This window comes from Phalacrocorax carbo, chromosome 2 (assembly GCF_963921805.1).
Source record: "Phalacrocorax carbo chromosome 2, bPhaCar2.1, whole genome shotgun sequence".
Taxonomy (NCBI): Eukaryota; Metazoa; Chordata; class Aves; order Suliformes; family Phalacrocoracidae; genus Phalacrocorax; species Phalacrocorax carbo.
In genome coordinates this window covers 26877709-26949025 of record NC_087514.1, presented here as the reverse complement: position 1 = coordinate 26949025, position 71317 = coordinate 26877709, and the positions used below count along the sequence as shown (strand labels likewise).

The 71317-nt window shown below is 40.8% G+C and overlaps 3 protein-coding genes across 8 annotated transcripts in view; 2 read left to right on the top strand and 1 right to left on the bottom strand.

Moving 5' to 3' along the window:
• CIBAR1 (CBY1 interacting BAR domain containing 1) overlaps positions 1-6994 on the top strand; it is a 22266-nt gene extending 15272 nt beyond the window's left edge. The window contains exons 7-8 of one of the 2 annotated variants that reach the window (XM_064442418.1): positions 750-869; positions 6183-6994. In XM_064442418.1, coding sequence (XP_064298488.1) covers positions 750-869; positions 6183-6290 — 228 coding nt within the window. In that variant the 3' untranslated portion in view covers positions 6291-6994. Of the gene's footprint in view, positions 1-749; positions 870-6179 lie in introns of both variants that reach the window. The other variant, XM_064442417.1, reaches the window with a different exon arrangement.
• A 3904-nt stretch (positions 6995-10898) lies between these two features.
• On the bottom strand, positions 10899-17348 carry RBM12B (RNA binding motif protein 12B). Of its 2 annotated transcripts, XM_064442416.1 has the most exons (3): positions 17240-17348; positions 14365-14410; positions 11039-13639 (listed from the first exon to the last, which is right to left on the bottom strand). In XM_064442416.1, the coding sequence occupies exon 3, from the start codon at positions 13609-13611 to the stop codon at positions 11512-11514; it is 2100 nt and encodes a 699-aa protein (XP_064298486.1). In that variant the 5' UTR covers positions 13612-13639; positions 14365-14410; positions 17240-17348; the 3' UTR covers positions 11039-11511. The 2 variants fall into 2 exon arrangements, with proteins under 2 accessions (XP_009505471.1, XP_064298486.1); XM_009507176.2 differs by lacking the exon at positions 17240-17348 and having other exon boundaries at positions 10899-13639; positions 14365-17228.
• Positions 17349-18541: 1193 nt separating this feature from the next.
• Positions 18542-54592, top strand: TMEM67 (transmembrane protein 67). 4 transcript variants are annotated; one of them, XM_064442411.1, is made up of 28 exons: positions 18543-18747; positions 22938-23026; positions 24895-24988; positions 26449-26548; positions 26994-27063; positions 27171-27245; positions 28493-28555; positions 30917-31071; positions 31191-31299; positions 32908-32994; positions 35044-35109; positions 37306-37462; positions 37840-37963; positions 39090-39195; positions 41172-41228; positions 41325-41423; positions 41900-41998; positions 42362-42448; positions 43172-43271; positions 43373-43512; positions 45962-46102; positions 46578-46658; positions 47815-47931; positions 48946-49062; positions 49145-49249; positions 49619-49721; positions 52799-52938; positions 53382-54592. In XM_064442411.1, the coding sequence occupies exons 1-28, from the start codon at positions 18549-18551 to the stop codon at positions 53460-53462; spliced, it is 2961 nt and encodes a 986-aa protein (XP_064298481.1). In that variant the 5' UTR covers positions 18543-18548; the 3' UTR covers positions 53463-54592. The 4 variants fall into 4 exon arrangements, with proteins under 4 accessions (XP_064298483.1, XP_064298485.1, XP_064298481.1 ...); XM_064442413.1 differs by lacking the exon at positions 46578-46658 and having other exon boundaries at positions 18542-18747; XM_064442414.1 differs by lacking the exons at positions 18543-18747; positions 22938-23026; positions 24895-24988 and adding an exon at positions 26032-26086.
• The last annotated feature ends 16725 nt before the right edge of the window (positions 54593-71317 follow it).

Genomic DNA, 71317 nt, shown 5'->3' with positions numbered 1-71317 from the left:
ACACCATGGCAATTTTGTACTATTCTGGTTTCACAATTAAAATGTCATGTGGCACCAATTCAAATCTTTCATATTTCTAATCTCATTTTTAATTTCCTGTTAATTGGACAATATTTGCTTTCTATAAAAATATTGATTGACCATAATTCTACCATCTCCTTGACTTAACAGTGTCTTGCACTAATAGCTTTTATTATTTTTAGTATCAGGCTGATAGTCTTAAAATTTACTCTTGGGCTATTGAAAAGAACTTGTAAATATAATGGATATTACACTCTCTCTTATATTCTAAGGGTTTTCCCAAATTTTTCTTGAGCTGCGCATCTGAACGTTTCAGATAAAACTTCTCTGATGCAGCTGTGACTGGCAGCAAGGATTTGCTTGTGAAGGGGCTAAGAGTTTATCTCTCCAAGAAATGGGCAGCCTGAAGGGAGTTGCTGGAGTTCATACCTCTAGGTTAGCCTGAAACTCAGCTACACATGTTGGTGGGAACCCATTGCGGTTTCCTTGTAAATCCCCTCAGGCCTCTGAAGAATGTTTACTTTGACCACGTAAGTGTGTTGATGTGTCTCAGGTTGAGCAAGGATGTTGTTTCAGCTAAAAGTGATCAACCCAAACTACAGTTGATGCATATTTCTAGAGCAGGTTTAATTGTCCAAACGTGCATTTTTGTTAGCTTCAGTGTTAGTGATTGTTAGCTTGCAAGCTGTATCATGGCAACCAAATCACAGCTCTCTTCATTTGAACAGGTTTTTCGGAGCTCGCTTTATCCACCAGACTATCAATCTCGCTTAGACATAGTTCGTGCAAATTCAAAGTCCCCCCTGCAAAGAACTGGCTCCTTAAAATCTTCACTGAGGACAGTACAGGTAAGAAAAAAATTAAATGCTAGATCACAAAGAATGTCTTAAGTAGAGCCTTAGCTAATGTACATATACATAGATATACTATCTTCACTCAGTTCAGGACAGTTACAAAGGTAAGGAAACTTCCAAGGGCATAAAGATGATGCTAAGCTTTAATAATGCAGCTTCTAAATATCATTTTTATTTGAGGAAAAAATCAGCTTTCAGAGCTGCAGTGTTTGCTTTTGGAAAATGACATTTCGAGCAATACTATTTATTTTGTCAAACTGTGGCATCTTGCAGAGAAAAGATGTAGAACACTTTAAATAACACTTTCATATTCTTCATCTGAGTATCCAGATCCTAGAGTGAGGGTTTTGTACCAGATCCTAACTCAGACTCATGATACCTCCCAGCAGCAGAGCAAACCCCTGTGACTTTTATACTCTGAAAATTCAGAGCAGGTGAGAAAAAGGAGAATGATAAAAATAAGTGAAACAGACGGAGAAAGTGCCACTGCTTTTGACCCAGCTACCTGGCAAAAATCTTTGGCACTTGCTTGCAGCAGTAAACTTGCAGACATTGCAAAATGGCTAAGTTACTTCTTTATTGCAGCCTTAATCCTGTAACTAAGATGATTCCTACTAGTATTTCAGTTAAAAACAAAGATGGCCAAATATAAAATGCACAGATCCCACTTTTCTTCTTTGGATAGAATCATGTATTGATTCTGTCATGATTGATACCATGATTGATATGTATTGGAATTGTAATATTTAATTGAAGTTTTCTTGACTTCATACACACCATTACCCTTTCTCTGCTCTCAGAACAGAAAGGATCAATTATTACAGTTGAGTTATTCTGTTGTTGAAAGTGTGAGTCGTGCCATCTGAAAAAGAAACCAGTGATACAGTGCATAAAGACCAGCCTTGACTTTCAAAGTTGCCTGTCCTTTCTATCAAACAAGCAAATTTCACATTCAGGCTACTTCAGAAAATGTTTACCCATTCATTTTTTTGAAGACCAGAGGAAGCTGTCAAAAATCTGTTGCCATCTTCCTTGAAAGCTTTCTGCAGTGCTGTAAAACTATCACGGGTATAGAAGCATCTGTCGTTACTTTCAGGTGCAACAGATAGCTATGTTTTGGACTCTCTTTAAACAAAAAAAAAAAAGGAAACAAAGAAAAAAAAAACCCAAAACAACAGAAAACTGAATGTATGTACACTGATTTCTCTCAGAGATGGAGTGGAACTCCATTTTGACTAACTTGCAAGTTTACCTTACTCTTCTCCTAGACCTCTCTTTCAGCTTTACCTTCAGATGTTAAAGTTCTCATAACCTCTCACTGGAATATCTGAAAAGAACGGGAAGGCATCTAGACCTAGAGGGAAACTGCAGTACATTTCAAAATAATGTCGTCTTACTGGGCTGCGCAGTGTATCTGCAGAGGGCAGAAAAGAGGGGTGGAACACGCTACTAATGCAGTCACTACAGGGCAGTAAATAAGAGGCAGGCATCCTGTTCTGCACACACCCCATGCTGCCCTTTCTGATTCTGCAAATCGTATGTTGCATCAGGATCAGTACCTTGAGTTACATGAAGGGCTTTCACCTCTGGAACCCACCAAATATGTCACTAGCAAAAACTGCTGCATTCAGAAAAACCTTCAGGTGACTAGTTTTACCTTTCTGTGGATCTTTCACTCCAAAGTTTTCACAAGTCTCGTTTCATGCTACATAATAATCATTTACTGACCATAATGCAGTACTTTGGAATTTTCAACTTAAAGCAGTATAAATAATATGGTAAGCTGTTCACAGAGTGACACAGACAAAGATGGGGACACCCATGGGACAAACACTAACCTGTATGTGAGGGGCAGGAAGTCACTGCATACCAGGTGGGATAAGCTGTGCCAGTAACACAATACGTGTCTTTCAGAGGATTTAGCACATACTATCCTTGATTTTATTTCTGGTTCCGTGGACTACCTTTCTGTATTACTTCTGTATTAAAAATCTGAAGTACTCCTTGAGCTTGATTCATTTTTTCACAAAGAGCTACCTCCTTTTAAAGCTCTGATGCCTTAACGTGATGTCATGTTGCTTTGTCAAGCAATGTGATAATCTAAGTGTGTCCTGTCACTCCTGGAGCGAGTGTTCTGAAAGGAGTACTGTACACTAAATTATCAAAAGCAGGAATTTGCAGAGACCACTGGTATTTTTGTGTCCATCTTAGTGCTTTCATCCCTCAACTCTTTACCCCCTTGATTTTCATAGTTGTTTTAACTCATGCTCGGACTAGCTGAAGCAATTGAGATGCTCGTTTCTCCATCTTACGTGCCACATTTCAAGTTAACAGACAGTACTATAAAAACACAAGGAAAGGAGCAATGGGTAATCCTCTTAGAAAGAATTAATGTCCCAAGCTGCACTGACAGTACAACAGTAAGACACGCACTTTTTCATTTCTATGCAATTAACATGATCAGGAGTGAAAACTTCTGTGCACCAGGACAGCTGTTTTGCATAGGATAGCACCCCATTATACGAAAACCCCTTCAGGGGTTCAGGGCTTTTTTTAAACATGACTATTGCAGATACATAGCTTTACACAAGTTCTGAAAAGGCTGTTTTAAGTTTTCACGACAATCTTTGTAAATCCCTTCATTTTGCACTTCACTTGGCAATTTATCTTAAGCATTTTGTTTTACTGATTGAGATTGGTATGCTGTATTTTAGACAGAACTATAGCAGGAGAATAACCTTTTCCAGATACTTCAAATCAATCTCAACTACATGAGTTTTATCCACATGCATTTAATATAGCAAACTGTTTTGTACCTGCCCTCTATCATCTTAACTAAGGCTGAAGGTGTCTGCATCCATGCGTTCCAACGCTGCCTGCTCTGTAAGACATGAGGAGAGAATTGCCATGCTTCTGTAGTGGCATGTGCAGCGAAACATGCAGTTTAACAGCTTAAGCAAGGACAGTCGTCACCTACGTGTAAACCTAGAGAATTCATTTTCACATGAAATCATTTATGATGAGCAACAAATTATGAGACTCCATTAATCTTTTTTAAATTATTTTTTTCAGCATTAAGTAATCAAAAATCAAATTTTTAAATGCAGGTATGTTCTAGTTTTATGGCAAAATAACATGGCTGTAAACTACCTAATTTCCTTTCTCATCTGCCTTACTCTGATCCAGTTCGGTTCTTAGGTTGGCCACCTTACTGCCACCTCACCACCACCAGTGATAATTTAGTTAATTACAGCATGGTCAGAGTAGTGAGCAGAAAAAGCCTTAAAGCCAAAATAGCACCTCTTATTTCAGGAAAGGGGAAGGGGGAGCTCTTACTCAGAAACATGACTGAAGTTCTGCTTAAGAATTTCAGATGCACTTAGAAAAAATAACTTGGACAACTAGTCTATCCATTGAAAAGAAGCTACCTTAACAAGCTCAGTCTGCAGTACTCCCTAATCTCCAGCTACAAATCAGTGTCATTGTCGTTGTCTTTCACAGAATGAAAGACTGCTGTTTTAGGCATTTAGATTCAAGTTAACCCAGCTTCATCCAATGATTAAGTCAATTTTCTCCTATGTTTAGAGATTTGTAAGCAAGCATTTGCTTCAAGTTAAATTATGTACTTTGTGAGCATCAAGAAGACCAAGGATTTTTCTGCTTTTTCATGGTTTAACTCCAGCTAGCAACTGAGCCCCACACCACCACTCGCGCACTTGCCCCCAGTGGGATGGTGGAGAGAATTGAAAGGGTAAAAGTGACAAAATTCATGGGTTGAGATAAAGACAGATTAATAGGCGAAGCAAAAGCCACGCACACAACCAAAGCAAAACAAGGAATTCAATCACCCCTTCCCACGGGCACGCAGGAGTTCAGCCATCTCCAGGAAAGCAGGGCTCCATCACACGTAATGGTTACTTGGGAAGATAACACCGTAACTCCGAACATCCCCCCTTCCTTCTTCCCCCAGCTTAATATACTGAGCATGATGTCATACGGTGTGGGGTATCCCTTTGGTCAGTTAGGGTCAGCTGTCCTGACTGTGCCCCTTCCCAGCTTCTTGTGCACCCTCAGCCTGCTTGCTGGTGTGGTAGGGTGAGAAGCAGAAAAGCCCTTGACTCTCTGTCAAGGGCTTGGCAGTTACTAAAACATCCCTGTGTTATCAACAATGTTTGCAGCACAAACCTAAAACATAGCCCCGTATCAGCTACTATGAAGAAAATTAACTCTGTCCCAGCCAAAACCAGCACAACCATTAGTACAATGATTGCAGTTTGCTTTATGCACACACAGAAAACTTTTGTTACATACGTAGCTGTCTGAATAATGAAATCTCAGAAGTCAATTTAATAACTAGCACTTAAGGACTTTTAAAATGGGGTGGTTTTAAAAGGAAAGGCAAGTTTTGTCTTCAATACTGAAGTTTTATTATATCATTCTGTGTGAGAAAACTCAAAAAATACAATGAAAATTAGAGCTGCAGATGCCCTCAGAGAACTGCTGAACCTAAAATAATTTTTTAAAAGCATTCCAGATGACTTGGATAACTACCTTTGAGTTTAATGTTCCTTTTCTCATGGGGAAAGAAAAAAAATACTTACATTCTACTTTAAATTGTAAATGTTGCATCTTCTGTGAAGAATCTGTCTTCAATAGGAGCTAGATTGAGCCCTTAGAAAAAAGTATAGATGGCAGCATCTGTCAGATGAGATGAAAGCTTGGCAGCTGGCACTTGTTTTTAACATTCAATGAACCAAAAAAGGACTGCAGTAGCATTCTGAAGGGCAAGCGCTGATGGGCAGGGAACGATCTTATATGAATCCAGACTCTTCTAGTAAAGTTTGTCTTACTCTCAAACACAGCTCAGAGCGCAGCATAGTGTTGAGTTTTTCATTTAACTGAAGAGGTTTGATGTTTTCCAAGATAAGATTATGCCTTCATACTCACCTTAAGCCTGCTGCCTCAACAGCCAACCCAGCAAAAAACTGACTTGCAGCCTGTTGATTTTTAGCATTAATTCGATCAATACAGTTTTCCCTATCCTAAAATATTTCTCAGGACTATAGGGGTGTTTTTAGCTTTAAAAAATAATTTTTAAAAAATCATGTTTATATTCTGTGCCATGTATCTTTCTGTTGGCATTGTGCATATTACTAGAGGTTGAGGAGTTAAGGGATAAGCACCTTCCCCCCTCCCCCCTAAACAAATAGCCTAAAAGTACTTAGACTGGGAATGCCAACAGAGAACTGTTTTTCTTTCAGGAGAACAAACGCTTGATTTACTTTTGTTGTGTGGTTGTTTTAGCAGATTTCCAGCAGTATGCTAAGAAAAGATGAAGAAGAAGAGGAGGAAGAAGATGAAGATGAGGAAGAGGAGGAGGAGGAGGAATTAGATGCTACTAAGGAAGTGAGATAACAAAACTGTTTTAAGAGTCTTTTTTTTTTTGATTGGGGCAAAAAATATTCCCTTTACATAAAGGCTTTTGTGTGTTAATCAAAAACTTCACTGAGGCTGTATTTTCAAAATTCCAACAGGAGCAAGAATGGCACCAATAGTAGAGTGCCAGAAACAAATGATCAGTTTCAAAGAATGGAACAGCATCTGCTGAAAATGGACAATTTCAGTAGCTAAAAAATTAAATACTGAAATAGAATTCTGTATAATTTGGATAATGTCATATTGCAGTCACATTTGCTTGAAGAGTGTCCAAAAACCGCACTAAGCTGACAAGCCGTTATGAACACAAGGGTTTGCTTGTTACTTTGCCAATATATCACCTTATTCCCCAGCTACATACCTCTTGGATTTAGGAAGTCCTCTAGCTATACCTGTCATAATTGGTTTTATACATCCTAAAGCAACTGCAGTACTCAAGCAACTGATTACAACCACGACCCTGTTAGATTTTGTTTTATCACCCACCCCGGGATGGCAGAAGTCAGGGTGAGGTGCGTTGTTTCCTCATTCTCATTTTCCTCAGGCTTGACTAAGATGACTTTTGATTCCTGTACACATACAGAATGAACATTAATAAATAAGGACCCAGCCCAGTATCTACTTTTAATGCTGCTTTGCTTTTAAATAAAAGTGCCTTCATAATAAAACTAGTTGATATTTTATATAGTTGACATTTATTATGTTAGTTGACATGCTGTATACAGTTCAAGTTTCTTGTGTTTAACTGGTTGATTCAGTTGCCAATTCCACCAAAGAAATGACACAGTTTGAGTGTAATTATCCTGTTTGGAGATGGTGGTCACCCGTGTTCATTTTTGAATAGCATACTATTGTCTGCCAGAAAGCTGCTAATGTACTGTTTATCTCCAGCTTTAGTATCTGCTAAATGTAGCAGGAACACATGTATAAATCTAGAATTCAAACTTGTGACTGGGAATCTTAAGTTTAACCAAACTGTCTTTCAGTTAAGGAAATAAACCAGGAAGTGCATTTTTATTATCGATGCTGCCTTTGCCTGCTGATGCAAAGCACGTGATGCATACTTGTTTTGACAGGTGAAAAAAAAGGTTTTGCCAAAAATTAATGTGATGAAAATGGAAGTGAAAAACCCACTATTTAGAGTTCTGTTTTAAACCCAGAAAATAGTTTTCCACCAGAATTACATACGATTGACATTGAACTACGGTTGACAAGAATACTAATGGCCAAAACTTAAAAAGTATCTAGGTAACTCACTCCTGTCTATTTCATCAAGTTGGGCACTTCAATAAATACTCCTATCACACCACCAGAATTATGATGGTCACTACTTTATCATTTCATATTCAATGAAGCCATGCCATCCAAAACAGATAGTTAACTTCATAACTACACCAGGTTTTCATATAATACATATATATGCAAATAGCAATTATTTCTGTACTATGCCTTTAAAGAGGGATTCTGAATAAAGAAGGAAGCAGTGCTTAGAAAATTACCACTAAAAGATCAATAGCTAGGGTGAAGGAAGAGAATTTTTTTATCCTCAGCAGCTTCAAATTCCCTCTCCTCCCCTACCTCACAAAAAAGTCAACTTCAGGAATTACAGAAAAACTTACAGAAAGGGAAAAATACAGTGCTGGGCAACTTTGTCCTGCATATATGATGTCTTTAAGTTTGCATACTGGACAGTGTTGTATGAGGTCAAAACTGTAGATGAAGTCGTCACTAATGTATTTTAAAGCTAGAAAAAGAATTTAAAATGTAATTACAGAATTAAATACAACCTAAAGACACTTTTGCAAAGATTCTTCTCATGGCATTAAGTGCTGACTGCAAGATTGACAGTACTCCATTTGTTCACATATATTTTTGACCACTGACACGTAGGTGATGCAGGCTTGTATCCATTCTTGCTAAGAGTATTTTGCCACTCCATTGAACATGCTGGCCCATGCCTTTGGGACTAAGGATTATCTTCTTGTATCTTATCTTGACTGTCATACTTTATGGCCTTCCTGAATGCCTCAAGCTGCTTATATACGTGATCACCATTACTAGCTTTTGATGACAGAGACTGTTCTCCTTTAAATCATAATTTTTGGACAATGGTAGCAAAAGCAACCTCAGAGCAAGCATAACTAAGGAATCTGGCTGCATTCTATATCAACACCACAAACTGCAGCATGTCCTGTGTTGTTCTTTTATTGTAAGGATGGTAGTTAAAAAGGAAGAGCAGTAATTCAAGCCATGTAATTACAGACTGTCTCTGATGTGTCATTTATACTGAAAATACAGTGCCTCCAAACCATTAAATACCTAAAGTTATAAAGTGCTTATTAGGAAATGTTCTCACAACACCATGCTTCAGGCAGAATGAGAATATAATACCTCTATATACACCTACACATCCCATTTGGGGGGGGGGAACACAACACACGGACAGGCCCCAAACGCCAACCAAAACATACTAGCAAGACAACAGCTGTAACTGTCCTGTTAATTTTCTTATTAAACTGATGCACTGGCATCCTTTCCTCATTTCCCTCTGCTTCAGATGATCTATGTGTACTTTGAAGTATGGCTTTTGTCTTTATAGACCTTTAAAAACACCACCTTTTTGGCCTGTCAATTGGACATCTCATAGAGTAACCTAGAGTAGTCTAATCTGGCTTTAAATTAAAGACAGATTATCTATACAGTGAACAAAAAACATTTTGACATGCCTTAATTACGACCTCTGCTGTTATAAGCTTTGTGACTCTCTTCATGCACTCACTAGGGGACAAAAAAAGTTCACCAGCCCAAAAATTAATGTTACCTTATCACCAAGTACTCAAACTCTTGAGAACAGACGATGCTTTTTGTAAAAGCTAATCTCACACTTAACCAGCAAAACACCTACTAAATTCCCCTATCCTTCCAGCCTCCAGATCCTTTTAATTACAAGAATTCACGTGTGTACCAACACTACTCTAGAAGCGTAGCAAAAAGTTTACCAATTTTTTTTCAGTGTTTGAAATGTCGTGTTGCGTAGTAGCTAGAACTTTAAAACGAACAAATCATCTAAAGGTGATTAACTGGAAAAGTTACTTGCATTCACATTTACAAAACAGCTGATGATACAGAGGCAAGAATCGGTAGTAAAGATAATGTCATCTTACAAAAATTATCACAATGAAGTTTTCAACATGACTTGGTTGGACAAGTTTATTTTGAGGATTCTTGTAACACATCTTTATTTTCCCTGCAAGTCTTCCATCTCCTTGATCTCTTTTATAGCGACTATGAAATAAAAGCACCAATTTGTTGTGGATTTTTTAAATTCTAATTCAATTTAAATTCACAGGAGGTTTCAGAACAGTACACTTCTGAAACTAATTCCTAGGAGACAGCAAAAAAAAGTATGTAAGTGGAATTTGAAAATTTGGCCACATTTAAGTTTCTTTGCTCAGAGGAATCTACATATACAGACTTGGCATTGTCATTTTCATTCAAAATGCTCTTTTTCTAGCACTTAAAACAGATGACATAATATGCAGAAGAAATGAGGCACTGGCCTTTTAGAAATTATGGAACAAAAACATATTATTGATTTTGTTTGCTTCTACTTAATAGGGTTTACGTGAAAGTTTACTAATGATAACTTAAAGTAATTAAGGTTTGACTACCAGTGAGGGTGAGAAGTCACTGGAACAGGCTGCCCAGAGGGCCTGTGGAGTCTCTCTCCTTAGAAACATTCAAAATCCAACAGACAAGGCCTCGAATAACCTCTTCTGGTTGATGATGCTTTGAGAAGGGGGTTGGACTAGAGACCTCCAGGTCCCTTCTAACCTCGACTGCTCTATGAATATATGTTTTTTTGGTGTTGCCCCAGCAAAGGTTAAAACAAGTTTTCATCACCAAGTTGCAACTTTATTGTCTTAGTTTGAGGGGGGGACTAATTTCACAAAATTCTTTAGTACTCCAGGTACTATCTTGTACAGTCGCAATGTCAACAATGCTGGAGTCCTTAGTCACACAACCAAAGTTCCCTCCTAAGCCTGAATATTGAAGATGGAGTTTTTCCTCAAGCAGACTAACTTTAATTTCTTCCTAAAATTTAAATATGCTGGTACCAAACCAATCAAAGCATTCTAAATACTAACATAAACATTTATTTTCTTACATAAGAAAATAACATGGTTGGTTGTCAACTTGGTTGCCAGTGACAGATGTTAGGTAAAACTAATCAGAGATTGACCCAAAATGCATCCAGACATCATTAGCAAGTCAATATCAACATTATAGGCACATGGAGATAAAACAAAGACCACTCCAAAAGCTGAAGTCAGAATTCTTGATTAAATTCCAAGGTTCATTGTCTGCCTCAAGGTACTACAGTGAGGGAGGAGAACGAGAAGGCCTATCGAACTGATTCATACAGCTTCTGCAGTCTTTCTTGACTATGTATTCATCGCTGCATTGACAAACTCTAAGTTCACTCTTTCAGAGGAAGCAGCCAGCATCATTCTCACCAAGACCCATTTATGCTGAGCATAATAGATGAGATTATTAACTACATAAGTTTTAAATGTAAGACACACATTTAATGGCAATTTCTTTTTTATTTTAAAAAAAGTTGCAAAGCCAGCTAATGGGAACAGGAAGCTCTTTTTTCAACAGGAATGCCTCCAACCACATGAAACCGAACAAAACCTGAACAGTTTACGCACACAAAAAAAAAGTAATTTTAAAATTTTATTATGCTAACGACAGTAAGAAGCGTTATCTACTAATGCAGTAGTACTGAAGTTCTTCTATTTGAACCGTTTGTGTGGTCAATCAACCAGCACTTACATTTTTATTACTTGAAGCAAAGTCATGAGACATGGAACTAAAGCAAACTTTAAAAAAAAAAAAAAAAAACACAAAAGAAAACCCCAAAGCATTATAACTCCATGCCTTTATACCTTGATGTAAGACATTCAATGTCCTCCAGAATTTCTGGGCTCTTCTCTGCCACAAGAAGTAGGCACAATGCAGTTCTCATATCTTAACCATACAGATATTTCAGCCAAGAGCTAAACAACTGAACTAGGAATTATTTACAACCGTTGACGGAAACAGTTTCTTCTGCATCTTCCAGTAACTAAAAAAGTGGAAATAACTGTCAAATCTGAAATCTAGAATGTTTTATTCTAGAGCATCTTTTCCTCCTTTACAGCAAGCTCAACTTAACTTTTCGTGGACCAATTGGCCTATCATTCAGTTCATTAATAGCAGCCATAGCTTCCTCATAGTTTGTCATAGCAACGATGGCATCACCCGAAGGTAATCCTTGTTCATTATACTGTACAGAAACTGACTCTGGTATGACTCTGTAACCATAGAAAAAATCCAGAATCTCATTAGGAGTAGCTTTAAAAGGTAAATTTTTCAATCGAATAGGAACAACACGTTCAGAACCACCACTGAAATTTGGATCCGGCATAAATCTTCCTTCAGGAAAATTTCCCATTTTATTATTCCCAAACTCCATTCTGCCAAAAGGTTCACCGTCACCACCAAAATCCATGAGGGGTGGTGGACCTCTAAAATCTTTAGGAGGGCACATGAAGTCCTCAGGGGGATGCCTAAATTCAGAAGGATGCCTAAAGTTCCCAGGGGGACCAAAGGAATGCATGGGTGGCCCTTGGGGTGGCCCAGATGGTGAACCAACCGGACGGGAAAGCTCACCTCTGTCATACGGATGTGAATGACTCTGCATCTCATTTGGTGCAGACAATGGTACAGTTACACCAAACTTTTGCATCTGCTCTTCAGATATAAGTCTTATTAATACCTCCGTCCCCAAGAATCTTCGGCGATTTAAGTTTTCTGCTTTCATGGCTTGTTCTTCAGATTTAAACTTCACTAACGCTTCTCCCAGCCCAACTCCTTTGTCATCATAGAGCAAGTAAATATCATCTTCATCAACATCAAATCTCGCAAAAAACTTTTGCACTTCAATTTTTGACACATCAAATGGAAAATTCCTTACATAAACACACATCTTGGGGCCGGAATGACCTTCCCGATAACTTTTCTCTGGTATGGCCTGTCCAGGATGATCTCTGTCCTGCGATCTTTTCCTCTCACACGAATCAATTATTTTCAACATTGACTTTCTTGAAATTGGAAAAATGTAAACAGGACGATTGAGAAGAACCTTTCTATGACATTCCAATGCAGCCTGATAATCTCTCTCACTCCTTAACATCACAAAGGCATCTCTAGTCCTCCTCTGATGCTTATCCGTTAGAAGCTTGATTTGTTTGCTGCATATATCCAGATCAGCGAAAAAAGCTCTCAAATCTCTCTTCTCCAGATTAGTAGATAGATTTCTTAAGTGTATGTAATATTCCTGGCTGGGAGGTGAACGAGAGCGTGTTCTTTGTCTCCTTGGTGATCTTGAATGAGAATGCTTCCTTGAATGCATGTAGCCTGAACCTCTTGGAGAACGGTCTTCGCACAAAAAGTGATCAATTTCATTTGGCATGTCTACCCTCCCGCCATACTCAATCCACCGTTCCTCTGTAGATGGGCTTATTTCTATAAACCTCTGACCCATATATTGTCTATGACGCTTCAGTCCTTCTAAGGCATCACCAGGCGTAGCAAATCTTACCAAGCAATCACCATTGTTTAAACCATTGCGATGCTTTATCAGAATCACCCCATCCACACGTATCCCAGAAAGGAAAGCACGTACTTCCTCTTCTGTTGCAGAGTAAGGTATGCCACGTAGAAATAAGTAAAGATCGTCTGGGTTAAAGGGATGAGAATCCTTTCTAGACTGGTAGTTTGATTTAGGCATACCTATATCACCGCGTCTTGTGCCATTGGTATGGAAACCAGCCTCCGGATGATTTGGCGGACCATAACCAGGTTTATTTATTCCTTTTGGAAATGGCGTGACTAGATGTGGAATGTCTCCAACACCTGATGCACCAGAACCGTTAGCACCTGTTCTTCTAGAGCCAGACATAGTTTCTCGTCCCCCACGGTCAAATCGTTTCCGGCTCATTTCTATGGTATTCTGCATTTCTGCCTTGCTGCTGAGAAAGAGCTCTATGCGCGAGTCCTTGATAAACCCTCCTGAACAGCTCATGGCACGCCGTGCATCTTCATCTGTTGCAAATATAATAAAAGCCTCCCCAATCTCTCCTCCAATAATATGCACACCTCCATCAGGAATATTCAATCCCAAGAAGAAACGACGAATATCTGCAGGACCCGCAACAACAGGAAGCCCCTGTAAACGGATGACTACAGCCATGCTGAGCTCAACCCACAGCAAAAATCACCTGCAGACAAAAAGGTACACATGATAGCACGTCTTTAGTACTGAGCTGTTACAGTATCTTAACACTTAAGCTAGAGCCTTTTTAATGAACGTCCTAGTCTCAATCAAGAGAGAAGGTATCAAAAAACCCGCAAGTTCACAAGAACAAGAGTAAAACAAGACTCACTGAAAGTTGATTAGTCAGAACAGTTAGCTACTCCACCAGCACGTGTGCACAAGTCTATCAATATTCCCTATCCTAAGGGCAACAAAATCCACCTAAGTCACTCCTCACCATCCACAATACCTAAAGAACACCTAGTGTCTTTCACGGCATAGTTACTGTATGCCAGAGATTTCTGCCCAGTCCTAAGGAAAAAAAAAAAAAAAATCCTGTTTAATTTCAAACAGGACACTTGTGATGGTAACACAGAAAATACTAGATGATAAAAGGAGAAAGGAAAAAGGATAACTACGTCACTGGAAAATGACGTAATTCACCAACAGTGATGTCTTTACTGCTTTGACAAGTTGCTCTACCCACTGATCAGTTCTGTTCAATAACATTATGTTTTCTCAGTGTTCAAAAATGTTGTCTTTTTCATGTAGTCAGAGTATTAACTGCAGCAGCCACACACACTCAGGAGAGCATATCCTAGTTCGCAGCCACAAGTCTGTGGGAAAAAAAGGCCGTGTACGATCTTGTGACAATACTCAGTGAGAAGTGTTACGCTTTTGGCAGCTTACCTGTTTCTGCTTTGAAGACCTGATAAATTCTGTAAAATCAACTTAACTGTGGAAAGAAAATGAAACATAATTAATGGCTGATATCTGTACTTCGCTTTACATACTCTGCTACACTGCTGCAGCTCATCCTTAGCAGTGGCTAATATTAAAGCCAAGCACGTAATGAACCCACAATTTGGGATGCTACGAAGAACTCCTTCCACGTTCCAAGATGCTATGCACTGCATCTTTGTGTTTCCATTTTAGAAGCAAAAGAAATTGAAAATTTAAGTTGACTTCTGCAAATGATGAAAACGTGATGAGGTTACTTGGTCATCAGTTGTGCCACACTGAACTGTTGAAATGAAACAGATTTACTGTCAATTGAGGGGAAAACTCTCAATTCAATTCTTTCGAGTCCTTGAAAGAGGCGTAGGTCCATCTCAAGATTACCGTATGTGTCCATTCTTCTGAAATCCACCTGCTTTCAAAGGTCACAAGACTATGCTACTCACCAGTCCAGCACTGCACTCAGTGTAAACAGTGAAAACAATCAAATGAGAGAGCAAAAATATCCAGCAAGGAGAAACTTCAATTTACAAAGCAAACTTCAGTACTGATTTTCCGTATCTGCCCTTCAAATATAAGAATCACTGTCATACACTGACTTGACCATGCCCTGATTTTCAACATTATCTAACAACAACACATTACACAGTACTCTCAGAACAAACACAAGCTTCTGTAGCAAATTACTACATCCCTTTAAAAAAAAACAAGGCCCCAACGCTCCAATGGCAAGTGTTTGAGAACACCCCTTGTACAAACCCCTGGCTCAACAACAAAGGTAAAGCACTAGATCCTGGTGCCACGTTATCCACTGATCACAGTAACTGTTGCTCCACCTGAGCTTAGCTAAACAAGAGCAAAGCCCAAATTCTCTAACGGATTCTACGACTCTTCTACATCAGCACTTTGTAAACAAAACAAACAAAAACCAACTGCCTATTTCATAACCGCACTGAAGATCATCTGCTCTCTATTTTTGTGGTGCGCTGATCCCAGCCTGCATCCAAAACCTACACAGCTGATCATTCTTTCACTCCTCATCCCCACCAGCAGGCTGGGGAACAAAATAGGAAGAACAAAGCCAAGAAGACTTGTGGGTCAAAATAAAGACAGTTTAATCGGTGAAGGAAAGAGAAAAAAGTTAATCAAATTAAATCACTCACCACCTCCCACAGGCTGACTGATGCCTATCCTGCCTCCGGACAACCACCACCTTGGAAGCCAGTAAAAAAAATATGCCTCAAAAAAAACCAAAACAACAACAACAAAAAAACCACAACAAAAAAAAACACCCTGAAAGTATCAAACAAAAACCTTCTTCCTCTGCCTCAGGTTTTGTTGCTGCGCATGATGTTACATGGCATGGAATATCCCTCTGGTCAGTTGGGGTCAGCTGTCCCAGCTGTGCCCCCTCCCAGCTTCTCACCTACTCCCAGCATACTTACTGGGGTGGCAGAGTAGGGGACAAAGAGCAAGCCTTGACACTCTGCAAGCGCTGTTCAGCCATAGCCAGAACACTGATGTGTTGTAAACGCTCTTTTAGCCACAAATCCAGAACACAGAACCATACGGGCTGCTGTGAAGAACGTTAACTCCATCCCAGCCAGACCCAGTACACTTTTTAATGCATCTTCTCAACAGAGGTGATGGCAATGCCAAAAAGCAAGGAGAATTCAAGGGCAGAATTTCCTTATAGGACCTTCGTGTCTTGAAAAATCAAATCCGCTGCCCTGCTACTTCGTGATGTATTTAATCTGTAGTATTTCTGAATTTCACAACTCTGCATCCTTATCTCAATTTTAAACAGCATTCAGAACAGATCTCCTCAGTATTTCTTCGGTGATAAACGGCAAGTTCTCCATGAAGTACCATAGATACAACATACAACTTTCAGTGGTGAAAACTAGACACAGCGATTCCAGATCATAATGTGATATTTAAGAAGTCCACAAACAGAAATGCAAGTTCGAAACATGCTTTTACTGACAATCGAGCATTGGCAGAAAGGGTAGACAAGCCATCCAACAATTTAAAGTGAATGACCAAAAAGAGTTCCTTTGGGATGAAAGTGCCACACAAAACTAAGGGAAATTCATTAACTGAGCAAGGACTTCAGAGAACGAGGATTAGGGTAATAAAGATATTGACAACTTCATGCCACCAACTTAAAAGCACAGAAGTGTGCACACCACTTTAAGAAATTTTATATTTGAACTGAGTTTTCACTAGAAAACAGTACTATATTTCCACAGCCTCAGCAAATTCCAAGTACCATTAAAATGTCACTAACAAAAAACCCAACTCGCAAACATTGTAGGAAACTAAGCCTGCACTAGACTAGTATTTTTACCGCAACGTTGAGAGATTACATAGTCTGCATGCAGCCAGCACACAAGCCAGAAAGAACAGCCACAGAAATGCCCCAAATATAAAACCGGACCAATATGAGAATAACTGGTGGATCAGAAAACTATTTCTTATTCTAAACCCCAGATCCCAGCGGTGGGACGGGGAAAGAGGCGTGAAAAGAGCGGGGCGAGGGGGAGAGGCCGCCCCGCGCCAAAGGTGCTCCGGCCCCCGCGGAGCAGGCCGGCCTCCCCACGGCCCCGGGAGAGAGGTAGCGGGAGAAGGGGGGAGAGGGCCGGCAGGAGGCGACGGACAGGGGCGGGCGGCCGGGCATGAGGCGGCCGCGGCCCAGGGGACCGCCGCGCCACCGTCCCGCGAGGGCCAAGCTGCCGAGAGCCGGCTGCCGCCGCCAACCCCGCACCCTGGGTTCCAGATGGCGCCCCAGGAAGCTGGGGGCTCCCCCCTCACGCCATCCACCCACCGGACACGCCGCCAGGAGGGGCTCGCCGCCGAGCCCCGCGCCCGCTGATCCCGGCGCAGCACCACCAAGATGGCGTCCTCCGTCCTTCCCCCCCCCAACGCTTCGGGGAGAGGCTCGACTGCGCCTGCGCGACCCCCTCCCCTTCGCCCCTGCGTCTGAACCCGCACGAGTCCTTCCGGCCCGGTCGTGCCGCCGCAGCCGGCTGCCCAGCGCACGCATGCTCCGAATGCGCGGGGCCCCGGAAGGCGGGGCGAAAAAGGTGGCGGTCGAAACCCTCCTGTTCTGCGCATGCGTATGCACCTCCTTGAGCCGCTTTACTATAAATAAGCATATGCGCCACTTCGGCGCGTAGACAGGGTGGTTGGGGCGAGTGTGTGCTTGACTACTAGGTGCCCGCCGCCCCACGGCGGGGTTTGGTGCCGTCTGTTGTGTCCGTTAGGTTCAGTGCTTGTGCTGAACTGAGGTGGAGGCGCAAAGCGGAAAGCGAGTTGGTAGGGCCCGGTGCTGGCCTGAGCCTGTGTGTCCCTCAAGCGCTGGGGCAGGGAGTTGTAACCCCTGTCTCTCTTCTGGCGGCTGCAGAGACAGTTTCTAACTTGACTCAGAGCTGGCTCAAGCCTGGGTTTTGGGAGGAAGAGCAGGGTGGGGTGGAGGAGGAAAGGTGTAATGCCGTGCGTGGGGAAGGGGGAGGCAGTTACTTTATCCAAGCATGTACCCCACCTGCCCTTCCCTGGTTTTTATATATATTCCCCTGTATTTCTAAGCTTATTCTGTACTTATCTGCTCCATTTTTGCTGGACAAAAGTCTGTATCATTTAGGGTAGATTCACTTAGTAACTCAGCCTTTAAAAACTTGTTGAACCCACTAGAAGAATTCCAATGAGGAATAAAGCTTTTGGTGCAATAAGCATCTAGGCTTCCAAGCAATGTTAGTAAAGAGAACCATAGTAGTTAATTAGCACACCGGAAAGGGGCCATGAAGAACAATTAAAACTCAGGACGTGAAGCGCCCTGCAAAGTTTTTGGTAACGTTTGAGGGAACGTGAACAAGAGCGCCCTGGCAGGTGAAAAAGCAGAACAGGGTAACTGGCTACGCATCTATCTGTTCCTCTAGGTGTTTTTTGTATTTGCCCTGTTACCGGTTTCCTCTCCAGGTGCAATAACACACTAAAAATGTCCTTTCAATCTTTATATCTTTCAAATGTTTCATATGAACACCAATTCGGCGGATTTTCCCCGCCACCCCACACCACGAACGCTTCGCCTCCTGGGGCGGGCCCTTCTCGCTCGCCGTACCAGGGCCGATTGGCCAATGGGGGCGGGCCGCGGGAGGCCGCGGGTAGCCATGGCGACGCTGCTGCCGCTGCTGGCCATGGCGGCGGCGATGCCGTCCGCCCGCGGCTTCTCACTCCCGCTGCAGCGACCCGACGGCTGTGGCGGCGCCCGGTACTTCGACATCTCCCGCCTGGCCTGCGGGCCCTGCGGCGCCCACCAGCGACAGAGCGCCGGCGGTGAGCGCGGGGTGAGGCAGGGCGGCCTGGGGCTGGCGGGGCTGAGGCGGCACCCCCGCCTCGCCGAAATCCGCCCCCCGCCATTGGGGGTGCAAAAAAATCCGGGCTCAGGTTTTGGCGGTAAAAGAACTGTCCTCAGGGGTGATATCCCGGAGAAAATGGAGTTTTCCACTAAGCGATAATAATAAGCCTGGCAAAACAGGATTTGGCGGCCAGAGAAGGGAGCCGAGAAATAGGGAAGCGTTTTTTTTACAACTGTAAAGCAGGTCTCCTGGAGGAGAGCTGAGAGACTGATCAAAGCAAACATCCCGCCTCACAAGACGCTCAGAACTGGGTGATAAAGTGTATAGTCAAAGAGAACTATAATTAGATGTTGATAAGAACTAAAAATAAGTCTCTTTTAGGTGAACTATTATAATAGTTCATTATGAGCTATTATATTAATCTCATAATACTAAAAATCGTGCCCACAGGCCAGAAAACCCCCTACTCAAATAAGCCCCTTACTCTCTGAGTATATGTGGTAAATTTAAAGGGAGCTGTACCTTTAAGTTGAAATGAGAAAGAAATTAACCAATTATTAGCTGGGGTGTGTGGATATCAGCTGTGACTGACACATGTAACTATATAAATACCTTGTAGTTTCTTGGTGAGGGGTTCTAGCTTTGTGGAGATACCACCTAGCACCCATCTTTGCACAAAAATGAATTTAATGAAATACCTTCACTCTGTGTGTCGTTTGTCGTTTTGCACACTGGGTGAACAAATGCACTTTTTGGGATAATGGGCACGTCTGAAACAGCTGCAAAAGGTGCCAGGATCTTTCAAGGACATAAGTGGCCACAGCATAACTTCGATACTTGTGTTCAGAGAGAGATCCCAGAGAAATGCCTGTACATCTTTTTTTTTATAATCGTTCTTCTCTCAGGTATTTGTATGGTTACAGGTATTCACATTTTCATCAGTAAATTCTGTAGGGCCCTGAATTTCTCGAACACTTCCATAACTTGCTGAAACTCCTGGTCAGAACTTGAATGTCTGAGATGTTAAGTATCTGAGATCATCAAGCTGTGCACATACTAATCTAAGTCTCACATGGGAACCTGGAGCATACACAACGTGCCTTGACAGTACTAAATCAAAAATACAGATGGTAATTCACTTTCTGTATGAGATAAGATTGTATGATAGTGTCCATCCTTTATAAAAACACAGCCCAAGAGAAGAGGGAGTTCAGTGTTGTGTGTACAGAAACAAATGTGAGACTAGAACGCAACAGCATCTCTTCAGAACTGGTGCCTCAGTCAGATGCAGTGATATGGATGGCTCTGTTCATAACTGCTGCATAAAAGCTGGTCACCTCCTCCTCCTCCACCATCACAGTATCTTAAAAGAGTAACCCCATAGTTTATTTGCAGAAAAATGCACTGTAATAGTTTTCAGACCACCTGATAATGTGGGCATCCAGATCTGTAACTCTGTTTTAGGCTTGAATCTTCCTCTAAATCAAGGGCTTCAGGGAGAGATAAATTCCAGGGAGAGGTCGAGGACTTAATTTTTTCCACAGCATCTGACTGGGGCAGTGTAGGTATCTGCCACTCAAGTCTGCTGTTTGCATCTTGTCTGAATTCCGCTTGGGATTGCACAGGTCTGCCCATGCACTCCATGGCTAGTTCATCACTGTGGATTCTGCTCTCAAGCAACACATGTAAAAATTTAGGTATCTTCACAGGGAATGTAACAACTCAAGCCTCTTCATTGGTTTAATCCTATGGGGCTTTTTCTTCTTTACAGTTAAGTATGAATGGTTGATTGTTTCAACTAATGTTGTTTCTGTAAATCTGGCCTCATGAGGATTTACTTTAAGGTTATAAAAGTTTTTACAGAAGTTTACATGATTTTTACATGCACAGTTCAATAAGCTTAAATAATAAATGCAGTTTATTAGTACATAGGATCAATTTTTGTTTGTCATATGTGTTTAAAAATACAGAGAGAGGTCTATGGTAGTGAGACTGAAAATGTTTCTGAAAAACACGTTGTTGAGCACTAGCAGATGTGCACTATGATGTGCCATGAAAGTAGTGTTTACTTTAATTTTATACTAAACATACTGAATATGTTCTGTTATTCACAGAAAACACTAAGTATGTTCTGTTATTCACTGAAAACAATTCAATATAAAGCTTGATCCCCATGCACAATTTTAAAAGCTTTGAGTTTAAAGTAGCTTTACAAACTGCAGTTACATTTTGAAAAACCTTTGCATATAAACAAGTTTTGTTTCTAGGACTGGCTTCCTATTCAAAGGATGAAAACTGTATACAAACATACAACACTGGTGTTGTAGAGAGGATGGGATAAGAATGGCAGTGTGGCAAGATTTAGAGGGAGAGATTATCTCTGTTCGTAGACCAACTGATATAGTCTAAAAAAACCCACCAAAACAGAAGCTCTGGGTTACTGTTCCCTCCGGGTATATCAGTCAGCCTAGTAACACGTTCCTAAAACATCTTTGTACAAACTGTAACATGAACATGTTTAAAAAGCAAGGTGATCTTCATGCACATCTCACTCAGATGTTTTATTCGTCTGTGTAGTAATCTATATTCATAGAATCATAGAATCATAGAATCGTTAAGGTTGGAAAAGACCCTTAAAATCATCGAGTCCAACCGCTAACCTGTCACTGCCAAGTCCACCACTAAACCATATCCTCAAGCACCATGTGTACCCTTCTTTTGAATACCTCCAGGGATGGAGACTCAACCACCTCCCTGGGCAGCCTGTTCCAATGCCTGACAACCCTTTCAGTGAAGAAGTTTTTCCTAATATCCAACTTAACTTCCCCTGGCACAGCTTGAAGCCACTTCCTCTCATCCTGTTGCTTGTTACTTGGGAGAAGAGACCAAGCCCCGCCTCGCTACAACCTCCTTTCAGGTAGTTGTAGAGAGCGATAAGGTCTCCCCTCAGCCTCCTCTTCTCCAGGCTAAACAGCCCCAGCTCCCCCAGCCGCTCCTCATAAGACTTGTTCTCTAGGCCCTTCACCAACTTCGTTGCCCTTCTTTGGACACACTCCAGCACCTCGATGTCCTTCTTGTAGTGAGGGGCCCAAAACTGAACACAGTAGTCGAGGTGGGGCCTCACCAGTGCCAAGTACAGGGGCACGATCACCTCCCTGCTCCTGCTGGCCACACTATTCCTGATACAAGCCAGGATGCTGTTGGCCTTCTTGGCCACCTGGGCACACTGCTGGCTCATGTTCAGCCGGCTGTCAGCCAACACCCCCAGGTCCTTTTCTTCCAGGCAGTTCTCCAGCCACTCCTCCCCAAGCCTGTAGCGTTGCATGGGGTTGTTTTGACCAAAGTGTAGGACCCAGCACTTGGCCTTGTTGAATCTCATACCGTTGGCTCTGGCCCAACAATCCAGCCTGACCAGGTCCCCCTGTAAGGCCTTCCTGCCCTCCAGCAGATTGACACTTCCACCCAGCTTGGTGTCATCTGCAAACTTACTGAGGGTGCACTCAATCCCTTCATCCAGATCATCAATGAAGATATTGAACAGGACTGGCCCCAAAACTGAGCCCTGGGGAACACCACTCGTGACTTGCTGCCAAACAGGTTTGATTCCATTCACCAGCGCTCTCTGGGCTCGGCCATCCAGCCAGTTTTTAACGCAGCGCATGGTGCACTTGTCCAAGCCACGAGCAGCCAGCTTCTCCAGGAGAATGCTGTGGGAGACAGTGTCAAAGGCCTTACTAAAGTCCAAGTAGACAATGTCCACATCCTTCCCCTCATCCACTCAGCGGGTCACCTTATCGTAGAAGGAGACGAGGTTAGTGAGGCAGGACCTCCCTTTCATAAACCCATGCTGGCTGAGCCCAATCCCCTGGGTGTCCCGCACGTGCTGTGTAATGGCATTCAAGATGATCTGCTCCATGACCTTCCCAGCACTGAGGTCAGGCTGACAGGCCTGTAGTTCCCTGGATCCTCCTTCTGACCCTTCTTGTAGAGGGGCATCACATTCGCTAGTTTCCAGTCGTCTGGGACCTCCCCGGTTGACCAGGACTGCCGATAAATGATGGTATATTGATCTCTTGAGTACAATAGTAGTTGTTCTTAGTATTCTGTGGAAAAAAAAAATCAGTTTTATGTAGACTAAAAGCACATTTGTTTGGTTGGTTTTTTCAGGTAGCTCATGTGAATGTCAGCCCGGATACAGGATGGTTTCCAGTAATGGTGGGTCCTCTGTTATTTGTGAAAAATGCCCAGAGAATATGGTAAGTATTGAACTTTGCCATAATAATAGCGCTTTTGTAAATTTTCAATTTCCTCCTGACTGCAAGTTATTAGTCTTTGCTTGGGAATTTTTAAGACCATGCTTACAGGCAGTAATTTCTTTCTCCTTAGAAGTGTTTATTACTGGTATTTTGCAGGCATTTTTTTCATTATAAATTTGACCCAACAGACAAAGTAAGAGTATTTTAAATGTTTACGTTCCTTCCACTGCTTTTCTTTTCTGCTTCGTGTTATGTTATCCTTGGCCAGAGACCACCGTTTTGTAGAATACCAAAGATGTTTTTCAGCTCAGAGGTATCTTATTTGATTATTGATATAAATCCTATTATTGTAATATTTAGGCTGTATCTTCATAGTCCCTGATATTTTGTCTTTTTACTTCAAAATGAGCTGCTGCTATTATGTTAATTATATATATCTTTGTAGTTTGGTCAGTTCTTTCTACCTTTCTTGACAAATTAAGGTATAATTTGGGGTCATATTCACAGAACTGAGCCAGAGGCACCAGGTTTAACCAGCTTTTTCCTACTATAGTAGATAGAGAAATAATTTCTCCACAGCAAAAACAGCTTTTCCAGGAGAGAGCCTTCCTGAATGCTCCTTTCTCTCCCATAACTGTAGCAGAACTCTCAAGAGACCAGCTTAGTTGCATAAATAAGGTGCTTAATGGCTAATAGGTAATGTGAGTAATTTCCATATTCTTTCCATTTTCTTGCTGTGTTAGACAGAGACACTGACAAATATCCATTGGTGTTTTGACCATTCTGCTGTTTCTTCCTCTTTCCTGTAACGGTGGTACTCGTCTTTGATCCTATAGCAAGGTTTCTGCAAAGATAAAATGATGATAGTAGAGAAGGGAATAGCATCTGTATCACCTGAGGATGAGCAGTTATCTTCTTTTTCCTCATTGGTTTTGATTAGTGGTGTAGCTACTTCATGGTATAACATAAGTGTGGGTGTGAACTGTTCGGGTAAGTGTAAAATCCCATGCAGTTATATAAGCTGCTTGACTTAAGACTTCTCCATTTCCATTACTTCTCTGTATTTATATGCACATATGTCTATTTATACAGTTATGTTAATTGATTTTTTTTCATTGTAGAACCTCTGTATCTTTTTTTAAACCCTCCACTTTTAATCAACCCTTATCTTCACTAAAGGGTGCTAGCTAATGGGTTCAGAAAAAGTTAAGAACGCTTTTTTTAGTCTATGTCTGCATAGGAATACAAATAGTGAGCTACGAAGATGATCAGGGGGCTGGAGCATCTCTCTTGTGAGGAAAAGCTGAGAGACCTGGGTTTGTTCAGCCTGGAGAAGAGAAGACCGAGCGGGGATTTCATCAATACTTATAAATATCTAAAGGGTGGGTGTCAGGACGGTGGGACTGGGCTCTTTTCAGTGGTGCCCAATGACAGGACAAGGGGCAACGGGCACAAGCTGGAACACAGGAAGTTCCACCTTAATATGAGGAAAATCTTCTTTGCTGTGCGGGTGCCAGAGCAGCGGCACAGGCTGCCCAGGGAGGCTGTGGAGTCTCCTTCCCTGGAGACATCCAAACCCGTCTGGACACATTCCTGTGCCCCCTGCTCTGGGTGTCCCTGCTCAAGCAGGGGGGTTGGACGAGATGATCTCCAGAGGTCCCTTTCAACCCCTGCCATTCTGTGATTCTGTGAATTACTTTTGCCAGAATGTTTAGCCTTTTTTCTCTTTAAAAGCTTCATGAATGTTATCGATTATGTTGTATCTGAACACATTTTCTGGTAAATAACATCTGGATCAGCCATTCTTTACAGATATTTGATGATGTCTATATTTTTGAAAATTATAATAGTTTTGTATTTTATTTTAGAGTGGAGTTACTCAAGATGGGTGGAATTGTATTACTTGCCCTAAAGGCCTAACTTCAGAAGGAAAATGTAAATGCCTCAATAATGAAATATTAGGTGAGAAATATATGCAAGTTATGAGAGATTAGTGCTTATCTTGGACGTTTGAGTTTATTAAGGTATGCTTTTCTGTTACATAAGAAAGGAGATTTAACATATGTTTACATATCTATTGTAAAAATTGAACATTCCTCTTGATCTTAAACCTCACTCCTGAAAGACAGCAGATAAATCTGTACCATTGTTCATTGCAATAAATACTGTTATGCAAACATTCAAAAAATGAATACTGGTGATTAGCACTGGGTGGAGGCATTACAATTTGGATAAAAACAATGTCAATATAAGCTAAGAAAAAACATTTAAATGTTTTGAAGGATATCATGTGTAGGTACTTCTCAGTACAAGAATTATACGTATATGAGTAGGTGGAGCAGAATAGCCTGAGCAAGCCAAGCAAACTACTGTGCATCGGTATCAGTGTATTTCATGCCTCCCTGAGACACATGCCTATATCTGTGATTTCCTGCGAGGTGCTTCCCTATATCTCTGCCTCTTGATGCTCTCTAATAGTTGCAGATTAATTTCAGTAGACACAGTAAATTGATTTTAACTTTAGTGTGTGTTAACTATATTTTTGCTTATCTTGCATAGCAAAAAACTAAGAGCAAGGCATAAATTTCATCAAGGCTGTAAACCAAAAAAGCTCTTGGGAGCTCTAGTTTTCCTTATTTTCAAAGACACAGGATGTAAAAGACTTTCTGTGTGCCTATAATTCTTTTAATAAGTATTACTAATGTCCACTTTGGTTACGTTTCTAACAGAGTATACTGGAGAATCATTGTTTTCCAGGTCATTAATTTGAAAGGAATCTGTTAAAGAGTGAATACCAAATCATTTCCCTTAAACTTTATGAGAGTAATAAAATACATTCCGAGCCTTTATGGTAAAATATTGAGGGCAAAGCTGATTCTGTAATTTAACATGCAGAAAGAACACTAGTATTATAATTCTTTTGATTCTCTTTGTAGCTCTTCTTTTTTTTATATAATTAGACTTGAAATATCTTGCCAAATGATTTCATTCCTGGAAGATGTGGTTTTGAAACTTTGAATTTGTGACAATTGCATGAATCATGTGAGATGAAAATGAAAGGTATTTTTTCCAGTAATTTATAAGCTTGATATTTTGAGTTTTCACTTTCCAGTGAAGTCTCGGTTTTAAATTTTATTCTGAATAAATAAAAGGGGAACAGCAAAAGTGGATATGAAATATTGCATTTCTCATTAAAACTAGACTGCATGTGCATAGCTATAAGCAATGCATATATACATATATGAACATGCATTTATAGTGGATGTTATTTGCAAGTTATGCTCTTAATTTTTTGTTTAAATAAAATCTTTGTGTTTATTTTAGATCTGCATAGACACTTTATTTTTTCACACTTTTATTAACCTGCGTGGCATACTGTGCATCATACAATTTTATCACAGTTGTTTTTCTTTTCCACTTAGTGGAAAGAAGTATTGATGGTATTTTGCTTAATGAAGCACTGTGCATGCATTGTAATGGAAGTGAGCCATCTTTCTCTGCTTCAGATGCATCAGGAAATAGGTGAGTATTCTTCTCCTTTTGTGATGATAAATTTGAATGTGTCATGTTCTGTTTAAATTGAATATTCTGGGGGAACAGTCTGTATCTTTGGGATGACAGTTTTAAAAGCAGTGAATTGGAAACCCTCAAACCCATATCATACTGCGTATGTTTTGTGTTCACTGAAGTCCTTACGTGACCAGTGGCTTGGTTTGATCGCTTGTTTTGCTTTAGTGTGACTACAAGCAGGCTTTGGATTGGAAGCAGAAACAATTCTTATTTTGGTAGTTAACTGTTTCAGTTCTTTTCTACTTCTCTGACAGTAGAAACAATTACGTAATATCTTTCGGATTTCAGTTCGAACTAGTGAAGATGCTGACAGTGACTGTGTAATCAGCTTTCACTAAGTACTAAATCTCATACGTAACTACATTTTAAGTGTATTCTTCATGTTTGTGACCCATAGGTGTGGAAGATGTGAACAAACATTCATCAATGTAAGCAAGTCTTGTGACTGCAGCAGCCCAAACGTTTTAGTAAGTAGAAGAATGCTTATTGTATTGAAGGTCAGAAGAAGAAAAGTTATGTTGACAAATGTCTAAATTTCCAGTTTTTTATTTCTGGGTTGTTGGTTTTCTTTCAGACTGGGGGATTGTGTTTCAGTGCTAGTGACAGCTTACCCCCAAAGGGAGTTGCAACTGTTCGTTTTGCACAGCTGGTAAGTGTATTTATTCTAAAACATTTTCAAGCTATCTCATTATTTACTTTCAGTAAGTCTTTTAAATTCCAGTCCTGAAAAACAAAGGTGGTGGTTTGTTGTCTGATCACAGTGATTGCAAGACAGTTTGCATCAAAATAGAGTATAGACATGTAGACCAGGCAAGCATTGTTCTAGAGTAATAGGTTTAAGAAAATTCATCCGATCTTGGAAACTGAAAAAGGGAAGTAATTTACATGAATTTAGTGTCAAAACAAGTAGTATGTGGTCTATTGTATTAATTGTATGCATTTAAAACCCACACATACATAACAAAAACATGCTGAAGAGTCCATGAGAGCCTCTGGGCTTTTTAAATTTATTTTTTTTAACTATGCAAAATTGGTGTTCATGTAAAATATTTGAAAGAAGATATAAAGATTGAAGTGACATTTTTAGTTGTCAGATGGTTAGAGCTGATAGAAGAAAATGGACACCTATACAATCCGAGATTGTGTATGAAAATGTTGAATTCCTTGAATTAGTTAATGATTGAAAATATGTTCTATTGAGAAGAATTAAAGTGTTTTCATTCTTTTAGCTAATGAACTTGTATTGAAATATTGTGAAATCTGCTTGAAGCTAGGACCATTTTCCATGTAGTTCTAAATTCAGGAAATGCTACGTGGTCAATAAATGTGGTTTGTTCTCAAATGAATTAAAGTTAAAAGCCACTGCTTGAAAGAAATCAAAAAGCAGGCTTCAGTTTTCCTGACGGCAAATATTGGTCTTGCTTTCTGAAGTCTTCTAGATAATATTTTATCAAAAACATGTCTTTTCAGATGCTTACAGTATGTATGAAAGCTGTATTTAGGTCAAATATGAGTAGTTACAAAAAGCAGGTTGTGAAATAATTAATTTGGCAGATTTGGTCCTTAGCTAAATTTAACACCTGATCGACACTTTACCCTTGAAATCATTATTACTTCTCTTGTGCAGTAAAGAAAACTCATTTGTCACAGACTCTATACTCAAAAGTTAAATATTCCTGCTCTTGTTCTGTATATTTTGTCTAATTTAGTGAAGCAAAACAAATTATTGCATTATGGTTGTGTTTTTAACTGAGCTGGTTTGATTTAGACATTTACAAAGACATAAAGTTCTTAGAAAAAAATAAGTAGCATCTTTCAGCTGACATAGTTTTCCAGATTTGTTATGTTATGGATAAATTGTTCTGAACAGACAGTGACGCAATTCCTTATTTACAGGGTATAACACTGACATCAGCATGGTTTCAGAAAAACCTGCAATCGTCAGCCTCTGCCTGTTGGGTGAGTTTCATTAATGTTTGCAGTTTGCTTTTTTAATACAGAAGCGATACTCTGTATAAAAGCATGGCACTTCAGTTTTTGGAAGTTAGCTTGCTTATTTTTAAAGAATCTTATTTTGAGATGACAGTAGATAAGAAAGAAACATGTATAGAGAATATTTAGAAAGGATACTGAGCGCTAGTCAATGTCAGTGCAAGTGTCCAGGGTTGGAATCTTCACAAGTGGAATGGTGGTAAACAAAAAATCCTGCACTACTCAGTGGGTATGTGAACTGTTACTGAGTATACCCAGTAAAGGATCACTCAGAAAATTAACTTCTTACATATTTAGTATTGATTGGCAGCTGGTCTTTACCTCTTATTTGGCTTTCAGTTAATCATTTTGTTTTGTGATGGAGTAGGATAACCACAGAACCATCCTTTTTAGCTTTGCTTTGATTTATGTATGCAGACATTATTTGCCATTATATTGGTCTGAGTGGCAGTAACCATGGGTGGAAGAGTGGCTGCAGCAACAGAATCATGCACACTTGTGAAGAGGATGTGCCTCTGCTTCCTTTTTACCAACTCTGTTATTACACATCCTCATTTCCCTTCCGTATTCCTCTCCTCAAAATCAGATTTCAACTTCTCAGGCCTTACCTTTTCTCCCAATCTGTCACGACCTGACCTGCGGGTGTAAAAAGATCACAACAGTGGATTTGCAGAATTCCATAATACAGAAGCACACAGAGTCTTTATTTCCTACATTCCTTTATTACAGATTACTACAAATTAGTGGTAGTAAAGTGAGTATACTTATGATTAATAAAGGAAGTATATATATATTACAATGGTAGCAGCAAGCATATATTTCAATATTGCAAGTTACTACAAAGTTATCACTAGTAAAGCAGCAAATACACTTAGGATCACCTGTACTGTGCCTATGTATATATATTATTCAAAATAGTACCAGTACCGTGCTTACCAAAACGCTCCCACAAGTGGAACCTCAAAATCGACAACAGACAAAGTCTCACTTCAAAGATGCTCTGTGTCACAGAGTCTGGAGGCAGCCAGGTGTCCCCAGTGATGGTTCGATAACTTGCCTAGGAGAGCTCGTGGGAAAGTTTGTGCAGGGGGAGGTCTCCGTGTATGTGTGGGAGAGAGACAGACAGACAGGGACAGATTCTCTCTCCATTTTGGGTGAAAAATAAGTCATTTTTATATCACAGAGACTTAAGGGGGCAGAGGACAGCACCTGGAGAAGAAAATAGGTGATAATGTTTTATATTCTCTCAGACCAGTTTTTGTTTTTCTAGGCTGATCTAATGCACTTTCAGCTAGAATAGCCAATAGCAGCTGCTGATTCTACTTTCTTATAATGTTTTCCCTCTCTTCTGGACTATTTTTTATCCTTCCAGACAATAAGTTGCTGTTACTGCTGCTTGGTTTTGTGCTTATTGATGGTACCTCAGGATGTCTTCAGGTTTAGGTACCCAGCTGCACTTCTCAAGGATGTTTCTGGTTTCCAGGCCTAGCTTCCAGTCTGGCAGGCATTCTCTCTGTCAGTATTTCAGCAGACCTCTGTTCAGTATTTTCCCAGATCACCTTTGTGGCTCCTCCCATCACCATCTCATACACACAGGTCTGAGGGGTAGGATAATTCCTACTTATCCCATTCTTTTTTACAAACTGAGACTATCCTCATCACTTACATACGTTTATCCTGTTTGTCTACCTCAGCCTGCTCACCTCATCAGAGGTGCTGCCTGAGCAAAACATGCAACTGCTGGTCTGGCCCACACAAAAGCAATAGATGTTGGCAAGTTAAGACTAGTGCAGTGATCACTGCAAACGGAGGCCAGGCATCACTTCTGCCTATCACATGGCAGTGGTTTGTTTACCAAAATTGAACAATAGTATAAATACAACATAGTTTATAAACAGCAGAATAGAAGAAGTGCTAAAACTGAAAAGAAGATATTTACGATACATGCAAGTGTAGTTGTCAGTCTTAGTCTTTGATGGAGTCATCTTTGTCATACAGCCTAAGTGATGTTAAACATTTTGATTCTTACTTCATTTTTCTAAATACAGATTTTGACATTTCTGTCACATCATACCATCTAGCTGATGCAACTAAAATAAACTGAAAAAGTGAGAGCATTGATTTCATGCTGCCATCTGCAGACCTATAAAAATATGGAACCTGAAAAGCTGGAAGGAATTATTAGGTGTTGACAAAACAAAATCACTTTCAAGTAAAAAATGAGGTGTTAGGAGTGGCTTATTAAATATGACATTAATTTTATGACTGCCTCACCAAAACGAAGGCTAAATAAATACTTTTCTGTGTTCTTGTGTTTCACCACTGCAGTTGTACTCCAATCTAACAGCATGTCAAGCTCTTGGAAATATGTGTGTAATGAATATGAACTCACTGAGTTCTTCAAGTACTGATGCCTGTGGTTTATTTCACTATATTTATGTCAATACAGCAAGGCTAGGCATTGTTCATTCAATAGCCTTCTGGTAAGTTGCCTTTTCCATAACTTTGGTCGTTAATAGTGTTTTATAGAAATTATTATTCTGAATGTTTTTTGATGCAAAACATTATGTTTCTTTAGAGAAAACACTGTAATTGTTTTCAGGAGGCATAATCTTCCATGGCTATATTATGGTGATCAACCAGGATTAGCATCCCAAGTGCTTGAGGCAAATCATTTCCCTACAATCTTCAGTTTTAAAGGAACGGATAAGGTAGGTGTTGGGTAGTAGACATGGGAGAACAGACATTTGGTAGAGGACATAATCACAAAGAGGTTTAGATTCATTGCAGACGTGGCTCCACTAAAGATAATTTTTAGGCAGTTGGTGTAACGAAACTCAGTGTGAGATCTAACGGAAGAGAAAGGTGATATTTATGTAGAAAACCTCTGGGGAAGTTGACTTTACTGACTTACACTCACTTGCTCACACGTTTATTTTGCTCATGCTCTCATACCTACATGCTCATAAGGCCAAGATGTGCTTGCCGGAGTGGTCTGACCAGGATCAACTGTGTGTGACACAAGAAAGGAGGGATGCCAGCTCTAAAGTTTTCCTTACGTCCCCAAGGTTCTTCTGAATTTGCAGTGATGAACTAGTAATTGGACAAATCTTTTATACCCCTTAGGAGTTAATAGTTATTTTGGCATTGTCCTTTCTTCAGAGTCTTGTTTCTTTCAGTTTCCATAAATCTGGAGCAAAGTTGGTCTTTGTCTTTTTCCCTTGTTTGAAATATATACATCTTTTGTCAGTTTTCCTGGTGAGCTAATTGGAAAATGAGGGGATGTGATGTACTGTAACTTTGCTGCTATTCTGGTGCCAAGGTACATGATCTTTTGCTGATAAGTTTTCTGAGCCATGGTTTTATCAGAACCCATTTCTCAGCTTTATTGCTGGGAACAGTGTTCTTCATTATTGCTATGTAGTGTTTAACCCTTTCCTTATGTTCCTTCTGGTGCTTACACACGTATTTCTATCCATATTTCATTTATACCAACCTTAATATCTCTGTTAAAAACCTCTACAAAGTGAGTTGTTTCAGCAATGTATTCAGTCTATTACTCCAGCCTCTTCCTGTTCCTACAGTGAATTAGGAAAAAAAAAAAAAAAAAGAGGTGAGGAGAAACAGCCATTTCAATGTTAACAAAGTCAGATATCCATCACTGGGAGGGACGGACTCCTTAAGTAGCTTGGTAACTGCCACAGTTCTAAGAAGGAATCAAACAGTAAAGCATTTTATTTTACAGGTTCATTGTGAAATTAGAATAACTGGAATAGTTCATGCAGGTTAAGCTAATCACAGAAAGTAAGTAGTGCTAGTGATAGCCTGTTTGTTGGTTATACTGCCAAATTTATCTTAAGTTTTCTTATTGACTCAGAAATAAAATAATAAGGTTTTTTTCAGCCATATTCTAAAACGTGTGTTTTAAATTAAACCAGGTTGCAGTGCAGCTTCTGTTTTAACAACTAAAATACTCGTTCTTCTTCCTAACACTGAAAGTCCTAGAAGGCCTCAAGATCCCAGCCTTGGGATCTCCCAGTAGAAATCTGCGTAGATTTCTGATTAATTTAGGACATGCCTACCTGTACAGAAGTTGCTTTGGAACTTTTTCCACACCACCAGTGGAGCTGTAGAATTTTAAAGTTGTTTTTTTTTTAAAATAAGCTACCAAAACCTAGATTAAAAACATAAAATCAGAGGGAAAAAATGAAGCATTATGCTAGAAGTTTTAGGGAAGCATCAATGAATGAGACAGCAATCCCTAAAAAGTATATGTCCACTTTATGGCAGTTTTATTATTTATCTTTTTTCATCATCAGGATGTAAAGCTTCAATTTATTGCAGCCTCATTTGATGCAGCAGGAAACTTTCTTCAGTGGCAAAATTTGGAAGGAGGCATCTTACAGGTATGTTTGATTTTAATTATCTTTGTTGATACCATAAAGTTCTGATTACCTTTAACCAAATTAAGATAGAAACTAAGAGGGTGGTTACTACAGTAGTGACAGTTCATAAAGTAACCATAGAGCTAGATTAGGGAAAATAGCCCAAAATTCTTGCCCACGATGATCTCTACAAAATCAGAAGTATAAATTCAGCTACATTTCCCTCATCCACTGGACCAATGTAAACTTGGAATATTGGAAACCTCTGAAAAACAGCACTAGTCATTTAGAACCAGCTATCTCTTTCTTCCATTCAGCATACAGTTACCCACATCCGTAATTATTAGCCCTCTTTTTCTTGGTGACAAAAGCATATTCTTTAGCTCTCAGTCCACGTACACTTATAGAAAATTCTGGGAGTATGTCCCTATTGGGTGTTGTCACCTGTTTTCACACATAATGGGGATGCCAAGCAAATCAGTGATTGTGTCACTATCAAGAGCGGTAAGAAAACTGATCTACCACCCAATTTTCTTTCAGTTCTCTTGGGGTTTTTTGGGGGGTTTTTTGGGTGATTTTTTTTTGTGTGTGTGTGGTTTTTTTGTTGTTTGGTTTTTTTATTTTTTTTTTTCTTTTGGTTTTAATATAAAGTATACACTTTGGCGAGCATCTGCTTGGCTTTTTCATAACAGAAAGCTATAAACACTTGCTGGGACACTTTACATAAAATTGGAGAACACTGACTAGAGGATTCACAGAACCCTTGGACATTCTACTGTCAGATTTCAGTGGCACATGCACATTCTTCTTCAGCAGTGCCCTGTTCTATAGGGTGTGAAAAACACAAGGAAGAAGCAAGTGGAAAATGCAAGAGGAATTAGCAGAACAGCAGAAATTGGCAGCTGTGAAACGTATTACAGAGTAGAATTTGTTTCGGAGTCCAGTGGTGACCTAGGCACCCTCAGCAATTCCTTAGACTGGCAACAATAGCAAAAACAATTGGGAATTGTCTGTCCCCTTTTCTAGGCTCTTCACGTCACTCTTGGAGCACATCACTTCAAATGCTGTAATATCTACAGAAGAGAAGCTGACATTCAGGACTTAGATAGTGACTCTGTTTCTTTTGGTATTGTCTCAGGATGAATTGTCTTCCATCTGCCTCTCAAATTTTAAGGAAAACTAGTGCCTGAGAAAACAGGTTACTAAGCCAATTACTGTGCATAGAAAATGAGATATTCTGACAAATTTTAAGATTTATTGAGACACATTAATTTCCTAAATGCAGAAATAGCATTTTGATAGCTTTTAGTAGTTATCAAAAATCAATGGGAAAGGAATAGCTTTTCATTCAAAGCCTCTTTTAATATAATAGATTGTGCAATGATAAGATATCACAGTGCTAAAGCAACCTCAATGCATAACTTTAGCAATTCCCAGAATTTCAGCTGCAGACTAATAGAACTGTGTTTTGTGTAAATTTAGGCTTGATTTTAATTTTGGGAAAATGGCTATGCCTTCCACTACGTGCCATGCTCATTTAGTTAGAATTTGGCTTATTTTTCTGGGTTCTGCTTAGAATGACTGGTTCTTTGCAGAAAATATAAAAGTTATATTGAAAAAGGAAAAAAAAAATCTGTTACTTGCCAGGATAACTTTGATCCTCTAAGAATGCTAGCTTAAGAGAAAGGGAGCAATATGAATGTGGAGTTCTGTTCTCATGGGATTCTTGGATTTAGCAGAAGCCACTAATAAAGCTTGCAGGCAGCACAATGTGTTGAACACTCAGTCCCCAGAAAGATTAGTCTTGCCTGGTTGGATGCTGCTGTCCACAGATATCAACTTCAGTGATGGAACTGAAAAATACTATACAAGTGTGAATAAGCATTTTAAGGACACCAATATTAGTACAATGAATAATCATGTTTACTCTTCAAAATCGATCCCTCTCTTAGAAAACAGGACAAAATATCTTCTGTGAGAACTGTGAATACCTAAACTGCCTCGGGTACCTGTGAATATTTCATGTGAGAAAATTATACCTTTGAATTAACCTAATTATGTTTTGTTCAGCTTTGTCCTGATACCCAAATTAAATTGAATGCAGCTTATACATTTGGAACAACTTACCAACAAAGTGTAAGTAAGAGATAAAATACTATTCTGAATTTTGAATTAAGTTGCTTTGTACAACATCAGTAATTCCATGCATATTGAAGGACCTCTGGAGTTTAGCCCTAAGCTGCAACATGGACTTCTTTCCTGTGAAACTGTTGCTTGTTTTCCTTTCTTTATTATTGAGTGAAATAAATATATACTTTTTTAATTATTTAACTGTACATCACAAAACTTGTTTACTATGTAGGATAATCAAAGTAAATTTAACTGGCATTTGTGTTAATGACTGCTGACTTTATCAGTGGAAGAACACAATGCCTGAATTCTGGCAGTCATATACTTTGCGTTGTAACTTATCATTTTCCTGCCTCCATCTTTGGCCAGGTTTCATATGGAAAGAAGGCATAGGCAATCATGCCCTGCTTGTATGCTGTCCCCATTAACTCTTTAATGTATTCCCTGATTTCAGTGAATTCAATAAAGAGACTGAAGGCAAGTTTTAATCAAATGGATGACTCAACACAGGAAAGAGATTCTTTAGCTGTCTTAGCTATCGGAAAAACTATTGGGGTACTCACACCTTACTAAACACCAGGAAAGGGAGAGGGGATAGAGCACTTGAGTTTGCATATGTTTAGATGCTATATTCTGTCAGCCACAGACACAGTTCTGCCAGCAATAAAGCTTCATTAATTTTTGTCACTTACATGTTAAATGGGGAGGTGGTAGTCTCTTTGGCATGGGGGTGGAGAAATAACATCTTTATTTTTATAAAACTCCATGTGTGTGTGCAGCATCTAACACCTATATATCCATTAATATTATTTATTAACTCGCGGACATTCAAAACCATTCCCCACATTATATGTTGCAGCATAAACATATATAAACTCTGGCTGCTATTTGGGTGGTGTGAAAGTCTTGTAGGTTAATAGCTGTCAAAACTTCAGTCCTTCAAAACTGAAGTGTTTACCAAATAATTTTGACAAAGCCTTGTTATATATTTTTACTCTTCCATATTGTTTAATGTTGTTTAATCCATATTTCAGAAGAACGGACACATATTTCCTATTTAGGATAATTGCACTGGTCAAGTATGATTATTCTGTTTTTTGTACTTTTTAAAATCTTACATATTTGATATATTGGGTCTGTAGAACCTGTTGTTAAGTATTAACACTAGGTTTAAATACAAATACCAATAAATATTAACTTACTGAGTTTTTTTTAAATGTAATTATTTTCATGGATTGTATGCATCACTTTTTTTTTCCTACAGCTTTGGAGAAAACTTGGTGGACATGTTATATGAGCATTTAAAGATTGCATGGTTGTTCACATATGCAAAAAACCTACCTACTTTCACATTTAATTTCTTGACGCAATCACAGAATGGTTGAGCTAGGCAGGGTCTTCCAGAGGTCATCTCGTGCAATCCCCTACTCAAGCAGGGCCACCTAGAGCAGGCTGCCCAGAACCTTGTCCAGACAGCTTTTCAATATCTCCAAGGAGCAAGACTCCACAACCTCTCTGGGCAATCTGTGCCAGTTCTTGGTCACCCTCACAGCGGAAAAAGTGTTTCCTGATTCTCAGAGGGAACCTCCTATTTCAGTTTGTGCCCATTGCCTCTGGTCCTGTCACTGGGCACCACTGAAAAGAGCCTGGCTCTGTCTTGTACACCCTCCTTTCAGATATTTGTATACATTGATAAGATCCCCACTGGGCCTTCTCTTCTCCAGGCAAAACAGTCCTAGCTCTCTCAGCCTTTCCTCATAGGAGAGATGCTCTAGTCTGTCATCTTAGTGGCCTGTGCTGGACTATATCAAGTGCCTCCATTTCTCTCCTGTACTGGTGAGCCCAGAACTAGGCACAGGCACAGTACTCTACAACTTCAGCATTTATGTTTCTTGACTTTAGTGTTTATGCTGTTCTAAATTTTATGTCTGTGAAATTTGCTAGGATATTTTTTCCTAATCTGTTGAAAAAATGTTAGCAGAGCTTCATTCTCCACGTTAGTCATTCTAGTCAATTGCAGTCATTTCCAAGAGGTTTGTATAAAATCATTTGTACTTTGTAATTGCTTGCAAATAGCTGGTATGCCTTGTCTTTTGCAAAGAAATGGGACATGTTCCATAATCATTTTGTAGGGGGAGAATCCACAACTTGATAAAATCATTAAATGGCTAAAGTGATTTTTTTAACAATTTTTTCTTGCAGTGCAAAATTTCAGTTTCCAAGATCTTGTTGGATTTTGCTAATCCAATCTTTTATGACCTATTCCTTGAATATAACGGTGACAATGGACAACAATATCTTTGGGCCGTGCCAGTTTTAAACTTGAATCTTCAATACAGTGAAATGTTTGTTAATCAAGGTAAGAACTGCCATAGTAACATTTATGTGAATTTAAATAATCTGAATAACTTCAAATAGAAAAAAAAATGTATTAATTACTGTTACTGAGTTCGTTTTAAAGATACAACAACCCACCCTAACTTGTTTCTGTTCTAAGAATTTAATATTTTGTGGGCAAGACAGTGTTAAATGCAAACTTTGGTTGCATACAATAGCCCAATCAATAAGAGGCACAAATGAAGTAATCTAATTTCATTATGTGTTCGTTTAAGTTAAAGATAAATAATTTTGCATCCTGAATGCAGTTATATGTATGATACAGTTATAATTTCTAGTAGATTTCATTCTTTTTGTGTGGTTTTTTTTTAATATTATGTGACTCTTGTTTATTCAAAGGCAGTAATATGAACAACTGGCTTTTGACTCGTCGATTTTTTTTGGTGGATACACTAAGTGGAAAAGAGAATGACTTGGGAAGACTACCAAGAGTAATTCGAATTGCTAGCAAAATAACAATAAGGTGATTAATTGCATGTGATATATAGTCCATAGAAAATAAAGGCAATTTTGTGCAGTCTGCATTTTATCATCTTATAAGAAAGTTGTTTTATTATGTTGTTTCTAATATGTCCTGTGCTGCTTTTTCCATTGCATACTTGGAAATAGCAAGAGTTTCCGTAGGTTGTTCTGACGAGCAAGTGAGAAAACATAACACTGACTTGTGGAGGTTAAAATTACTTTCCAGGTAAAATAGATCAGACTATGTATGCATAAAGCAAGTTAGCAGGCATTCAGTCACCTCTTAGAAGCAGGTGTCATCCAGAAAGACCTAAGAACTCCTGTGTTAATTCTGGTATTCCATACTGCATATTCTTTTTTGCAATATTTTTACAAACTGTTGCCTGTTCTCTTGTATAATCCAGAATAGGCTTGCAGTCATTTAACTGAAACTGTGAGACTACCTGTTAGCATCATTACTGATAGCTTATCTCAACTGGAATACATATTGGAAGAACCTTTTTTTCTCCTTCTTCATGTAATGTCTTCCTCTGAGATGACTGTCTAAAATTTGAGATCTTCGTTTTCCTTCGGCTCTTCTTCACAACTTACTAGCTAAAAAGATTGCTGAGTAGCACTGAGTACTGATCCATACGAGTGATTATCTTGAAGATTATTTTCATGTAATAACTCCATTTGCTGAGAATTACATATTATGTTACAAAAAATAAGGATTAGCTTACGTGTGTTAGGAGAACCCCTTCCCACTCCTCCTTGGAAAAAGGATAATGCCAGGAATTCAAAATAAATATAGAAAAGGTCATTCTGTAATGTTTTGAGAAAAGTTACCTCTTGGAATTTACTTCAGTTGCAGCTGTCATAGTGTGAGCAGTAGATAAAGATTGATTCAAGTATCTTCTTACAAATAAGCAATCCTTCCCAGCTTTTTCTTTTTATATAGTTGTGTACATGCCTTTGTACGCTGGTTGCTTTTAAAATGTGAATTGTCATGACATTGGGTTTGAAACTCACATTTTACTCATCTGGTCATTTAGTATTTTCTTAGTACAAGTTTCAGTCAATACATTCCAAGCAACTCATCCCATCCATTTTCTGTATTAAAAATAATACTGTGTGTATTTCTGCAGTGTTCGTCTGGTATCCCATACTCAGAGAGGAACTATCTACCCGCCTCTGCTTACTATTGCTTACACAGATGTGCTTGTCCAAAACCCTGAAACCCAGAGCGTGGTGGTGAGATCTTTGTGCTATCTTAATTGAACTGATTTGTTAATCATACTTTTAGTTCTGTTGGAATTCCTGTTGACTGAACATTTTGGGGGGAGGTTGTAAAAGTCTAATAAGCAGTTTCTAGTTCTGCTTAGTTTTGAAGTTGCAAGTTTTCACTAAAATGTAAAGCTTTTAAAACAAAGCAGTTAAAATATTTTCCTTTTAATTTATCTTGAGTCTTTTTTAACTTATAATACTTAGATTTTTACAACTGATTGTATAAATTAGGATACAGTTCAAATAAAATTATATAAAGAAAATAACAGGAAAAGTACTCTTTATGCAATGCACTGACAGCAGCAATTTGTGCAAGAAAATGATCATTTTTATTTAAAGCAATGCCTTAAGAGGAGGTTGTTATGACACAGACATTTCAGGTCACCTGTAGTTTAAGTTAAAATATTGGTAATATATCTAAAACACCCTTTAGTGTTTTGTCTGCTGTGTATTATTTTACAGCACATCTCTAAGAATTAAAGTCAAGTAATGCAAAAATCTGTAGCCAGAGGGGTTGGAGACCAGTTTGGGGGATCTTCATTTACTGAAAGCCACCACATTGAGTTGTAGCAGATGCAGAAGGGGCATTTCCTTCTTGCCTGCCACGATGGGCAGCAGCTCAGATGTCCCAGTCCCATGCCTTGTTTGCTTGTTAGATCACAGTGCTTTAAAAAGTGAAAATGTTGAGCTTAAGATAGTAGAATAATAATTCTGGTGTTAAAAATTTATAATATTAATATTTTCTGCTTGTCAAACTTCAACGGTTCATGCTTCTGGTGCAGATAGACATCTAGCTAGAAATTTGTGGTGCTAGAACCATTCCTTGTGTTCCATATAGCTGCATGAACGGAATGAAGAGTCAGAGAATTAGAATGATACAAAATTTAGTCAGACAATTCTTGCCTGCCTAAATGATGTCTTTATTTAACCACAGAAACAGCCCTGTTTTTAGAAAATAATGCATTCAAATGGTGATGGCAGGAGCGATTGTTTTCAGTTTCTCTATTTTATGTTATACTATTTCACCCTTACATCTACATCCGATCTACTTAGGTGTTGTCAATTTTGGATGGCTTGTTGCATTTAACAAATTTTACGCAAGTAAAAAATAGATTGAATTTCATTGCAAGTTCTATAAACGCTGAGCTTCTATTAACTAAGCATATTTAGACTTAAATCCAGCTGAAGTGATAGAATGAGCTCTGACAGAAACAAATATTTTCGGAAGCCAAGGCAGGGGGAGGAGAGATTCATTTTGGGGAGTTTTGTCCTGTCTTTTAAACTGAATTTAAAATACTGCTCATTATCATGCTTGCATTAACTTTAGTCTTGCAGTGACAAAGATTCAGGCCAGAGTGCTATAAAAAAAAGCCAAACATTTTCTGGTTGTACAAATCTTTCAGGCCAAAGTCAAAATAGGTCTTAAGTTAGACAGATATTTAAGCTAGAGGGAGCAATTTTGGTGCTGCATGACAATTTTTATTGCATTCAAGCTGGAAAAAAAAATTGGTGTCTGAGCTATGTAAGAGCTCACTTTATGATTTTGCATATTGGTGTAATTACATTAAAGTTACTTTTAATCAACACTGATAAAAGGGGAATTATCAAACCTTTGGTGTCTCCTTTCACAAGAAAAAAAATTATGCACATTTGAAAGGATTATAATTAGGTATGGCTACTAACTTGCAGATAGTAGGTATCCATCCCCAGCATTACTATTGGTAAAATCTGCACTAAGTGTAGCAGAGCACATGCTAGTACTAAGCCTAGTACTGTAGCACGCCAGGTCAAACGTATACAGTAAAACAAGGTGTATGTTGTACTTGATAGGAGGCCTAGATGGGAATTCCCACCAACTGAAAGTGTAAAAACTACCACTGTCTATAATGGTTGTAACATTTTTAATTTCTATGCATATTTACTTTCTGTATCTTAATATTCAGGTTTCCTTCTCAGTCAGCTATGAGATGAATCAGTCAGAGGCTCAGATTCAGACTGATGTAAGTTGTATTGCCCTTTAATATGTCAATGTAATGATTTACTTGTATTTTGCATTTTTTTTTAAATATCTGCAAATAATTTTTCATTCTCTTCAGATCACATTGGGTGTGTTGGGTGGGCTTGCAGTGTTATGGTCCCTTCTCAAGACTGCAGGCTGGAAGAGGCGTACAGGAAGCTCTATAATTGACTTGCAGGTATATACAGCTGGTAACCTATAAAAGAATGTGTCTTCCACTCTTTAAGGAGACCTTTGCTATCATTCCCTGTGACGTAACTAATATGTTTCTTAAGGTAACTGAAATAATTTCTAGCCTAGCTGCACACTACTGTGACCTGGAGTTAGGCTTACTGGAGGAGATAGGTTTTTTGCTTTTTTTTTTCTGATTCTGATGTTGTCATTTAGGAAATATTTTTGCTAAAATGAAGATATTTGCAGAGCTATTCTGATCAATTGAGTGGTCTTAGTTTTCAGGTCAATTACTTTTTGAACAACGGCTCACATGAAGAAGTTTCAGAATAAATATATGACCATAGTAGAAAATTTTGTTCAAGGCTACTTTTCAGTGCTAGAGTTTCCTGTAGTGTGAGCTGCATAACATTTTATGTGAATGTACATAGGCATTACTTAATTAGTTTTACAGATCTTTACAGTGTGTTTTTATAATTGCAGACAGTTTTGAAGTTCTTACTGTTTTATGCTGGAGACCTTGCCAACGTGTTCTTTGTCATCACAGTGGGCACAGGGATTTATTGGCTTGTGTTCTTCAAAGTAAGTGTTTTTCCAGATTTGGGTGTTACGAAAACCTGTTAATATTGCATATATTTTTACACAAAAATTCATTTTCTTTCTTTTTTTCTTTTTTTCTCCCTTTCTGGTCAGACTATTGAGGCAAGTCCTATATAATATTCTGGTTTGTGTGCTTAAATTTTTGTGTACACCTGTGTTTTTTTTTTCTTAGGATTTGTGTTACTTGCAGTCTGCTTAATAGCCACTTGAAAGGTTTTACAATTCAAAATAATGATTGCACATTAAATATTGATCTTTTTCTGCAAAACATTGTTCACTCTTCAGCATTTAGTGTGTTGTTACATATGCTGTTCACATTGTTTCAATGTTACTTCTCAATTATAGGCTCAGCAGTTTGTCTCTGTCCTTTTGCCCCTTCCATCTCAAGAAGAATATTTTGTTACATACGTAGCATGTGCGTTTAGTTTAAAGGTAAATATTTTTTTTCCTCAGGCATTAAAGACATTTCAACATATGCTTCTGTATATTTTCAGTAGGCTTGTTTTTAAGCATCTTGTACAGTTCATTTTATTAGTGTATAGATGTAAACAATTATTCTAAGAATTAAGTAATTTTTCATAGACTTTTTTTGTGGAGTCTTTATATGGAAACAAATGTCTAAGGAATATGATCTATGGACAATTATTCTTTCAAGAATAAAGGTGTAAAGAAACCCAAACAAAATAACACCATATCAAGAAAACAAGTGCTTTCTTTTGAAGAAGAATATAAGTGCTGTCAGTTCCTGATTAAAAAGACGACAACTTAAAATAATTATGTTAAAGCATACTTGTAGAATTCAAAGTTCATTATCCTGTCCTCATGGGACACACAAGTATTTTATTAACTATGGGTATTATATTGAATTGGAATTCATAATACAGGTTAATATGTGTGGGAAAATACTTAGGTGTTTTTTTTTTATTTGTTACTTTGTTGTATTTTCTTCATTATTTTGGACATCAGCACATGACTTACCATTACTCCAAGCTTTTAAATAAAAAAAAAAATCAAAAGTTAGTAACAAAGTTGCAGCCTCAGGTATAGTCACATATGTTGTTATGTTTATGAATGACATGCAATGACTGTTTCTTCATCTTTGTCTATATGCTGTTGCTCTCCTTACTTGTTATATTTGTTTATTTTCTTTCTTAGGCTCTGCAATTCTTACAATTGCTGGTTTCACAACTTACGATAGATATTTTCTTTATTGACTGGGAAAGACCTAAGGGCAAAGTTCTTAAAGCAGTTGAAGGTAACTCAAACTATGCTTGTTTGTATAAGCAGCTTTGGTTAAATTCAGATATTGCTGTCAAGTATTAAATTTCAGACCTTTATTGTATGTATTCTTTTTAGGTGAAGGTGTTATTAGAAGTGCTGCTGCACCTGTGAGCATATGGAGGACATATTTTATAGCAAATGAATGGAATGAAATTCAGACAGTGAGGAAGATAAATCCCCTCTTTCAAGTGCTTGCAGTTCTTTTTTTTCTGGAGGTATTACCACAATTATTATTGTTATTGTTCTTAATTTTTTATGATTCACAACCAGAGTGTAACATAAGGGTCTCTTTTTTAATTCTTGCAATCTCTATGGTAATAGTTGATGACCTTTAAATTCACTTGAAAACATGTAACTTAGTAAAATAATCATTTTAATATGTATTTTTAATTTATATGTATGTATGTATAGGTTGTTGCAATAATTCTTTAAGGAAGACACTAAAAAATCCACCTTAATTACCTTAGAGACCTTTGTTGGGTTTGTTTGGGTCTTTTAAGGTAATGAGTTACCATGAATGGCTTAAGAGACTGATAAATCTGTGTACACACTCAATTCTTTATTTACCTACTGGCTCCTTCCTGCCACAGTCTACAGCTTTATTTCTGGTTTCATATTTATCTGAACTGAAGCTTCCTTCCTGCTAATTTGTTATAGTGGCCTTTTATAAAGCAGGAAATGAAATGTGCCAGTTCTGTTCCTGATGGCATAACACAAGGCAGTGTGCTCTCAGTTACAGCTTAAGGATATGTGAGAAATTGTGCTTTAGCTTTTCAAAACCATTTTGGTTTGTTTATTCTGTAGTTTGGTAAGTACTTTTATTTTGGGAAGTATTCTTAAAGCATACTGCATATAGTTGTTTTTGTAAGGTTCTTTTATGTATTTTTAATATTTTTATCCATTTTTATATTTTCATTTTTTAATTTCCTATTTTCTTTTAAATTATATACAGTAAAAAACCCCAAACTTTCCTCATTTACTGCATCAGTATTTTTCCTCTTGGTAAATACTGGCCAGGAACAACTTCTGTGCCATGTTACAAGGAAGGAAACTAACTAACTAGTCTCCTCAGGTTACTCTTCATAGGGTCCTCCTATTACTAGAAGGGAGAGGCTAGTCTTAGTAGAGAGTGATTAACATCTTGTTCTGTAATTCCTTCTATGAATTTCCCTCTGGGAAATCCCTTTCTTGCCACTGATGATGGAGAAAGTCATGAAAGATACCTAAATAGGCTAAAATTGGTGTTTGTGAAAACCTCAGATAATCTTTATAACTTGCATTGTCATGATGGAGCCTGGAATGTAGTTTCCCTAAAAGTATAATGCATGGGGTAGATGTGGCAATCGGCTGCTCACTACAAGGGGTAACTTCTGGGTTGCTCTAAAGCTGTCGTTTTGGGTTACCAATTTTGATAAAGCGTCTGTTCTCATTAACCATGCTGGCAGGCTGTACAGTAGTAGAAAACAAGCCAGGAAAAGTAATAGTTGGAGGAGTTTAGAAAGCGTCTCCCTCTCCTCAGGCCTCATGTCTGGCACCAAAGCAGCCATTTGGTTGGCACTGGTCACCGTGGCAGAGTGGACTACATGGCTAGTGCAGATAGCGCTCTGGCAGCAAAAGTGAGCTTTTCAGTATTGTCCTGGGTCTGGCTGGGATGGAGTTAACTTTCTTCATAGCAGCCCACAGGGTGCTGCGTTTTGGATCTGTGGCTAAAACAGGGCTGATAACACACCAGTGTTTTGGCTATTGCAGAACAGCGCTGGGGCTGCGCAAGAGGCAGGGAGGAAAACACGACGAGGACAGCTGACCCCAGCTGTCCAAAGGGATACGCTATACCATACACCATCATGCTCAGCAATAAAAATGGAGGGGAGGGATTTTCTGGGGACTGGCTGGGCATTGGTCTACTCGTGGCAGGTAGTTAGTGATTGCCTTCACATCACTCGTCATGGTTTTTTTTTCACCTTTTTCCCTTTTCTTTGCTTATTAAACTGTCTTTATCTTGACCCACAAGTCTTCTTCCTTTTGGTTTTCCTGTTCCCCATCCCACTGTGGTGGGGGCCAACCCACCCCAAATATGTTTCTGGTGCAGCTTCAGTTCTGAATGATTTCACAAAATTTTCACCTCTTAAGTGTTTCAAGACATAGTGTTTCTCTCATCTTTTTTTATTTGGGAACTTTTTCTGATTGTTTGTTTAAAATAGATTCAGCCATAAAGACAGTGGAGGGGGATATATTTCTGTTCAAGAAAAACAAAAAAATCAGTTTATTACAGTTGCAAAACAGATAAAAAATTTGTTTTAACACTGGAATATATAGGACCAAAAAGCTGAAGTTTGGCAGAAATAATATCCTTGTGCAGACTAACAGTAGAATCTTTTGGAGCTTTTCAGTAAAAATCAATGTTGACTTGTCATGAGATTTAGGTGCATATATTTTTGAATTTATGTATCAACACATACACGTACAGTTTATGTTTTTAATTATATTTCTCAGTAATAACACTGGATCACACAACTGGGCTCTATCATAATGAACATGCTGCTATTCCCAGGTCCGTTTTTTCCTAATCTTTTCTTCTTACTTCCTGTTATGATGGAAACAAAGGGTCATAATTAATACTGTTCATTGCCTCATGTTGTTTTATTAACCTTCTTATCGCTTCAGGTGGTGGGATTTTCAAACCTGGCTTTAATGGATTCTTCTTCCAGTCTTACAAGAAACAGTGAGAGTTACATAGCTCCTTGGAGCCGCATTTTAAGATTTGGTGTGTCTGCTGCGCTCTGGCTAGCCATTGCCTTCTTACAGGTATGTGAAACACATGACATACTGAATTATAATTCTCAGGCTGGTTCCTGGAAGCTAGAATATCTCACTAGGCCATCCATACTATGTGTCATAGCATTGGGTATGTTCTTACCTGTTTTGCTTGATCTAGACTTTTAGCTGCTTTAGCATGGTACACCTTTAGAACTCAAAATGAATATTCTGAGCTATGAGACATCTTACTTTGTTGTAGTCAGAATTTTAATCCCCTAAAATATGTGAATTTATGCAACTACTTTGTTTTGTTTTAAACAAGTTTGAAGCATCTCCAAGTTGGAAATGAAAAGCAGGTTATCACTACAATTTACTTCTTAGAGGAAGGATGTCAGTCCCATTTCACAGAGTCCAATGGCTGTACAGACATCTGTAATTTGTGGGTGTTAAACTGTGAAGTTAATTGCTTAATAAAGTCAAATCTGATAAACTAATAAAAGAAAATTTGGTTGATTTATTTCAGATTATATTTATTTCTGTGTTTTATGAAAGATTTGTTGAAGATAAGATAAGCCAATTTATTGATTTGTGTTGCATGACCAATGTAAGTATTCCTTTGTCTTATTTGTACAGTGGTATTTTTAACAGAATGATATATATGATAGTTTTAAGAATATTGAATAATATTTATCCATTTAATTTCATCAGAGGTTACTAGCTAACAGCCGAAGTCAATGTTGCTTTCATCTCACTTTATTGGTGCAATCTACAAGAAAATTTCAGTTGAACTTTAATTGAAAAAGAATTCTGGAATCATAGGTATCAATATGTTCTTCTAGACATGTGATTTTTAGGTTGTTTTCTGAAGTTGAATTAAAAATAAATTTTGAAGTTAAATGTAACTGAAGTTTAAATAAATAAAAGAACTAAAAAGTAAGAAATTATGACAGAAATTAGGTGTGGAACCATTTGCTGCCGTTCTTTCTACTGGTTTGCATTTTAGTGCTTTTGTCTTACAGACAGCTGTCTTGGTTTTATTTAAAATGTTTATGTTCAGTCTCTGCTCCTATCCTGTGATTGTCCCTCAACCACTGAACTTCATGGCAGTCTCTCCTGGACAGTTATCACCTTTTTCATGCATTTTCACTTACTCACATCTGAACTACTTCCCTTTCTCTAGTTTAAAGGGTCTTGAAGCTTTGTACAGCAGGAATTCCTTTTTAACCAAAGAAGAGGGCAGTCAGAACAGGTTGGATTAGCTCTTTTGCCAGAACTTTTTGAAAATACAGAGATTTCCAGCCTCAGTTATTCCTCTTCTGTGAAAAACCCATGTAGTGCATGGGTTGTAGAGACAGTTAATTTGGGGTTTTGTGTGATATATATGCATTGCATAATACTGAATGATATTCTATTAAATACAATCTCCTAGGAGCTCAGCTGGAATCATCACGGAAATAACTTTTGGCTCAAAATAAAAGCTTAATAACTTTGCTTTAATTTTTTGGCTCTGTGGAATTAGGTGTTGATCCTTGCTGTTGATAAATTAAAACTGAAGCTGGTGTGTGTGTCTAGTAAAACATAGATAAAACTAATCCATAAAAGAGTTATTAAATATTTTTCTGCCATGCATGTTTTGGTACCTGCCTACTTTGTATTTGTAGAAGGGCTGGCCTTGCTGATCTCCAATGTGAGTTCAAAAGTTCAAAAATAAAATTTCTAATGTTTAATTAATGTATGTTCTCTTCCCCCATCTCTTTCAGATTTCAGTGTTTCTCTTGTCACATAGCTGCTTTGGGTATTATATTCACGGTCGCTCTGTGCACGGACATGCAGATACCAATATGGAAGAAATGAATATGAACCTAAAGAGAGAAGCAGTAAGTAAAAGTAGTAAAGTTTACACCTGTTCTAATTATTTATTTTATATTAAAACCCACACACACCTTTGCATTATGGATTTGCACAAGTTATGATACTTAAAAAGACACCAGCTGTTTGTAAACTCATGGCTACATTAAAAAAGATGCATACCAAGCAGCTTTCATAAAGAGACAATTCTGAAAACTAATAAAGACACATCTACTCTTGCAATAAATTCTTTTATTCCATCTCTCCTCCTCTGGTGATATAAACTATTCTTTATCGAAATTAATTTGCATAAGTATTTTTTTGTAGTTTGTTATATATTATATCTTTGCTGCAAGATCAGGCAAATGTAGAATGTCTAATACAAGATTGGAGCACTTTGCGCTGAATTTCATGATATCTCGCATCTTTGTAGGGACAAGTAGGAAGAAAGTACCTTAGACAAAGGATATTGCTATTTCAATGATAAGTGGACAGAAAAAAACATAACCATGTGAAAATTAAATCTTAAACATTGAAATATAGAGGAATCTTTTTAACAATGTTTTTGACTTGTGTGTTCCTGTAATTTTTTCCTAATTGCTTATTTTAATAGAAGTTTGGAAAAAGCAGGTTTTCTTCCCTATGGAGATGTTGAATTTTCTGTTTTCTTGGAGTTTTTGAGATTTACTAAATGTGACCTCAAAAACATATGAAAAAGTCAGGAATCCAAAGCACAAAAAAAGCAGGACATGTATAGAATAAACATAAGAGAAAGGGCTTCAGAATGAATGTCAAAAGATGTATTAGAAGGTAAGGAACTGAACGTGGGTGAAAAGAGGAATATGTCTTTATGACAGCAGGGGTCAGGATTTCATGTTTTAAGAAAATCTTGCTGTAATAGAACCAAGAGTGCAGTGGGTTCAAATATTTAGAAATATTAAGGACTATGTGTACATGAAAGAGAATAAGTTTAAAGCTTTTAACTTTTTGGGGTCTATGAATGACATTAATAATGTTAATTTACAGTTGTTTTAATTGTATAGGAAAATCTATGTAGTCAGAGGGGTTTGTTACCGAACACAGATGGCCAGACGTTTCAGATTTCCATTTCAAGAAAAATGCGACTGCACTATGACAGGATTCATGAAACCCTAACAAGAGTAAGTGAAATATTTGTATTCTGTAAATATTATTTAGGATATGTAATTTTTCTGCTGAAGTCATGGTCATGTTATATTTCAGAAACGTGGTCCCGCTAGGCTTTTGGACTCATCTGCAAATACTTTCGAACAAAGCACAAGGGCATACAACACCATGAACAAATTTCTCAGTTCTTTTATTGATCACGTATGTATATTGACATTACTGTATTAAGGAAAATATAATTATATTAAGTAGAGACTAAAAATTGTAAATCTGAAATACTACAATTTCTCTTTAAGCATATGTGAATATGTGATTAAAGACTTGTTGTTAAAGACTTCTTGGCGACTGGAATAGTGCTTCATTCAAAAAAAAAAATTGGAGTACTGTCCAACAATGCAGCCAGCTCTTAATAATGACAAAACCTTTGTTGTTATGTACTTATTTTTGTCTTGGAATAGACCAGTGCTTTTCTTCATTCATAAAGGTCTAAGTAGCTCTACTTCACTTTGTAACAAGTACTTTTTCTTTGAAATCATAAAACAAGAAGTATCGTTTTCCCTTTTCTTATAGGTTCATAAAGAAATGGATTATATTGTGAAGGACAAGTTGCTGCTTGAACGGATTCTTGGCATGGAGTTCATGGAACCCATAGAGAAAAGTATTTTTTATAATGGTAAAAAGATTTGTGACTTGGTACTTGTACTATTATGAGTGTGCGGGTTTCTGTGTACCAGGATTTACAATCTAAACTGGGTTTTACAGCAGGAGAGTTCATTAAATGACCACTTGTGAGGGAGGTATTTAAGAGATGTTCTTTAGGTTACAGAAATCCTATTTTTAATTTGTCCCTCAACTTCTTTTAGGCAACTGAAAGGATACTGTGTAGAGATGTGTATGTGTTTACAAAGTCCTCTTTTGACTTGCTGTCTCGATCCAATATCCATATTGTAAATGCAGAAAAGACCCACAATATTTAAATAACTCCATGCTATCTTTTTTTTAATATGGAAACGAATTTCATATGAAACAGCTAAAGTACAGGTAGACAATTTCTTTAAAGAGGATATTGATCACAGTGAGGATGTTTTAGTGGAATACTTCCTGTTACTACACCACTCATCTTTGCAGGATCCACTAAGTAATAGCAGTTCTGGTTCTGGGCCCTGGAGCTATGCAAAATCAGTCAGACTCGGGTTCATCAATGCATCATCCTGAATCCCAAGTTCATGCTAAACCCAGCCAAAAGTATTTCCAAGTGACCAGTACATGTGTTAAAAATAGATTTAGTTAAAGTTCTTGACCATATCTCAACCTTCAACATAGGTTCTCAAAACTGAATCCCTGGAAGATTGATGCTGTGAAACACCGAGGCTCTAAAAACCTTAACCTGTTCACAATTACTGCCAGGTGGCCAGTACCTGCACCACTGGAATCCTCATCCAGTGTTAGGTCCTCCACTTCCTCCACTACCAAGGTTCTGAAACCCTGAGTCCTGGTCTCCTATTAACAGATGTTGTCTGGGGGCCAGTATCCACACTGCAATGAAATGTGAGCTGTGAACTTAGGCCTAACACCAGTCAGCTCAGGGACCGAGGAAGCAGTACAGAATCCATCAAAAATTATCTTTGAAAACCTTAGTTCAGACCCTGATTCTACCCCTAACCATAAATATGGCCATCACCTGCATGAAAATTAAACATTAACTAGTGATCCAAGATGATGCAAGCCCTCATTTTGAGTCCCTCAAGTATTTGGCTTTCTAGCCTCACCGTTCAGAAACTCTAAACCTTATCAGAAGCATAATCCAACCCATGGATATTACCAGATGACCATTACACATCCTAAATATGTCGTTATTCTTATGTAACAGCAATCCACAGATCACATCACTGAGCTGTGCAGAACTTTTCCTGCTCTGGGACACCGGGGCCGCAAAAGCTGAAGCCTAATTTGAATCTCAAACCTTGCTATATAATCAGGAATGCAGCACATGCTTTCAAACTAGCCATGGTTGTAGTCTCATATTTTTGCTCTGTCTAGATGCCTGAGCTACACCTAATTCATTAAAGGCTTGGGCTCTCTTCCCCTGTCATGGTGAAGCACTATCTTCAGTAATAAATGTTGCCAGATAGCCAGTATCTGCCTTAAAACTATAACTAGGACTTTCTTCAGCCTCAGTCTGTGATTCCACACCTTACAATATCAGTCATTCCAAAACCCTATTCTAAACCCCAGGTCTACTCCGCCATAAATTTTGTCAGGTATTCAATGTCTGAGTTAGGATTAAGTGTATAAGCATGACGTGACATTTCCAGCTTGTGCAGTATTCAACAAAGGTTTGGTCTTTTGACTGCCATTGCTTCAAAGTTCATAATCATAGGCATTGATATAAATATACTGTTTGATGGTTTAGACTCCCATGGTTCTCAGAAATTTAGATACAAATCAGGATTTCATGGCAGTAGGACATATAAAATTTGTAATTGAAATAGGCTGTTTCCAATAAAACTTGCATTAGGCATTTTTCTGAATAAGTTGAAAGAGGGAAAAGAATCTATTTTCTGTAACTGTTTAAGCGTTCTTCTCTCGTTTGAAAGTGGTGGGTTTTGATAATAAAAGAAGTGGATAAGTGGTCTAGGCTACTTTGGCTGTGAAAAAAAGGTATTTTAAGCTTAAAAGACCCATTTTCTGGGAAACTGTTAACCAATGAACAATAATGGTAAGCTCTGAACCTTGTCCTAAGTAAGGCTTTAAGCGTATGTTGATGTTATTTTGTTGATGTTGTGGTTTAGCCCCATTCAGCAACTCAGTCCCACGCAGCCGTTCACTCATCCCCCCTACCCCAGTGGGATGGGGGAGAGAATTGGAAGGGCAAAGGTAAGCAGACTTGTGGGTTGAGATAAGAACAGTTTAATAATTAAAATGAAGTAGTGGTGGTGGTAGTAGTAGTAGTAATAACAATAACAATAATAAAGGAAAATAACGAGAGAGGGAGAGAGGCGAAACCGGGGGCAAGGGGTGGGGCCGCAGGAAAAACAGGTGATGCAACTGCTCACCACCCACCCACCGACCGACCGACCGACACCGCCAGTCCCTGAGCCAGAACTGCTGCTTCCCCCAGCCAACTCCCCACAGCTTTATATGCTGAGCATGATGTCATACGGTATAGAATATCCCTTGGGTCATTGGGGTCAGCTGTCCTGGCTGTGCCCCCAGCAGAGCATGGGGAGCTGAAAAAGCCCTTGATTAGTGTAAGCACTGCTTAGCAACAACTAAAACATCAGTGTGGTATCAACATTGCTCTCATACTAAATCCAAAACACAGCACTATGCCAGCTAGAGTGAGGAAAATTAACTCTGTCCCAGCTGAAACCATGACAGTTGAATTGAGGCCAGGGTTAACACTTGCTAAAATTTCAGTGACAAGGAAGTTACATGTGCTTCCTGGTCAAAGCAGCCTTTTTTAAGCACTCTGGTTGAGATTTCAGGAGTGAATAAAGTTGCATGTGGCACATGGGCTTTTCCTGCTGTTTTCCATCAGTATTAAGCCATTTTATAAGTGAAAAGGTTTGTATTATTTTGCTTAAATAGAATGCCATAACTAGCTCTTACGATGCCACAAAATGCCATAACCAGCTCTTGCTCTGACTTTCCTTCTTCTTACCAGCTTTCTCAGCATGGACTGATGAACTCCAGAAACTTGCACTTCACAGAAGTAATAATATTTCAAAAATTGTTTTCTTTCTCTAGATGGACACTCTTTCAGTGATGTTCTCTATTATGGCAATGAGACAACACTGCTCATCTTTGATATTCTCTTTTTCTCTGTCGTGGATCTGGCTTCCCAAAGTTTTGTTTTAGCCGCTATTCTAACATACTTGCAACAAGAGGTAAATTTTAATTTAAGAACAAAGCAATATTTACAAAATGTGGGTTAATATGGAAGTTTATGTAGTTAACTAGATAATTAAAGCAGTAAGCAGTTTGTGGTGACAGAAGATTATATTGAGAGCTTATAAAATAGTTCTTTGAGGGTTTTTTGTGTCAAATAGCCATGTGAAAAATTAACTTTATGGTTTAATAAAGAGGCTACAAATAACTTTAAATAGAAAACACAGATATCTGTTAAAATTAATAATACACGGTTATATCATATTTCAGGGTAGAGAGATATTGGGAAATATTTTTACAATGCCACAGGGAGTTACGCACCTACTTCACTCATGTTATTCATGATTTAAAGATAATATGAAGTTGTTATTTTATGTTAGGTAGTGAAACGTACTGTTTTAAGTATTTCCTTGTTAACACATTTTTTCTAAAATGTTCTTAGATATTTAGGTTTATTCGTAATACACTTGGGCAGAAGAATTTGGCATCCAAAACCTTGGTGGATGAAAGATTTCTCATTTAATTAAGAAGACGAAAAACTTTGTTGAGGAGTTAATTGTGGAAATTAGGTCCACGATCAAAGCATCTCTGACCTGCAGATTAACTGTCGTGCACTTTTCAATAATAATGATATAATGGTTTTGAAATTTATAAGTTTTTATATTGTGTGCTATTAAGCTTTATTTTTGTGTATTTACAAATATTTTTTAATTTGTGAACACTAAGCCATTGGTTTCTAAGAGGAAAGGTACGTGAAAATAAGACAGAAGTAAACTTACTGTTGTTATTGGAATAAGATAAACACTATTTAATGGCTTTTGCTAAGGTATGGACCACTCACTTTGAGGCAAAAATTTGAGCATTCCAGTTGGCAGGAGAGGTTGTCAACTTGCAAGTTTTCTGAAAACCCCTTAAATCTTTTTCTCTTTTTTTTTGGTAATTTATTTGAGGTATAATGTTTAGCAAACATATTTCCAGTTTTATGCAGCAGAAGACTTGTTCTGAATTAAATTTATATTTCAAGAGGACTGTTTAAAGAGCACTTATTTACAGTGTCTCCAACTTGAAATTTTAACTTCTCTTTATTGCATCATAGTATTGTATGCTTTGTCTCTTCTCTTGAATGTATTTTTTTTCTTGAGTGAGAACTATACATGTCAAAGTTTCCTTGTGTTTGAGATACAGTGGTGTTACAGTGATGCAGAAAAACAGGCAGAGGAGGGGTTATGGGTATGTGGTGTTTGTTCCTGATCTTCTGTCGTCTGATGCGAGATGCCCAGCGAAACAGAGTAATTCTTCTGTGCTGTTTCCACGCAAGTGAAATAGAAGGAATTGTTCTTCTCTTTTAAAAAGTGTTTTCACAGGTGCCTCTACATGCTCATGTACCTCTGTCTTTCTAATTTTCTGGTTTTATTATCTTTAGTTATAACACAGAGACTATAATCATCTTACTGTTGTAATATTTTTTGAATTTAGACGAGTTAATAATTATTCAAGTGCCATTTATTGAGTGTTAAGGGAGATTATGAATGTCCTTCAAAACACCTTAAGAAGTGAGGTGTCTACCTCCCATTTGTATCTCTGAAAAGCCTCCCTACTTTTTTAAATTTGTGTTTTTCAGTAAATGATTAAACGTGAATAGTGTTTTCTGGTGTTATAGCTGTTACTTGTCTGTAGATGATTCAGCAAGGGAAAAACACCATAAAAAATGTTAGTCAAGGTCAGCATGCTTATTCCAAAACAGAGACTCAAGACATGGTTAGTCGGACCTAGCAGATTTTCAACGCAGACATGCTTATCTGAGTTGAAGCAGTGTTGTATTTCAGGTGTTTCTTGGCTTCGTCAAGAGGAACGTGTTCTCATATTGATACCATCTCATATCATAATATTAAAACATGGACATATATCTCAGGGTCACTATTGCTCTAATGCATTTGCTTTTGGTGTTGCAAAACCTCTGCAGCTTGCTAGTCCAATATAGTTGCCATTAACTGATAGAACGTGGGTCTGCCGGTAAGGCTATGACAAGGTAGGTATCTGAAGAGTTGATTTTCAGCGGGACATCCACTTATTAATACGCAGTTTAGCACAGGTATTTCTATGTCATGCTTTCCTCACTTCAGTCTACTTCTGTGCACAGTTCTTAGCTTGTTGGTGTGCGCTAATGTGAATGCAAAACTTCCAGCAGCGTGAAATGTCCACTATAAATAAAATTAAGGTTGTTACCTTTTCAGTGAATGTAGTAATTGGAGGGTCCATTAGGTCCTGTGTCTGTTAAACCAGCCAAAAATCTTATTTGTGCTGAGTACCACGGCTGTACGCCTTCAGTGGTTGTGAGGTTTCCCTCATATTGCCTGTCAGTGATGTACCAAGTGCCAAACCTGTAAACTAAGCTAAGGAGCCATCTGAAAATGGGCTGCAGTAGGATGTTTGCAAGGCAAGGTTAGGCTTGTCTGATGCAAGCATAGCTTAACTAAGCAACTAAACTTTCCAGATCTCGCAAGTCCTCCTGAAATATCAATGTACAAGAGGAAACAAAATCTTTCTCACGTGACCATATTTATTCAAGAGGACTCATGTGACTAAAGGGGTGTAGGAAGTTGCTGTGATCCATAAGTTAGCAAGTAAGACCCTAATGAATTGCCTTAATACTGGTCTTTTCTTACTGTCACTTTCCAGCAAGGTAAGTGGGCACCGCTGCCGATGGTAACAGGCACAAGCTTTTCCTCTGTGCAGATTCTGAGGATGTGTCCGTAGTCATGAAGTTATTCTAGGGAACAGAACCACACTTCAGACATACCTCCCCCAGAGTGGTCTGATTTATGACCGGCTTCAGTCAGAATAACTAAAAAGTAGTAACCAGACCTGGGTAAACCAGGGAACGTCTGCCACCGAAATGAAGATGCGATTCTGCCGTCTGTAGATGCAGCCCTGTAGTTTTAATTTAGTTAGTCCGGTACCAGCAGAAATTGAGACGTTTCAGCATGTGGGCTCTCGCTCTTGTACCCTATTCCCAAAGCTTTTGCTAGCCAGGTACACCTTTCCATGCGAAAATCATGCTTTGAGTTTGCTTTAGAAACGCCTTTCGTTATCTGCTGCTCAGAAGGGCATGTGAAAGCTTTAATGACCTTGCAATTTGCAAGAACTACTGCTAACGGCAACTCTTGTTACAGATAAATGATAAAATAATCTAAAAATGTTCTGTCAAAACAGTTCAGTTGCTTGGCCCCTTCTTTCTCCTCAGTGCACACACTATCCTCTTGTGTTTTATTTTTCCAGGTCATTTATCTAAAATGTTAATATAGCTGACATAGGCACGCTACGTGATGGAGGAAATAATTACAGGGGTCAAAAGCTCCAGGAATTCTTAGAAGCTTTTCTTCATTCTTGCTGTCCAGTGAACACTTGAAACGGGTTGACTGTGCTTTGTTCTCCTATTGCTTGATATTTGTTCAAGAAATCGGTTTTTGTGTATTTTCAACTTAATGTTTTCCCCTTTTTAAAATTATGCAGCTACAGTGTGTCACTCGTGATGAGTGTCTTTAAAGTTTCTACATTTTTTACTTAATCACGTGGCATTTCAAACTCTCCTATCTGTCCCTCTGAGCAATAAAAAAAATTTTCAAGGACCGGAGGAGGTTTTTTGCACTTGTTAAATCAGTTGACACAAGCCTACAACACGCTATTCCTTCCATGAACGTGAGAGGTTTCAGATAAGGGCAGGAGGCTGCTCGTGGCTCTGCAGCCTGCAGCAGCTCTGTCAGGACACGCGTAAGAAAGGGGTTTTGCAGTTGGTGTGGCCACGGAGGGATATGATTTTGGATAATCACAAGTAATGGAACGAGGGGGTTGCTTATTGCCAAGTATCTTAGGGGCTAGATGCCAAAATAGTAAATTCTGCCAATAATTATAACTCATATATACAGACAAGGTACGCTAATTTCAAGAATGTGTTTAAAATTCACAGGTTTCATTTACTAGTGGGAACTTGATTGATTAGTATTTTACTACAGCATTCGTTTTAATGGTAGGGGTAGGTGTGTGACTGAGGTAAATTGTACCGGAGGTGAGAAGTGCAACCAACATGAGGCTCAAAATTTCATCCTGCCCATCAGATGGCTGCGGCGTCAGCAGCACGGCGATGCCATCCAAGCCACACTCATGGGGTTTTCTGTTTGTTGTCAGTCTGAAAGGGGGTGTATGAGCAGCAGGTGACATGGGGAGCATGACGCTGTGATATACTCCGATAAAAATCATGAGTAAACTGGGATGGTGGAAGGGAGGTAACCAGCAAACATCTCAAAACTGGTCTCCGTCAGCAACTTCTGCTTTCCTCTATATCTCTGCTTTTCTCTAGCCAGGGTCCCAGTATTGCACCCTTTTCTTCTGCACCTTTTCACACAAGCACCGGAGCATCTCCCTTATGAGGAAAAGCTGAGAGACCTGGGTTTGTTCAGCCTGGAGAAGAGAAGACCGAGTGGGGATTTCATCAATACTTATAAATATCTAAAGGGTGGGTGTCAGGACGGTGGGACTGGGCTCTATTCAGTGGTGCCCAATGACAGGACAAGGGGCAACGGGCACAAGCTGGAACATGGGAAGTTCCACCTGAATATGAGGAAAATCTTCTTCCCTGTGCGGGTGCCAGGGCAGGGGCACAGGCTGCCCAGGGAGGCTGTGGCGTCTCCTTCCCTGGAGACATTCAAAACCCGCCTGGACGCGTTCCTGTGCCCCCTGCTCTGGGTGTGCCTGCTCAAGTAGGGGGGTTGGACGAGATGATCTCCAGAGGTCCCTTCCAACCCTGCCATTCTGTGATCCTGTAATCCTGCCCCTCTCTCCAGTGCCTCCAGGCGCTGCCTGCTTCGCCTGCAGATCCTGCGCCTGCGGCTCCGGCAGCAGGGCTGCGTGCGGGCCCAGTTGCTGCCTGTCGCCACTTCCCTGGGCAAATGAGGGAGATGCAGGCCGGCTGCCCAGAGGCTGAGGGGAGGCAGCCTGTGCTGGGCAACGCTGCCAGGCTGGGCAGCAACGAATTGGGTGCCACGGCGTGGGTGCCGCGGCGTGCCTCGGGGTAGCAGCGCAGGTTCTCGGGTGAGAAGAATGAAAATCCAAAATCCAGACATAGCATTAGAAATCAGTTTAAAAGCATGAAGTCCCGACTTCCGTGTATGTCGAGGAGGAAGAATAAATAAAACCGACACCTCCAAACAAACCGCCCTTTGAGCGCTGGCTTCCTCCAGCTTTGCCTCCTTTGTTGTCTACGTGCCATCTCCACCCCAGCACTCCCAGCTTCCTCGTGTGACTCTTACCACGCCACAGCAGACGGAGGACACCTGCCACGGGTGGCTAGGGGAAACCACCGCCCCGCCCCGGCTGCCGAAGGGAGCGGGGCTGAGGATGTCACCCTGCGGGCAGGACGGCCGAGCTGCTGCCAGCCTCCGCGGGCAGGAGTGCACGGGCGGCTCCGCGCTCCGGGCCTGTGGCGGGGATGTGGATCCGCAGCTCAGGCTGGGGATCGCGGAGCCCAGAAAACCTCACGGTAGATGGATTTGCCTCTCTGTAAGATGAATGTTTCCATCTTATCCTGGTAGAGCTTCAGTAGGCCTTTGATGGTCCAGAGCCCTGACTATCTGAACCCCTCTCTGATCCAGGCTGCCTTGCCAACCTACTGGTGCTACTTGAGCCTTGTCACCCTCGTGGTTTTCCCGGGTGACCTCTGTCACAGCAGTCATCTGTAAGCCTGGCAGCTGGGGAGAGGTGAGGCAGCCCTTGGGGTTAATTAGGAAATAATTGGTGTTTGACGCTCACCTGTGGAATAGCTCCGAGGCTCGGAGGCTCTGCAGGCAACAGGAGGCAGCACCGCGTTAGCTGACATTGAGAATTTCCCTTTAAATATTCAAAATTGTTCTTCTTTTAATCTGTGAAAGCTGAGCCCACAGCAGACAATCTCCTCACAACCTGTGGCTTTCATGGTATGAAAAGCAGAGGCTATATCTAAGCAGGGAGAAGGAAGTATATTTGTCATAGCACAAAAGCAGTTACATCTAGAAAACACGCAACGATTAAGAGACAGATTTAGATGGTTTCTTTTTTTTTTTTCTTTGCATAATTGCCTGCTATTACAGCAGTTATCAAATTGCCATTTTACAGCTCTATGCGTCAGGGTGTCAGAAAGGCTCACACCATATGGAAAAAAACAAAATTAAAAAAAACAACCTGTAACCCCATGGTCTCCATGACCTTTTCACCCTGGTTTACAACTGCAGGAAAATAATCCCCAAAAAAATCACAAAAAAAATAAGTCTCCAGTTTGTCCTGCAAGTGCTGAACAGAGATATTTGCTTTTGGCTTTGCCTGATCCCTGGGACAAGAAGAGTTGCACCAGCCAACCTCCTGAGCAAACAGCTGGGTATCTCCTGGAGCCTGACATAATCCCCCTTCCCATCTGTGCCCCACCGGAGGCAGCTGAGCTGGGACAAACGGATTTTGCTCTTTCACGTGCCTGTGGTTTCCCCGAATCCTTTCCATGTGCTGTAGAGCTGCTGGAGCATCATGGGGACCAGCACCTTCCCCCCTTGGCCCCCTCAGAGGATAGATCCAGAAGCTGGCTTTGGGGCACAGCCCCCAGCTGCTGCCCCATGCCCCACCTGCCCCGGCCCTTCCCCTCACCTCTCCGTTTCCAGGTGCACTTGGGCCCGCAGAGAGCCAAACCCCTGGAAATCTTGGCAAGGAGATGCAGGAGTTATGCTGATATATTTATATTTAATACCAGCTGTGCTGAAAGCTCAGTATTTATACTGGAAGGTCAGAGCAGAGATGATGCCGGGAGAGGGACTTTTCAAGTGTTTGTTACTCCTAGAACCATGCGGTCAGAAATCCGTTTCTGTTTGCTTCACACTTAGAGAAAAACTGCACTTTTTTTCCTGGAAAGGAAAAGGCTGCATTTCCCATTTTCCACATTTTCTTTTTTCTTTTTCCTTTTCCTTTTATTTTTTTCTTGTGCATGTACAGGTCTGAGCCTCACCACTGGAAACACGAGTTGCTCACCTGTGCCTTGTATGCAGTAGTAGTTCTCTTTACAAACACTGGAAAGTATTACCACATGGTCAGACACATGATAGGACATGCAGGCGGCATTTTCTGTCAAGCTTGCTGTGCAGCGGTGAGTCATGTCATGGGACACCCAAACCTAGCGCAGAGCCTGCTGAGACTCCAGGTTCCCCCCACAGCATCCCAAACCCACAGGGATAGGGAGACATCCCTCTCCATAGGGATGGAGACGAAGCCTGACAAATTCCTCCATGTGGACATGATTACAGTTCTCAAAAAAAAAAAAAAAAAGAGAAAATATGGTTGTTTGCACAGGCAGCTGCAGCTCTCTGTCCTGACTAACACCGATCTTATTGCATGTCACTTCTCTTAGATGGCATCCTGCCTTTGCATTTGCAGAGCGCCCAGCGATATGCTGTTTGGAAGGCAAAACACTGAATTCCTTTGAAGGCTGGAAACTCTGTGATGGGTCCCAGGGATTTGTGAGCATGGTGACAGGGAAGAGCGGGATCTGAGACCTGGGGATCAGGACCGTCTGGTCTGGCAACAGAAACAGCAGGACCCTACAGCCCTGCCGTCTGGTTTGCAGCCACAGATGTGCAGCTGAGGCACCCCTGTTATACAGGTTGGTGTAGCAGAGGGTCGGCTGCTGTCAGCAGGGAAGTTTTGCTTCCTCATCCCAAATACTGCTAGCAAACCGCAATTTCCTCAACCCTTTTTTGCTGTTTAGAGCTGCCACTGCTCCCCAGTGGCTTATTTCTGACAGTATGAATAAATGCAGGGCAATGCTTTGATGACAATTCTTGGAAATAATAATATTCATTGCTCATACTCACCAGATGTCAAGCCAGAAGAGACCTTGCGGTAATGGAGCCTCTCTTGCTGGTGCCACCCGATGCTCTTGGCTCCTCCAACCCAGCCCTCCCCATTCCCCAACATTTGTCATCAAGGGCATCGCTGCAGCCTCAGCAACCACTATCAGGGAAGGGCTGGGGCTCTTAAAGATGCAATTAAGTAGCAGACGCATTTAAATGTATCTAGATGGAGGAACAGAAAGGAGTTGATCCCCTCTGGGGAATGGCTTTTGTTTCATGAGGCTTTTAGCTTTCTCAGCTTCCCCTTTCTCTCCAGCACTGCTCTGTTGCAGCTGCTTTAACCAGGAGAGCTTAAATGGGTGCAGCAGGTGAAAACAGCAGTTAAGAGAATTTGAGAAGCTTAAACCCCCCCCCAGTCACTGTCATGCCACCAGTAGTTATAAAAGCTGTACTGGAAACAACAGTGTATAATTAGAGGAGGTGGATGTTTTCATATTTTGTGCCTGTGTATATGCTGCAGTGCAAAATCCTAGAGGCTTTTCACACCCCTTGTCAGTCTCTCAGCTCAAGAACAGTATAATAGAAATCTGCAAGGAGAGCGAGCACCCACAGGGGTGCGTGCGCCCTGTAATAAACACCCCTAGAAACCAGCTCACAGCTGGGAATGAGCCCTGGCTCCTAACACTGTCTGTGCACGGGGCTGGAATGCATCTAAACGGGCAAATGACTAGAAGGGTTGCTGGTAAGCAAGGAGCCCTGGCAGGGTTTGCTGCCCCGCAGGGCCAGGAAGATGCTGGGGACACCAGGTGAGGAGAGGAGCAAGTGGAGGGGCCAGGCCTGGGAAGAGGCACCTGGGGCAGTGGGGCAGCGGGGCCCAGCCTGGCCCAGAGGCACCAGAGAGAAGCACAGCGTCAGCTCAGGTCCACCAGCTTTTTTGGCTGTTTTTTTGGCATTGTGCAGGAAATGCAAGGCAGACCATTCACATGTGCTCCTTCTCTGCAGCACCTTTGCCATGGGAAGAGTGTGCAGTAAATGTGAATGCTGAATGCATGGTGCCACTGCGATCCCTGGTTGCCTGTAAGCTGCTCGCCTGACGTGCACTGAGCTGGGACAAGAGTGAGGGATCCAGAGCCGATGCAGCAGGGACACTCACCCTGTGATGACACCTTCTCACATGGTTTTGTATTCAGACCTTACCCAAGAATCACCACACAGATTCCCTTGTCCCAGCAAACATGGCATTTCTTGAGAAAGGTGCCTACAGTCCTGGATGCTGCCATCTTCAAGGTTTTCCCTGCGTGACAAAGGCTCGGGAGACCCAGAGTGCATACGTGGCTGGCACCTGCAGGTCTGGTCTCTGGAGACTAGACCCACTGATATTCCTATTTCATCCCCTGGGCTCCCTCCTGGGTGTGTGGCCACTTGCTTGGCTACCTGCGTGTGCCCAGCCAAGGCAGCCTGATGTGCTTCCCCAGGGAGCCCTGGGGTTTCTGCAGTCACCGCCAGAGCAAATGAGGTGAACCACCAACCCTCCCATTTCGTAAGCAATAACAGAACCATAGAATGGTGTGGGTTGGAAGGGACCCTCAAAGATCATCCTGTCCAACCCCTCTGCCATGGGCAGGGACATTTTCCACTAGATCGGGTTGCTCAGAGCCCTGTCCAACCTGACCATGGACACTCCCAATGATGGGGCATCCACAATTTCTCTGGGCAACCTGTTCTAGTGTCTCACACTCTGACTCATGACTCTGCACCTGGTTTTACTCCTGCATGAAAAAGAACACTTTTCTGAACAAGTTGGTCCTGCCAAGCTGCGCTCTGCTGAACACTGGTTACACTGGAGAGCGTCTGCTTCAAAAGCAATTTAGGCTGAATTTTTCACTCAGGGTGAAACCAGCAGGAATTGCATAGACAGAGTGAAAAGCCTCCCGTGATGTGGTAAACAGCAAGAGAAAGTGTGTGCACGTGTCTGGTTGCAGGGAAGATGGTGTATCTGTGGTCTCTCCCGATAAACAGCGAAACCATCTGGAGCTCCTGCTGAGAAACAGGGAAACTCAGCCACCTCTCCATAGGACATCTTAACAGGGCAAATCTCCTTAGTTACAAGCACTCTGAAGCAGAGTTTAAGGAAACACGCATTTACTGGGAGAAGGTGTCATTTTGATTTAAGAACAGAAGCCAGTAGAAGGTATGTGCATCTAACTAACACAAAGCTGCCCAACCTGCTGGGTAGGTTTGTCACTGACAAGCCTAAAATCCAACCCTGAGATGTCCAGAGGACTTGTCTTTTCCACGCCAGGTTCATGGCTGCAGCTCAGGTTGCCCCAGGAGGCAGCCCCCCAGCACCTGCCCTTGTAGCCCCAGGCCAAGCCAAATCCTCCTGCTTCATAGACAGCTGTTGCAGGATTTTCCCAGGAGAAGTGTCAGAAACGCTGGGGATGGCTGGGGTCAAAGCCTGATCCCTCAAGACAGGCTGCCTCTTGCAAGAGAAAAGCTCTTTTTCCCTCTCAGAGACTCCCTGGGAGCTGCCCTCTCCCCTGCTTCCCTGCCAGTCCCTGTGAGAGGCAGCTGGGACCAGTAAGGGCACTGGGAGTCACTGGCACATGCAAATTAACCTCTCTGTGGGAGCACCTACACCGTCAGCAAATGGGGGAATTAGAGAGCACCTTCCTGCAGGGCTCCCGACAGCAGGTCTGGGTATCCCCAAAGTGTACTTTCCTTCCCCAAACCACCTCTGTAAACAACCCTTATGGTTCCCAGCAGGGCGGCCATGCTGGCGGCTTAAAAGTCATCTGCCCTGGGCCTTGGTGTGCTTTTAACCTTTAGATCAAGAGCCAGTAGGGTCCAGTTACCCTCCTGGCCCTGAGGCATTGCTTAAGAGTGTAAAGGAAGGTTGTAAGCAATCATAAAAATGTCCCAAGGCTCACATCCCCATCCAAAGTCTGGAGGTGCTGCAGCTCTCTCCTCCCTGTTGCCAAGGACTGATTTTAGCTAAAGGAAAGGGGAAATTGCCCTGTTTGCTTTGGCCAGTGACACTGGTGCCTGTAAATGCTTTTCTCAAAAAAAAGCCATCAAGCACATGCTGAAACCCCACGGGTGGCCCATTCCCCCTTGCTGCCTCATAGCACAGGCTCTTGCACGGTTTGCTCCAAAAATATTTATTTTCAGGGTTAATTTCGGAGTGGAGGAAGGTACGCATGCTTCCCATGAACTACGCTGTTAATGAAACATAAGTTTTCTTCTGGGTTTGCACGTGTGTAATGAAAGCTGTACTCGAGCCAAACCTGGAACAGAAATGTTCGAAACAACCTCCCCCTTGTTTGCTCAGCCCCAGAGCAGTACTGACTTAAGAATATTGTCTTGCTTCTGACCCATTAGAAAAGTTTAAATTTCTTTCTTAAGCTGCAAAGAAAAGGGGGCCTCTCAGCAAAGCCCTGTCCTGGCAGCAGCAGGAGTTTGTGCTGGGCTCACCGCAGCCCCGCTCCCAGGGCAGCCAGCTGTGCCCATTAATTCTGCTGGAAAACTGCACCGGCCCATCACAGGCGAAACGAGAGAGCTCTGGAAAAGCACGAAGCAATGCAGCTGGTAATTCCCCTTTTGCCTAAGCCTGAGCATGCAGGTTTAAATGAGATACAGCTTTGGAGAAGTGATTTTGGAAGGCCCTTACACAGGCTGGGCCAGTGCCAGAGCCCTGCTGGGTTGGGCTGGCTCCTGGGTCAGGGGGCTGCACTCCCAAAATGCAGCAGAAAGCTGGCAGGGGTGATTTCACTGTGGCTGGCATCTTTGGGAGCATGTAAAAAAGCAGGACAAAAGACAGTTATACAAGCCATGGGGGCTGAGGGAGGAAGGGTGTTTTCTGGCACTCCTTCCTCTCTCCAGCTGCTGCTCCCAGCACAGCCACAGCAGCACTCCCACACCCCTGCGCCACCCACCCGCCTCCGAAAGAGCCCTTTTGGCATCGAGGCGGCGCGTTAGGATCAAACCCATTGCGCAGCAGCAGCTCTGCTGTTAGGCCGAGCTCTGCTCAGCAGAAAGCTCCTCCTCGCCACCGCAGGAAAAGGAGCTGGAGAGGCTCTGCCATACCGGCCCAGCGCCTGAGGGATAAGGAGTTGTTACACTGCTCTTGGGGGTGTCGCTGGGGGTTGCTTAGCTGTCACCCCAAACCCCTCTTCCCTCCTAAGCCCACAAGTGTCCTCCTTCATCCTCTCTAAGGACATTGCCTCACTTCATGCACCTGCCCATGCCAAACACTACATCCCTGCCTGTCACCGTACCACCTGCACGTCCTGCAGCAGGACAGATGCCAGCCCTGCGCTCTCTCCACAGGGACAGGGCTGCCAGCGGGAATGGGTGCTGCCAGGCACCTCTGGCTACCACCCTCCTGTGTGATTACTCCCACGCTTGGCTGCTGACAGAAGTCAGGTCAGGCAAAGCCAGGCTTTTTCTCAGACAGAAACCAGCTACTGGACTACATTTGGTTCAGGGAAATTCTGCATCTGGGACCAACACAGGATTTCATTTTGTTTCCTGGGATAGAGGGGGCTGGGAGGAGGAGGGTAAAAACATCTGGGAACACAGGAGAAATGCCTCTTGAGGAAGTTTGCTGTTTTTTTCCAAAAACACCTAGGCTGAAAGCACTGGTGTGGCAATTTAACTCACTTGATGCCACCACAGCATAGAGAACTGGGGATGTCCCCTGGGAATGGCAGCTGAAACACTCCAAGCTCTCCAAATACTTTGCAAAATGTTATATCACCTCTTTGCCATCAAATCTCCACTGAGCACTCAGAGACCCCTGGTCCAAGCCTACTCTGTCCAGCCTGCTCTTGCACAGGCCCAAACGCTGCCTTTCCAGTGGTGACCTCAGCACTGCCAGATTAATTTCAGTGCTGAGGCTTCTTCAGAGCAAACAAAACTGTGATCTCCTCCAATCACCCTGTCCATCAACTGTGTATCAGACTCTGCCACCGCTGGCTGATGAGGGATGATTTTGAGGCAGAAGCCAAAGGAAGAGTCTTCCACTCCTGCTTGTGACAACCTCTGTGTTGAACTCCAGTTGGGTTTTTAAGTGTCCTACAAAAGCACAAAATGTGTCTTAAAAGGACTTCGAAACAGCATGCATGGAATAGGATCTAATAGAGGGAGAGAGGTAAATGTGAAAGGTTACACAGGTATTTATCTGTGTGGCCAGAGAATGGCAGATGGAAAAATATATTAAATGCTGCAAAATACTAGGTTATAAAACTTCCCCCTGCCAGGAAGTGACCTGAAATACTTGCTATTTTATTTGTTATTATGAATTTGCTTCTGTATATTTTCTCCAGCCTGCTCCATGCTGTGTCTTTGGCGTGTCTTATTCCTGTGTCTGTCTTATTCTTCTGTCCTCCTGTGCTGCCTGTAATGCCACCCTGTCCTGTCCCTGCTTTCCGTGCCAAGTGAGGAGGTTAAAGGGACAAAACAGCAGAACTCGTGTTTCCAATGGAGAAAGTATGGTCCTGGAGCTGATTAAAAACGATCTCCCTGTAATTATCTCAAGTTAATTTTGGTTTTGTAATGTTATGCCTACAATAATCTGAGTTAAAGCTGTTATATTGTTTTGTTATATTTATATGTTATATAGATGTATTGCTGTATGGAACAGCATGCGAATCACTCTAGGGACATCAGCTTATCACTGCCATCTACATCTTACGAGATTTACTCAGAAAGTCTGAACTGAGGTAAAAAGGCTAGGCGTTACCAAAACCCCAGTTATTTTAGGTCATTTATGATCAGAAATATACTTCCATGAAATCCTGTGCTAGGGCCATATACCCACCTGCATATAAATTCATTCCCTGTTTATGCACTTGGTCAATTCAGTGGTTAAAATCACATTTTTCTCACCCCCGGCATAGCTGAATGTAAATAGGCAACTTGTTTTGCTGCTCTACTCCATACATTAGTGCCAAGCATCAGCCACAAAAGGGTCCAGGAGTTAGTGCTTAGCTGGCAATTTTGCTGATAAAGCAGGAGGCAGAGCAGCCTGCTCGTTTACAGCCACGTCACCTCTCCTGACAGAAGTAAACATGGGCTTTTGTCATTGTCAGTAAACAAATTATAAACTGCTGTGGAGATACATGAGCCCCGGTAGCCCCATTGCGTCAACAGGCAAAGCAGGGGAGGGCCAGGCCCCTCCAGCAGCCGGCTGCGGGACATCTGAAGAAAGATCTGCCTGCCTGTAACCCTGCTCCTCTCTGGTCCTGGCCTTGTTTGAAGGCAGCTCATGGACCCCGACGGCGCTGCCCACGCATGGGGGCTCAGGGCTCACTTGCCCGCCTGACACTGGTCATTGCAGCTCTGCCAGGCTGTATCACACATCCTACAGCTGGCAGGATTTTTTCCATCCAAACAACAGGTTTTCATCAGAAAATGCCAGTTGATCAAAATCAGCACGCTTTGAACCAGCAGAACAGCTTTTCATTAACTTCTGAGAAAAAAAGAAAGATTTTTTCACGACCTGCCTCATTCTTTGCTAGTTTCTTGAGCTGCACAGTCTCCCAGGACTCTTGCATCGGCAGCTCCAGGGGGATTCTAATATTTCAGACCTTTTATTTTCCAGGGCTGGGAAGCCTGGCAACACCTAGCAAGAACCGGGCTTAGCTCCCTGCAGCACAAGACAGACCCTAACATCCCATGTATGAGAGGTATGAGAGGATACCGTCTCACACCAAGGACACTAGGGTTCCCATGCCAACACTCATAGGCAACAAGGAGCCTGGACACATTGAGGATGACTTGGATAACACAAAAGGAAATTCCAGGTGAAAAAGAAGGTTTACAGAAACACCAAACTCTAAACAACCAACCTAAACCCCAGGATTTCCATTCAGGTCTCACATGTGTCTATACATTTATTCAACCTTCATTTTGAAATTGGGCATATGCTTTGTGGTCCATGAGGAACAAACCCACTAATCGTCCTCCCATCGCTGGGAAAGGAGAGTGCTCAGGGATTGTAACTCTCCATCCCTTCCTCTCACTTGTTGCAGGTTTTCCTGCAGATTTCTTATGGGAAAATACATTTCCCTCAGTGCTGGCTTCACTGCATTGAGGGCTCACAATTTGTCCTTTACCCAGGTGCTTATCTCTCCTGTGTTTGATGTTTATAAGTGCTATTTGCTGATGATTTACAAGGTGTCGTAGTAACAGGTGTTGCTTATGTATGCCAGAATGAAATTGCCTATACGAGATGCAGACACATGGCGGAATAAGAGTCGTACTGCTTTGGCTGCAGCTATGATGATTTCTTCTTCTGGGTAGACCTTTCCTTCCACCAAGACTAGGTGTCCAATTGGGCAGATCTTTTAAAACTGCTGAAGGGAGCAAAGGCTACTCTGCATGGTCCAAGTGCTTTTCACACAAGGTGACAAGCCCACAGCCTTCATTTCCTTACCCACACCAAGCTATGCCGTACCAGCTCTGAGGGCCCACAGCTCGGAGGAACCCAATCTGCAGGACTCGCGCTACACGGGACGTTTAGGGGCATTTTGCAGAACTGCAGATGCCTGACAGACACACTTCCCAGCCCCCAAAGGGACAAGACACACACTTATAACCTTCCTCTAAAGTGCTTCTGTTGCTGTTTCTGGTTGAGTACCTGTGGTTAAGGGTCTGCTCATACGCAGCAGTTATAAGAACTGGCTTGAGTTCCTCCATAACAACTAGATCAGATACCCACACGTTCCTCGAAAGGTCTGGTTTAGTGTCGTCTGATGCAGGTGTAAGCAAAGGAGCACCAGCTGCAAAGGGTGGCAGACCCCAAGCTCAGAGCAGAGGTGTCCCATACTCCTGCAGGATTTGAGGAAAGACACTAAACACATCTCATTTCTTTTGCTTGCACAAAGTAAAAGGAGTAAGTGACACGGGGAACATCAGACAAGGGAACATGAGGAAAGATGAGGGGCTTTAAGGGGAGAAAAGGTTTCTCTTTGTCACCACTGAGGCTTGGTGCCTACAGCAGGGGTTATGAGATGCCTTCTGATGTCAAATATACCCTGGCTTGATGTATCACCCTATTTTCCCTACCATTACTTAATAACCAGACCTTGTTGCTTTAGTGCATTAAAAGCATCTGCCAGCAGGGTTGTAGTATTGCACCTCCAGCAGAAACAGACAGAAATCCTCATCGTGTTCAGTGTGGTGACTTTTTTTGGTCCATCAGAACTGTGCGCAGTTCAGATGACTCTGCTGCCCTCTGTAACCAGGTGGCCGCCCCCTCAGAAGCAGAATGGGCATGAAAAATAACATGTGTAGAAGAGGTTAGAGTCCAATAAATGTAGAGACAAACACTTGGATTCAGGGAATGGCCCATCCTTTTCCAACCCTGATGGGCATGGATTTACTGAACTCGGAGACAGACAACTGTTCATTCCTTCACCTCTTTCTCTTTGGTTGTCTGCTTTTGCTGGGTTTGCTGCTGGCAGGGAAAGTTCTGCGCTCAGCTGCCCACATCCAGATGTCATGAGAGCTGATCAGCGCCGTGCACAGACGCCTGAGCGCAGAATGTGCCCCACTTTACCATCTGAACCCCAGCTCCACCAATATTTCACTCCTAGCCTTCTCAGATTTTCACTATTGGAAAATTTGGGCTCTCTTTCCACTGCTTTGGTTTTAATTAAAAACATGAGTTTAATTCCAGTCATTATTTTGAGGAACTCAGATAGTTTTAACTGAGCTAAACACACATTTATTCCTTTAAAATCTTTTTTTTAATCATATGACTTTTCATCTTCTAATTACTCCATTTAGGCCTGAAAAATTACAGATTTCCTACAGTCCATGTTTCAGATGAGGGCTCAATGCTAGTTTGCGATGGGAGATTAAATATAAAGCAAAGATGAAAGAGTATATGCAGCCTTCTGTGTTCGGTAGAGAAGCCAGTGTCCTGTTTCAAGGCGTGTTTCAGACAGAGCCGTGCAAACTGATTTGGAAAGGAAAACTCAGCTGTAGGCTGAGAGAATTCAGTGCTAACTGCAGCAATGATCTCGCTCTTTCAACTGAACTTTATCAGAAAAACAGAAACATCCTTAATATTCCCAGCACGAACCATGCATGGATCCAAAAATATTTTACCTCTGAGTAACTGGGGAAATGAGCTTTTCCACCATGCGTTTCTACTCCAGTGAGTCACCAAGCAGCTCAGCCCCCAGCATAAGGCATCCTTGCACAGCAATCCGATCCGGCAGCAGCAATGCTCAGCCTAGCATGTGCCATCCCAGGTTCACCGGCTGCAGGTAAACTGAAGATTCATTTCAATATGAGTACATAATGTCCACTATATAGATGTGACATGCATATGATATCTGAGAGGTCAGTTTTAATATTAAAGCATGGTAAATGCTGGTTTTCCTTAATGTTCTACCAGTGTTGCATTGAATATCGTGTTCAAAAGAAAGCCCTGTTCAGGTCAGTTTATGGTGGTTTGTCCTAAATGGCCAGTGGATCCTTTCCGTAAGGTACACACATGCCTTATTCCTGTCTGGGAAAAAAAATCCCAGGAAAATGTTTGCAGGACTAAGGTTGGCCCTGCCCCCCCTTGCACTGCAAATATGTCCTCCCACCCACTATCTCAGGAGAAAATAAAGCATATTTATTCTCACCACTGTAGTAAGGAAGAGATGCTGATTCTTTAACAAATTGCATGGCAACACACACCTTTAAGCTCAAAAGGCACAGCTTGATGATAGAGCGGAGCCAAGAAGAGAGGCACACCTGCTTCCCTCACTTCCCCTTGCTTCTCCCCAGGAGTCAATGGCTCCCCGCGCCCCAGCCCAGCAGCCCTCTGCTCCTCTCTAGGCAGGATTCAACTCACTGAACCAGCAGTGTCTAATGCAATGAGAAAAAAACTAACAGCTCTCTACTCCCAGCAATGGGAGCTGCGTTGTCCCGGCAAAGGGTCTGCAGAGTGTGACAGCCAGCACAGGGAGGGGGCTGGGCTGTGGGTGAGAAATGTGGATAGCAGAAGGGAGGAGCGTGGTAGGGATGTGTTATTGCAGCTGTGTTGCTGAGCCGCTGCCCTGTTCCCCGTCAGACCCGTGAGCAGCGGCAGCCCGGAGCCGCTGTTTCTCTCACTGGTGAGCATGGGGCAGACCCAGGTGTGCCAAGCCCTCACCTGCAGGGCAACACAACTTGGCTCCCAGACTGCTTTGTAATGACCCAGGAGCCTGAAAAAACTCCCAAATCATTAACAATTATTCTTGTGTCATTTCTGATGTGCTAGCAAACAGTTCATGGAGACAAGTTGTTCTGACAGTAAGACAGACTCCTTGTCGTTCCTCCTCTAGAGGGGAAGGCACTTGATTTTCTGTAGCTATTACATGAAGCCTTTGATGTTTCCTGCTTACCAGCCACCACCTTAAAACCCAGTCCAAACCACACAGAAGTCAATGTTAAGACCTGCTGACTCCAGTCATGTTGGGACTTTTTTTTTCCTTTTGTCAAAATAAATGCCAATGTAACACAGGTCTCCACA

Coding starts and splice junctions, on each gene's coding strand:
- RBM12B (XM_064442416.1), bottom strand. CDS start 13,611: ATGGCTGTAGTCATCCGTTTACAGGGGCTTCCTGTTGTTGCGGGTCCT.
- TMEM67 (XM_064442411.1), top strand. CDS start 18,549: ATGGGGGCGGGCCGCGGGAGGCCGCGGGTAGCCATGGCGACGCTGCTG. Junction 27,246..28,492: donor CTGTTCGTTTTGCACAGCTG/GTAAGTGTATTT, acceptor CCTTATTTACAG/GGTATAACACTGACATCAGC. Junction 41,229..41,324: donor AGGCTCAGATTCAGACTGAT/GTAAGTTGTATT, acceptor CATTCTCTTCAG/ATCACATTGGGTGTGTTGGG.